This window comes from Gossypium arboreum, chromosome 13 (genome assembly GCF_025698485.1).
Source record: "Gossypium arboreum isolate Shixiya-1 chromosome 13, ASM2569848v2, whole genome shotgun sequence".
Classification (NCBI taxonomy): Eukaryota; Viridiplantae; Streptophyta; class Magnoliopsida; order Malvales; family Malvaceae; genus Gossypium; species Gossypium arboreum.
This window is the reverse complement of record NC_069082.1, coordinates 109,848,751-109,920,839: the sequence shown is the minus strand read 5'-3', so window position 1 is coordinate 109,920,839 and position 72,089 is coordinate 109,848,751. Positions and strand designations below refer to the sequence as shown.

The 72,089-nt window shown below is 36.3% G+C and overlaps 1 protein-coding gene and 1 non-coding gene across 2 annotated transcripts; both read right to left on the bottom strand.

Annotated features, from left to right (window-relative positions):
• Nucleotides 1-33,474: 33,474 nt before the first annotated feature.
• Nucleotides 33,475-33,798, bottom strand: LOC108462101 (uncharacterized). The gene has a single exon (XM_017762097.1). It carries the CDS (start codon nt 33,796-33,798, stop codon nt 33,475-33,477), a length of 324 nt encoding a protein of 107 aa, XP_017617586.1.
• A 27,130-nt stretch (nt 33,799-60,928) lies between these two features.
• On the bottom strand, nt 60,929-61,035 carry LOC128287374 (small nucleolar RNA R71). Its single transcript, XR_008278074.1, has one exon. It is a non-coding gene; the product is annotated as a small nucleolar RNA R71 (small nucleolar RNA).
• Between the last annotated feature and the right edge of the window lie 11,054 nt (nt 61,036-72,089).

The window sequence follows — 72,089 nt, the reverse complement described above, 5'->3', positions numbered from 1 at the left end:
GGGAAGAAATGGTGAAAAGATAAATGATAATCTCTGAAGAGGGAAATAGAGGAATGAAGGACTACTGCGAGTTCTATGCAACAAAGGGACACGAGATCCAAGAATGTTACGAGTTTAAGGCCTTGATACAAAGCCTTATAGATAATAAGGAGCTGGAATTTTATGAAGGTGGCTCAGAGGAGGGTTATGTATGCGCATTGTAAGGGGAATCTAAGAATCGAAGAATCAACCGACCAAGGATTATTATTTCCCTACCAAGGAATAATGAAATTGAGACACAAACAGCGCCAAAAGTCATTATTCACAAACCCGTTTCCTTTCCTTATAAGGATAACAAAAGGGTACCCTAGAATTATGACTGCAATGTGACAATACCGGAGAGAGAAGATATAGCTAGTACTTTTAAGGAGGCTCAAGTTGAAGGATCCTACACACGTAGTTGGAAGCGTTATGATGCAAAAGGCATCAGAATTGAGCCTACGAAAGTGAAAGCCTTTGACGTTAAGAAGGAGAATAGGGCTGAGGTACTTATTAATGAGCCAGTGAAGGAAGAAGAAGCTAGAGAGTTTCTAAAATTCCTAAAACACAGTGAGTACAGCGTAGTTGAGTAATTGCGCAAACAACCAGCTCGTATATCAGTATTGGCTTTGCTTCTGAGTTCAGAGGTACATCGTGAGGCGTTAATGAAGGTGCTCAATGAGACTTATGTTACTGATGATATATCCGTTAACAAGTTGGATCGATTGTTTAGTAACATAGGTGCTGCCAATTTCATTTATTTCAATGATGATGAAATCCCACCTGGAGGCATGGGATCACTAAGGCTTTGCACATTACCACTCGCTGCAAAGGATATACATTGCCGAGTGTGTTTATTGATAATGGGTCAGCCTTAAATGTCATGCCATTATCCATATTGAACATATTACCCATTGACAGTTCTCACATGAAAATATGCCATAATGTAGTGAGAGCATTCGATGGCAGGAGAGAAAGGTCATGGGAAGAATTGATATTCCTTTGATGATTAGGCCAAACACGTATGAGGTGGACTTTTTAGTGATGGACATCAAGCCCTCTTACAATTGCCTTTTGGGAGGCCTTGGATACATTCGGCAGGAACGGTGCCCTCATCTTTGCACCAGAAATTGAAGTTAGTAGCGGACGGATGGCTGATCACAATAAATGTGGAAGAAGACATCATATAGCAGTTACCAGTGACGCACCCTATGTAGAGGCAAATGAGGAGGCCATTGAGTGCTCTTTTCGTTCCTTAGAATTCATTAATGCAATATTTATTTCAAAGGGGAATGGGGTGCCAGTGCCTAGGATATCCAGAACCACAAGAATGGGTTTGCAGCTAACAATGGGGAGAGGAGCCTTGCCAGGAAAAGGATTGGGAAGATATCTTCAAGGAGGGATTCAAATTCCAGAATTAAAGGAGAAGAGAGACCATTTTGGCTTGGGTATTAGGCCAGATCACAAGCAGAGGAGGAAGGAAATAGAAAAGCGTCAAGAAAGAAGAAGGGCACGTTTAAGTGGAAGAGAAGTGAATGGGAATTGACGACATTCCCTCATATATCCCAAACCTTTATATCAGGAGGGATAATTTACCCTGAGAGAGGGTTGCTTGAAAAAGGAAGTTATCACATCAATGCTATACATAATGAAGAGTCTGAACGAAGAAACCTTGAGGGCATTCGCCCTTACGAACTGGGAAGCTCTTTAAACAATTAGATTGCAGAAGAACTTCCTGTAGTTTTTAAAGACCTTTCAAAGTAATTTTCAGAACACTCTTGTTGCTCTAGAGCCTAGGAGTAATAAGGTTTCGTTTGTAAAATAGGCTCATGTTCAGATATTTGCATTTCAATAAAACATGACTTTTGTTATCAATCCAAGTGAGTATTATTTTATACCGATTAATATTCTTTTGATCTTTTTAAATTCTTTCAAATTTTTTCATTTTATACATAACACATAAATAAACATTCCTAAAATTCATTTATTCTTTGTACATTCTTTCGTACCCCGCAGGTCCCTAGATATCAATGACATGAGCATTGATACTACAAATCCTGAATTCTCTTTTGGGAAAGACATGTGTGTAGAAGAACCTCAGGATTTTGAAGATGACGGGAATTGTGATGTGTCTCCAGATTTGTTGAGAATGGTGAAACAAGAGAAGAAACAAATCCTACCCCGTGAGAAAGAGGCAATAGAGAATGTAGTCTTGGAGGAAGTAAAAAAGGTGAAAATAGGGGCACATATTGCAAAGGAAATGAGACAAGGTCTTATTGAGCTATTACGTAAATTCAAAGATATCTTTGCATGGTCATATGAGGATATGCCGGGTTTGAATACTGATATCATGGTACATCGTCTTCCCATAAGACAAGATTGCAGGCCAGTCCAACAAAAATTGCGAAGGATGAGGCCTGATATTGTGCTGAAAATAAAAGATGAAGTCAAGAAACAGTTAGATGCTGGATTCCTATAAGAGGTTAAGTATTCAGAATGGGTGGCTAACATTGTGCCTATCCCTAATAAGGATGGGAAGGTATGAATGTGTGTTGATTACAGAGATCTGAACAAAGCTAGCCTAAATGAAAACTTTCCTTTACCGCACATCGACACTTTGGTGGACAATACAGTGGGATATTCGTTGTTTTCTTTTATGGATGGCTTCTCAGGGTACAATCAGATAAAGATGCATCCTGAAGATATGGATAAAACTACCTTTATAACATTATGGGGCACCTTTTGTTACAAGGTAATGCCCTTCGGGCTAAAGAATGCAGGGGCAACATACAAGGTAATGCCCTTCGGGCTAAAAAATGCAGGGGCAACATACCAAAGTGCTATGGTGACCTTCTTTCACGATATGATGCATAAGGAGATTGAGGTGTATGTTGATGACATGATTGCTAAATCTCGAATAGAGACGGAGCATATTAAAGTCTTGAAGAAGTTGCTCCTGAGATTAAGGAAGTTTCAGTTGAAGCTTAATCCGGTAAAGTGCATCTTCGGAGCTAGGTCAGGGAAGTTATTGGGCTTTGTGGTCAATGAAAAGGGAGTAGAAGTTGACTTAGAAAAGGTTAGATCCATACGAGAATTGCCTCCACCACGTACTCAAAAGAAAGTTCTGGGTTTTCTTGGAAGATTGAATTATATCGCTCGGTTTATTTCACAATTAACCAAGAAATGTGATCCTATATTTCACCTCCTTAGAAAAAACAACCAAGGTACTTGGGATGAGGAATGTCAGAATGCTTTTGATAAGGTTAAGTAATACTTGTTAAATGCTCCAGTGTTATCTCCGCCTAGTCCAGATAGACCATTAATTCTGTACTTATCAGTGTTTAGTAATTCTATGGGATGTGTGCTTGTCCAACATGACGAGTCGGGAAGAAAAGAGAAGGCGATATATTACCTCAGCAAGAAATTTATAGAGTGTGAGATGAGATATTCGCCAATTGAGAAATTGTGTTGTGCTTTAATCTGGACGACTCGAAGGTTGAGGCAATATATGTTATATCATACAACTTGGCTAATTTCGAAACTTGATCCATTAAAGTACATGATGGAGTCAACAGCCCTAAATAGAAGAATGGCAAGGTGGCAAGTACTGCTTTCAGAGTTTGATATAGTCTATGTGAGTCAAAAGGCTATAAAAAGGAGCGCGATAGTAGAATTTATGGCTAGCAGAGCTCTAGAAGATTATGAGCCATTGAGCTTTGATTTCCCTAATGAGGATTTGATGTATGTGGCAACTATTGAAGAACATCCATGGAAGCTGAACTTTGACGGCGCATCCAACGCGGTAGGAAATAGAATTGGGGCAGTCTTAGTATTCCCAAATGGTGATCATTATCCATTTACATGTAAATTAGATTTTGACTGCACGAACAATATGGCCGAGCATGAAGCATGTATCATGGGGATTCGAGCGGCCAAAGAGCGGAAAGTTAGAACCCTGGAAGTATATGGAGACTCTGCTTGGTAATTTATCAGCTTAGGGGTGAATGAGAGACAAGAGACCCCAAATTGATGCATTATCGAAAGGTAGTTTTGGAGTTACTTGAGGAGTTTGATAATATCACCTTCAATTATCTCCCACGAGATGAAAATCAGATGGCAGATGCTTTAGCAACACTAGCTTCCATGATTAAAGCAAATAAACAAGAGGATGTTAGACCAATTCAGATGAGTATTTCTGAGGTTCTAGCTCATTGCTAAAACATCGAAGAAGAGGAAAAGGATGACTATCCTTAGTATCAAGATATATTATGATATGTGAGGAATCGTGAATATCCTGAACAGGAAATTGAGAATGATAAAAGAACTTTAAGAAGGTTAGCCTGCGAATATGTACTAGATGGGGATATCCTTTATAAAAGAAGGAAAAATCAAGTACTTTTGAGATGCGTCAATGCTGTGGAAGCTAGACAAATCTTGGAAGAAGTGCATGAAGGCGTTTGTGGGACACATGCTAATGGCTTTACAATGGCAAGGCAAATCATGAGGTTTGGATACTATTGGTCTACTATGGAAGGAAATTGTATCAGATATGCCAAGAAATGTCATAAATGCCAGATATATGAGGACAATATTCATGTACCACATTCACCTTTACATGTTATGACTTCTCCATGGCCCTTTTCCATGTGGGGCATGGATGTCATTGGGCCAATATCACCAAATGCTTCGAATGGGCATCGTTTCATTTTCGTGGTCATCGACTACTTCACGAAATGGGTAGAGGCAGCTTCATATACTAGTGTTACCAAGTCAGCAGTAAGTCGATTCTTGGAAAAGGAGATTATTTGTCGGTATGGAATGCCTGAGAGGATTATATTAGATAATGCATTGAACTTGAATAACAGTATGATTGCGGAAATTTACAGCCAATTCAAGATCAAACATCATAATTCATCTCCATATCGCCCAAAAATGAATGGGGCAGTGGAAGCTGCCAACAAAAACATCAAGAAGATAGTGGGGAAAATGACTGAGACCTATAGAGATTGGCATGAGAAATTACCATTTGCACTTTTGGCCTATCGAACGTCTGTCAGAACCTCTACTAGGGCAACTCCTTTCTCTTTGGTTTATGGGATGGAGGCACTGTTACCTATTGAAGTGAAAATACCTTCTCTTCGAATTTTATCAGAGATAAAGCTAGATGAAGCAAAATGGATTCAATCGCGGCATGATCAATTGCATTTGATTGAAGAAAAGAGGTTAAGGGCTATTCGTCATGGTCAGATGTATCAAAAGTAGATGATACGAGCTTATGACAAGAAAGTTCGTCCAAGAGAATTTCAAGAAGGGGACTTGTATTGAAGAAGATTCTTACCATACAGAAGGACTCTAGAGGAAAATGGGTGCCAAATTGGGAAGGGCCGTATGTTGTGAAGAAGGCTTTCTCTGGTGGTGCACTGATTTTGACAGAAATGGATGGGAAAAGTTTACCCAATCCAGTGAATTCAGACTCAGTCAAGAAGTACTTTGTCTAAAGAAAAGGGAAGTCAAGGTGAAAATACATAAAGGGTGCTTTGAGACTTCTAAAAACTTCTAAAAAAAAAGAAATGGAGAGGCCAAGGTGAAAACTCGTAAAGGGTGCCCTGAGACTAAAGAGGTTTTGAGTTGAAAACCCGAAAGGGCTGCTCAAATTTTGAAAAACATGCAGTGACCTGGCTATACCAGATTTGACAAGAAATGGAGTATGTTATATGCCGGGGCATCAACAAAATACTTTGGATCTTCTAAACACATGATAAACTCAAAACAATCTTCATAGAATTTGTATATAGAAGCCCAAGCCATGATATGTTGGACGTCTGATTTTTGTCCTGTTTACTATCTTTGGATTCTTTTTCTTCTCAAAGATATGTTTTCAGATTAATTTCCTATTGTATTCTGATGATTTATCTAACTATTCTCAAGATTAAATTATTTGTTTTCCATTATAAAGTGTGTTGCATTGAAATAATGATTGATGAACTAAATATTTTATACAAACAAAGTTTTGCATATTACTCTGGAAATCTCTAGAGAATACAAGAAACTAAAACAGAACAATTGTTTGAAGAATTCCCATGAGTAAGGGTCGGAGGTATTCAAGAAAATTTCTTTAGTTCAAAGGATAATTGAACAATTCAAATGATTCAATTGTAGGAGAGGATCGTCTCCAACAGGTCGTAACGTTCGGAGAATGGTACAATAGGACCAATCAGATTCAAAACACATGAGCGGAGTGTGATTGATACTTTGAGTAAAATAAAGGTGGAACTTTGATGGATGAACGAGTAAAGACGTCTGAAATAGGAATCATTTTCATAACATTTTGTATCATAATATGTCTAGGAGCATTTGACTCATTTGGATCATGTCACCTTAATCATCGGGCATGAGCACATATGCATTCTACAGGTTACGCCCTTTAAAGGACAATATAGATCACCAATAGCAGATTTGACGTCTCTGTATTGTCAGAGAACAGATCGAAAATAACAAATTTGGTGTCTCTGTATTGACAAAGAGCAGATCGAAAATAACAAATTTAGCGTCTTTGTATTGACAGAGAACAGATCGAAGTTAACAAATTTGGCATCTCTGTATTGACAGAGAGCAGATCGAAGATGACAGATTTGGCGTCTTTGTATTGATAGAGAGCAGATCGAAGATGACAGATTTGGTGTCTCTGTATTGACAGGGAGCAGATCGAAGATGAAAATTTAGCGTCTCTGTATTGTCAGAGAGTAGATCGAAGATAGCCGATTTGACATCTCTATATTGTCAGAGAACAGATTGAAGATAGCAGATTTGGCGTCTCTTATTGTCAGAGAGTAGATCAAAGATAGCATATTTGACATTTCTGTATTGGCAGAGAGCAGATCGAAGATAACAGATTTGGTGTTTCTGTATTGGCAGAGAGTAGATCGAAGATAGCAGATTTGACATTTCTGTATTGATAGAGAGCAGATCAAAGATAGCAGATTTGGCGTCTCTGTATTGGCAGAGAGCAGATCGGAGATAACAGATTTTGGCATCTCTGTATTGACAGAGAGCAGATCGAAGATAGCAGATTTGGCGTCTCTGTATTGACAGAGAGCAGATCGAAGATGACAGATTTGGCGTCTCTATATTGACAGAGAGCAAATCGAATATGGTAGATTTGGCATTTCTGTATTGACAGAGAGCGGATCGAAGATGATAGATTTAGTGTCTCTGTATTGTCAGAGAGCAGATCAAAGATAGCCAATTTGACATCTCTGTATTTTCAGAGAGCAGATCGAAGATAGCAGATTTGGCGTCTCTGTATTGTCAGAGAGCAGATCGAAGATAGTAGATTTGGCATTTCTGTATTGGCAGAGAGCAGATCGAAGATAGCAGATTTGGCGTCTTTGTATTGTCAGAGAGCAGATGGAAGATAGTAGATTTGGCATTTCTGTATTGACAGAGAGCAGATCAAAGATAGCAGATTTGGCGTCTCTGTATTGGCAGAGAGCAGATTGGAGATAGCAGATTTGGTGTCTCTATATTGACAGAAAGCAGATCGAAGATAACAGATTTGTCATCTCTGTATTGACAAAGAGCAGATCGAAGATAACAGATTTGTCGTCTCGTTATTGACAAAGAGCAGATCAAAGATAATAGATTTGGCGTCTCTGTATTAATAGAGGGCAGATTGAAGATGACAGATTTGGTGTCTCTGTATTGACAGAGAGAAGATCGAAGATAACAGATTTGGTGTCTCTGTATTGACAGAGGACAGATCGAAGATGACAGATTCGGCTTCTCCGTATTAGGCAAGGAATAGATCAAAGATTTCAGCTTGGTGTTCCTGAGTTTGCAGGGAGCAGGTTGAAGATAGCAGATTTGACATTCCTGAGTTACGATGAAGCAAGTTTGAAGCTATCAAAATAGCTCTGAAGAAGATAAGGATCAAGATTTCGAGACTAGGCCAGGCCGGACAAATTTGGTCCTTTTATAATCTTTGCTCTATTCCTGTTACACATTAATGAGAAAAGAGGGGCAGCTGTAATAGCCCAAATTTGCCCGGGCCCATAAAATAAATAAATAAAAGAAAAAACAAAAATTAAATAAATTAATAAAAGTTTTGCAGTCCATTTACAAAACCCAAAATTGTTAGCCCATTTACATAGCCCAAAGGACCCATTAACCTTATACCCGGTTACACTTAAAACCCAACAGCCCAAATACCCAAACCAGAATCTGGAAACCCTAGGGTTTTCAGAAACTTCACGCCGCAAGTACCCCAAGCGTCACGCCCTTTCGTCTCGCGCCGTTCCAGTGGGCTTCATCTGCGCCGTGTCTCTGGCTCTATATCACGCCGTAATCGGTGAACGAATTGACTCCAGCGCATTCACCGTCAGATTTCTCGCTGTTACCTGCAAAAAGGGAAAGAAACAGTAGAGACGAAACAAATATAGCAAGAAATAAAATCAAGATTGTAAATATATTTTTTCAGTGGCTATAAAAGCCCGAATCAAGAACGATGTAAGACTACGTTTTTTTTTATATACACATATATACAATAAAAGATCAGCAGTGGATTAAAGAAACAGAGGTGATTATTTCATTTTTTTTCTCTTTATAAATACATACAAATACCGTAAAATAAAACGAAAAAGACTTACCGTTGGATTCGTGTCAAAAAATGAAGCTTTCCAACTTCCGGTTGTTGTATGTGGTAGAGTTGACGGCGGCGCGTAGGTGCGTGGAAGCCCAGGGACGGAGGCTTGACAGAGCTCCGAGAGGGTTGGCCCTTAATCCTCTTTCAGAGGTTTTTTTGTTTTTTTTTAAAAGACGAGTTTAAAATGATTTTTAGGCTGAAAGTTGGCTTTTATAGCCTCATAGAAACGACGTCGTTTTGCTTAAAATGATAAGCTTCAAAACGGCGTCGTTTCAAAGCTAGGATCCGCGCGTTGACCCGTAACCCAGATAGGATCCGCGCATTTTTGTTTAAATGGCAAATTGCCCAATTAATCCTTCCGCATTTTTAATTTCATTTTATTTTATATTAATTTGGCCCTGACCTTTTATTTTTGTTGCAATTTGGTCCTAGCTGCAATTATAAAACTTATTTTGGGAAACGACACCTTTTTGGGATTAGGGTAAAATTACCCAGTGAGTCCCTCAAGCTTTATAACGTGTTTCAATTAGGATTTTTTTTTAATTTTACCCTAAAGCTTTGTTTTCATTTAATTTTTTGTCCTTTCTATTTTTTTCATATATAATTTATTTTTACTATAAATATTATGTATATATATAAATGATTTATTATATATATATTATTTTTACTTATGCAATCGCTTTATTATTATTATTTATCTATGTTTTATTTATATATTTTATAATATATTATATCATTTTACTATATATATTATTCATTATATTATTTTATTATATTTTATATTACTTCAATATTTATTATTATGTATAATTTTAAAATTTGCATACTATTATTAAATAATATATATATCATTGTTAATTATTTAGCATATTATGAAAAATTCTAAAATTTATTATAAAGTTTTGCACATATTTAATATAGTATTATTTATATAAATATATATTAAGCTATTACATCATATAATATATTTGTATTTTTTAAAATTACTCTTTTATTAATTATATATTGCTTTAAATTTTTTCCCTCATTTATTTTTCAATTTGTTTTTTTAATTTGTTTGTTTCTATCCTTTTGTATTTATTTGGTATTGTTTTAATATGTTAATTTTATCTCATGGGATATTTGTTATTTTTATGTTATTTTGTTATTGTTATATATTCGTATGAAAATTGATTATTTATGTCGTTATTTTAAGATTATATTCGCATGAAATACTATTATATATGTGTAATTTGTATTGTTATATTCATTATTTTGCTATTTTGTATTTTGCATGAAATAATAATGTGTGTATATTTATGTTATTATATATGCATGATATGTTAATGTATATTGTGTAATTTATGTCGTATTTATCATTTTCTATATTATATTTGCATGAAATGTTAAAGAATGTAGTTTAATTAGTTTAATATTGATCTTTTTAATAGGTTAAACGCATCATCTCTTTTAAAGTTTTATATTTCATTTAATCCAAAGGAATTTTAAAAAACGAGGCAATATCTTTTGTATTTAGGAATTCGGGAAGTAGTGCCTTAACATGCTGGGTTGCGATTTCCCGTTTGTCTAAATGTCTAAAGTATCCTTTTAAATAGATTTTGTAAATCACGAGATGATTTTAGTTACTAAAGTTTAAGAATATCGTGTCCAATCATGCTGGATGTGATGTTGCACTATTTTGAAACGAAAGAATCTCAATTTTCAGCTCAAATTATTCCTTTTTTTAAAAAAAAATGATCCTTTTGTTAAAATCTTTCAAACTTTTGACATTAAGACAGAAAACTATTCAATTTGGTACCAATATTGGGCGTTGCGAGGGTGTTAATCCTTCTTCATGCGTAACCGACTCCCGAACCTATTTTCTCGCATTTTTCATAGGCCAAAATGTTTTATAAAGGTGATCCAACCACACCTAAAAAGGTTGGTGGCGACTCCCATTTTTAAAGAAAACCTCCATTTTAAAAAAAGAGGTTTCGACAACCAGAACGTATTGACAGGCGTAGGTGCTCTTTTCTGTGGAAATCTCTCTCTAAAATATGGATGTTATTTTATGAGAAACTATTTGGTCTATTGGAGATGGTCACAAAATCCGTTGCTGGATGGATATTTAGATTCTTGAAATTGGTCCTTCTGTCATTACATTTTCCCTAACATTAATATGGATCCTAATTGTCTTCTACATGAAATGATCTCTAAGGATGACTCGTGGAACCTTGATCTTTTTCGGGTTTGGGTATCGAAAAATGTGATTCAAGCTATTAAAGGCATCCCTCCTCCTCACGTTTTTGAAGGCCCTGATAGAATCGCGTGGAGTCATACTTCATCTGGTGATTTTACGGTTAAATCTATGTATAAAGCCCTTAAAGAAGGAGACTGGAATTCGAGAGATGAGAAATGAAAGATTGTTTGGAAGTATCCTGGTCCTCAATGAGTTCGTATTTTTCTTTGGACGGCAGTGCAAGGAAGACTTCTTAGTAATGTTGAAAGATCTAGGAGAGGTCTTTCGGATGATCCATCTTGTCATATCTGCTGGCATGATTCGGAGGATGTTTTACATATTCTTCATAACTGCCCTGCTACTGAGGATGTTTGGTCTCCTTAATCCAGGTAAGTTTTTCCCTAATTTTTTCTCCACACTTTTTCAAGATTGGCAGGTTAATGGCTTGATTCATGAATGGGGAGCTAATTGGGCCTATCTTTTTGGTCTTCTGAGTTGGCGTATTTGGAAAAATTGAAACTTATACATTTTCAATGCCAAACCTTGGAGCTCAAAGGAAATGGTCCAAGGATCATATAGCTGGGCTTTGCAGTTTTTCTCCACATCTCAAGTTGATTCATCTTTTGGTACCGAGATTACCTCTGAAGCACATCTCTCTGAGGAACGAGTGTATCTTAACACTGATAGAGCAATTCACCTGGATTCTGGCTTTGCTGCAGCTGGGGGCATCGTGTGTGACAAATTAGGAAACTGGATTACTGGTTTCCATAGATTTCTTGGCAAATGCTCAGTTTTTGACGCGAAACTTTGGGGCATTCTGGATGGCCTCAAACTTGTCCAACGAAGAGGTTATGATCAAGTTCTTATCTATTCGGATTGCTTGGAAGTGGTCAAAGGCATTAATAGATGCTCCACTACAAACTCAAATTCTGCTCTTGTTCGTCGCATCCATAATATTTTATCTCATGAAAGCCAGTGGTCTCTACATTATATTCCAAAAGAACATAATCATGTTACGGATTGTTCAGCCAAACAAACCCTAATAGGTAAAAATAATTTGCAAGTTTTTGATGTTCCTCTTGAAGGAATTTGTAGCCTTCTTGATAGGGATAGGACTATGAGTGTTACACTTACACATTAGTTGGTTTTTTTGATTTTCTTGTATTACCAAAAAAAAAAAAAACTAATATCTATAATTATAAATAACATTCAACATTTAATCATTTTCAAACAATAACATCTAAACATATTTGCATTATTCATGCAACACCAAAATTATAAAACAAAGTTATAAGGTTGAAGATGGAACATTTCAGAGACAAGATTAAATCATTTTTAGGATGGATGATAGATTTTGTTTTCTCTACCTTGTTTTTATATCTATATAAATGTAAAATCATAATGATAGTATTTGTTTGTAATTTTGATTCTATACTTTGTACTATAAACTTGACGTGCATTGTGATTGAATCAAATCCAATTATTATTAACTATTTCCATAACAGCCTCCCTCCCCAAAAATAAAATTTTAACATTGATAAGTTGAAGGTATCTTAAAAATAATGATTAAAAAGTAGGGATTTAAATTTATTTAAATAAACTTTATTTTGAAGATTAATGTTTAGTTAATTCTGATTAAGTTAATTAATTAAGCTTACTATTCAAGATATATAAGCCAAGTTAAGTGGAATAAGAGATGAATATTCATCTTCTCCAACCGTCCGTGTCACATCTCGAAAATTGGGTTAGTAGAATTGGACATTAGATTATAAGTTTGAGAGAAAAATTAAATTTGTGTCATACGAATTAAAATAGGATAAAATAAATAATTAGTTAATAAAAGTAAAAATAAAAATTAAATTAAATAATTATGGTATTAAGAATCGGGGAATTAGTAAAGATTAATAGAGACTAATTTGGAATAGTGGTTAAAGTAGAAGTTAAATGTGTAAATTAAGATTAATTGTTAACAAAGGAGTTATTAGAACAAGAAAGTAATAAGAGAGGACTTAAAGATCCATGGTTTTAAAGCTATCTATTGCATAAACAATGGAGACTCTCATAATAAAGAGGTAAGAGATATTTTTAAAATGATTTGTAGTATATTTTGATGAGATTAAATGGTTTAAAAATTCAATTTGTAGTATATTTGTCGAATAAGTATGTGTGAGTGGAGAGCTATTGTATGAACACAAAGAGATAAGTTAGATTGTTTTTGAATGCTTAGTAATATATATATTTTTGTGCAAAGCTGAAAATGTTGGTGGAGCCTCAACAAAACAAGACAAAGCCAAGCAAAAAGTTGTTTAGTTTGATGAGCCATGGTGAGCTACAAGTAAATGCATTTGTATGCTGTGTTTTACCATGAATTGCAAAATCTAGATAGTCGAAGTGTGGCTTTCAAACTCTCACTTATGGCATGCGATCCTTGACTTCCTCCTTATGCAAATTCTTGAAATTTTAGTTGAATTGTTGAGTATATGCACTATGCAAATTTAATAGTGCAAAATGCATAAACTTATAATCTATATACATGAGCTGTATACCATATATATATTAGTGGTGTTATATATAATATATAAATAAGGGAGTTGGTAATATACATATATATATTATATATATAACATATATGTACGTGGGTGATTATTCATATATTATATATATGCATGGCTTTGTTTTATATAATATATATCAATGGATTTTGATTTTATATATATATAATACAATATATATATATATATATATATATATATATATGCATGGTTCTATTGTATACAATATATAATTATGGATATGGTTTTATATAATATATAAGTTTATGAGACTATTAATGTATGTTTAAAATTTGAAATGACCAAGGTCACTAAATAAATATGTATATATAATATATATTCGTATATAATTTTTTAATATTTACAAATAGGTATAAGAATAAATAATAAAATGTGGACTCTTATAACATGTAAATTTTATCGATAATGCATATATGTGCATGCACGAACCGGTAATTGAATTATGAGTTTTATGATATTGCGAGTTTTGATTGATGTAAAATTATATCATCGTGAAATGCTAAGTGCAAGCTCAACTATAGTGTGAGCCAATTATATTTGTGTATTGTGTTATATTGTGACCTATGTTAATTGGTGAATTATGTTATTATGGTGAACTGTATTAATTTTCCAAATTGTGTATTGTGAGATTTTGAGTTGCATTGTATGTAAACCAACGATTGCATGCTCTATGCTAAAAAAATTATGCGAACAATGATTTATGTGAGCTATGTCATGAATGATATGTGAACTGTGATTATGAGTGCAATTTGTGTTGCATGTGTGACAGCCCTAATTTGACCCTAGTTGGAAAGTGGTTGCGGGACCACAAAACCAAGTCACAAAATTATTTAAATGTTCTTTTCTCTGTTTATTAAATGAAAAGTATATGTGAAGATGTTATATATATCTGAAATAGAATTTATGGTGACCTTGTAATCATAGGTCCATGCTTGTGATGAATAAAAATGTGATGAAATTGAATGGTGATATACATGTTTAAATAATATGAAATGCAAAGAATGTGTGAAAGAGTAAATTTGTAATAAATCTGCTTGGGACAACAGCAATAACATGAATTTTTAAAAAATCACCATAAATTTTGGGGGTGGAGTTATAGGATGAATAAATTATGTAATTAAAGGTTAATGAGTCTAGTTTCTTATAAAAGAAACTGTGTAAGAAAAAGAATTGCCGATAATGAGATATTTGAAGTGATGTAGGACAGAGTCAAAATGACTTCTAGATCCCCTATTCTGTTTTTATAAAATCATTATAAATTGTACAGCAATGTTCATAAGATAGAATTTATATGCTTAGAATCCTTAATGAGTCTAGGTTCAAATGAAATAAATGAAAACATATTTTGAACCCTGTACAATGAGAAATTTGATTCATAGTTAATAGTGGTCAGAATAGTTAAATAGTGAAATAGGGGAAACTTTAAGAAAATATGGTATTGAATGGCCAAACCAAAAATTATGAAAATTTTACGGATAGAAGATATATGAATCTATTTTTATGAAAATTAACGGTTCTCGATTTGGAGTTTCGTAGCTCCAGTTATAAATAATTTAGTGACTGTTGCTCAGGAAGACAGATTGTAGTGAATTTGTGATTATGTTGCAAACATTGATAAAACTTGTTAATGAGTTGCTAATTGTTTTCTTATGAACTTACTAAGCTTTGAAGCTTACTCCCCATCCTCCTTCCCCATTTCTTATAGGTCTGTACAATAGCTCGAGTTGGAAGGCCGGGAGATAACACCACATTATCGAGTTATCATGTGAGGTGAGAATGATCGTAAATTATTAAGGTTTAAGGCATGTAGGGGACTCCATTTTTTTTTTCTGAGTGTGAGTTATGTATAATGATAATGTGTAATCATATGATATAATTTCATTGTTTATGAAGTTTTGAATGTATGAATAATTGTATGAGTGTTTAGGATTGTTCAGGGTGGCAAATGGCTTGTCATATAGCTTAGAAGTGTCCACATGGATAGACACACGGGCGTGTATCTAGGCCGTGTGTGACACACTGTCACATCATACGGGTGTGTTCTCAGGACATGTGTCCCCTGCAACTTAAACCCCTATTCTGTTTTAGTAACACGGCCGTGTCTAATGTCTTGCGGGCGTGTGACGTAGTTAAATGCTAAATTTCTTAAGTGATTGAAGGGTCTCGGTTTCTCTCTGAACCCACTTATATGTGCGATATGGGCCCGATACGTAAATAAATAAGAAAATTAAAATTAGAAGTATTCCGTGAAGGTAATTTTTGAATGCTACAGCCTGAAATAGTGTAAAAGTGTTCGGTAGCATCTTGAACCCTGTTCTGGTGTCGGGGCCGGGTGAGGGGTGTTACAATTTTAGTGGTATCAGAGCTATAGTTTAGTTGGTTCTCAGACTAACATAGCAAGTATAAGAGTCTAGCTATACATGCCGTAAGTAAAGTGTGATAGTGTGATATCTCCCGGCTCTTATAAATTGTTTTGCTCAGGCAATGATGTGTTCCAACCGAGCTATTATTAATTGATCTGAAAATGCTATTGAACTGATTATAATATATTTATGATATGAAGGAATTGGAAAGGTATGAAAAGAAGTTTATGATATGTGTGCATCAGTGTAAAGATATGTATGAGATTGTATAGAGTAAATGGTAATGAAAGATCAAATTGGGTGGAACGCAGGGAATGAGTATGATCGTTCACTAATGAATTGACAGAAAAGACCATGGTTGGACCATGGCAATACATGAGATAGATGAGCTAGTGTAAGACCCGTCTGGGACGTGGCATCGGCTCGACTTATGCTAAGCGTAAGACCTATCTAGGATAGGCATCGGCACAACCCAGTGAGTGCTAGTGTAAGACCTATCGAGAATAGGCATCAGCACGGGTAGAGCAGAGCTAGTATCAGACCATAGTTGGACTATGGCATCAAGTAAGCGATGTACTCAAAACCGTAAAACGTTTTCCAATCTGATAAATATTGACAAGTGATCAAGACTAAATGTGAAAACTTGATAAGACATTATTGGTAATTTGAGTAAGAGAAATGAAAGTTTGAATCGTGATAAATTCACTTATGTTTACTAATATTCACATGAAATAAAGTTGCATGTATTAATGAGATATGTGAAAATGTGTTTGTAACAAGTTGGAAATTTGAAATGTTTGAATCAATGTGCATAATACTATGATGATGAATGATAAAGTTATCTATGTATACAAATATGAAAGTTCCCTTCGAGGCTTAACGACCTCACTTAACGACCTCACCCCCTTATCAGTGTTATTATTATAAGGTTTCAATGGAATGAAATACAATAAGTTTGCAAAGAATAGTTAAAGAGTTAAATAATGAGATAATGATAATATAAACAAAGTTCAGAATAGGTTGGCAATGAATTAAGGCTGGAAGGAATAGTATAATGTTCCGAAGGTTCTTCAGATTGAATATTGTCATTAGTAATGAAAAGTTGGTTCGGTAAATTAATTCAATCAGATATGATGTCTAAGTATGTATCTACTGGGAATTCTTCCTGAGTGGTTTTTATTAGCGAATGAAATAGAATGGAATTCGTAATGAGAAATGAATAGTAAGGGTGTCTGAATTGGATAATTATAGTCAAGTGAATTCTGATGATTTCTTCTGAATATTCAGTATATTTCTTATTCTCAGAGACACATGTGTGATTGTTCCTTTTTCCTGATGAAAATGCTATAAAGTGAGAATATTATCTGACTTTGATGTTTAATAAAAGTATTGTTATTCTGATTGGTTTATAACCGGTATCATTGTATTTCTCTATTGGAGATTTCATTGTAGTATGATCGGAATGAATTCGAGGATAAATTCATACGATGTTATTCTTCTGTTTCTATTGAATGGTATTCCATCTTATAAAAGTATATGAGATGTGATAGTTCAAAATGAGTTCAGAGTAACAGTTATTCGATTATGGATGTCTGGACATATAAGATTTCTGTTAATGTTATTATTGTTCTGATATGGAATAAGTATATAGATGGGTTAAAGGTTAAGTAAAGGATTTTTATATGAACTCCAATTGTGAAATGTTTGTTTATCTGAGTTGTAATACATTATGCAGGTATATGGATCAGGTGTATAAATGATTGTGTATGGTAGCGTATTTCGGATCTATATTCAGATGACAAGTTCCTATCTGACAAAGTTAAAAAAAATTAATTAAGTGTATATGGAATAAAAGAAATCAGTGGTATTATAGAAGTGGTTGTGAGATAGAATTTCTATCCAAATTGAATCTAAATTTTTATTATCTTCTGAAAGAGAAATATTATTGGATTATGATTTATCTTCTCACAAGAAAAGATCGGTATGATGGGTTTTGCATGTACAAGGTTTTATTTGATGACGTGACTGAAGTATCTATAATGTGATCTGTTGGTGTAGACCAAAGTTCCGGATTGTTGGTAAAAAGAGATACATGTGAAGAATGAAAATTTGTGATTCCGAGAATTTTGTGAAAATGTTTTCAAAGTGGAAACTATTTTTTCTGGTAAGATTTTCGGGGACGAAAATTCCTAAAGGGGGAGAGTTGTGACAGCCCTAATTTGACCCTAGTCAGAAAGTGGTTGCGGGACCACAAAACCGAGTCACAAAATTATTTAAATGCTCTTTTCTATGTTTATTATATGTGAAGTATCATGTGTGAAAGTATCATGTCTTAATTTTGTCATTTGGATGTGAAATTATTAAAAAGGACTTATGTGTAAAACTTTGTAAATGTGATAGGTTAAATTGTAGTGGTCAAATAATGCATGGTTTAAAAAAATGTGGACTTGCATGTCAAATTCCCCACTTTTGAGATAGTGGTCGGCCATGATGATATTTGATACAAAATAGATGTATTTTATATTGGCATTATAATAACTAAATGGTTTTATAATATAAAATAAAGATAAGTAAAATAGCTAAAGGGTGAAGAAAACAAAGTGCTCATCTTTGTTTCTTCTTAGCCAAATTTAAAGAAAGAAAAGGGAACTAAGCCATTCGGTCACCTTTAAGCTTGAATTAAGGTAAGTAATTCATGTTAGTTCTTGAAATTTTAGCATATTTTAAGCTAGTTATTAAGTCCCTTACTTAGCCCATGTCAAAATTTTAAATTTTGTGGTGATATGAGCAATAGGCCATGGAAGAATTTGAAAGGAATGGTTGTTGTCTTTATGTTTTAGTGAGTAATTGTAGATGGGTGAAGTTTGAGCTAGTTAAATGTTCATATAGGTGGATTAGATGATAAAGGGAAATCGGCTTGTGTGTATGTGTAGTTACCGAATGTGAATTTAGATAACATTTGAGTAATGTTTGCATTTTAAAATGATGGAATGGAGATTTAAGCTTGATAAAATTTTGTTAAGAATGAATGAAAGAAATATGTGTATTCGGCTATGGATGATTGGACAATAAATTGGTGTTGATGCTTTGAATGAGATATACACAATTATAAGTTGAATTTAAGGTTTGTTAAATTTGTCCTTATCATTGCCGAATGAGTTTAATGGTTAAAGAAAATTGTTAAGTGCTTAGTTAATGTGCATTCGGTCATTTAGGATGAGTATACATTTGATAATGTTTTGATGCTTTGAAATGGAATTTAATTATTAAATGAGCTCTAAGCTTGTTGAATTTTGAGATGTGATTGGGAGCAAATTTGACATGAGCATATTTTGCTAATGACATGTTGATAAATGTTGAGTTATGGTACCATGATATTAACTTAGTTATCAAGTTGCCGAATGTGCTTATAAGTAAGTGAAGTTATGTTATAATTGAACTAAGTGTGGCTAGTAAATCCTATTTAGTTTTCTTGCTATATTTGACCATAAATATGTTTGAGTGATTTCGATTATAGCTTAACGTTTAGTTAAGCATGATTGATGCTTTTAATTATATAGTTGTATAACTAAATTTGTTTTGGTTGAGTGTTATTTTGTTAAAGGATTGCTATTATTCAGCTTAAAGGCATTCAGTCATGAGATGGATTAAGGTGAATAAATGTTTATTTGTTTGCTTGAATTAAGCTCAAGAAAAAAGGGAGCCAAATTCGGATAGGGGGAAAGCAAAAGTAGTTGATTAATCAACCCGTAATTGTTCAATGACATTCAAGGTAAGTTCTTAAGTGTTTAAGCTTGATTCTTTTTATATGCCTAAGAGTTAAATTAATATGGCAAAGAGAATGTTAATTTTATTTAGTTAATGTGCCGCTATAAGCTGATTATGGCTATTATGCTTAAGTTGAATTAGATTTGGAAATTTGATGCACTAAATGAGTGTTACAGCATGGAAGTTAAATTATTTGTGAACTGTGCTACATTGTGCAAACTCATCTTAATTGCGAGTCCTATTATATTGAATATTGTGAATGTGTTACAAGAGATATGATAAGTGATAAAAGTAACATGTTTTAATCCCATTCTTAATGTATTTTTGGATGATTATTCTATGTAAAATGGTGAATTTTATGCTCCTAATCCTTTAAATTCATGTTTCTATACTTAAAAGAGCAATCGGAAGAAATAGAGCAAAAATCGTAAAATCGGAGCAAGTTTTAAGAGCCACAGGGGCTGGGCACAGGGCCGTGTGAGCCACACGAGCTGCAACATAGCCATGTGCCACACCGTATGGATTTCATGAATCACACTCCAAACATGTAGAAAGACACAATTTTTAGGTTTTCGAGCATTCTAATACCTATATATACCAAGTATAAGAAGAGGGAAGCAAGCCATCAGAGAATATTGAAGAAAACAACTCAGAAAACACCATTGAAGCCGACTCTGAAGTAAATTTCCGTCAAAATTGAAGATCTCCTTTTGATTTGTTTGAAGTTTATTATGAGTTTATTTATTTTTTGTGGTTATACTGTCTTTGAGATGTTTTTATTTCCTAGGGAGATGAACCCTAGGATGGATTCTGTCTTTTGATTTCTATTTTATGCAATAAATATTTGGATCTTGTTTTCAATTTTTTATGCTTAATTCTTGGTTTAATATTTCCAAACTATTAATCCATTTTTGATGTGCTTGAATAGAGAAGGAAAGTCCCTGTCTAAGAGTAGATCTAGCATAATTGAGCGAAGTTGCATGCAATCCTAGAAATATGACGACATAAATCTACCAGATTAGAGTCAAATCTAATAAGGGATCCATAAATCAAGTTAATGCGATAATAGGGGTTTAAATTAGAAAGAAATTTCAATTAATCAACCCAGAGTCAGTTGCTCTTAGTCTTGAAAGAGTTATTATAGCATAATTTAGGGATTTCTACGGATCAACACACTAAGTGAAAAATTTTTTTAATTCGGATTGATAAAGACAGATGAAATCTAGGTAGATTCTTTCCTAGGTATTATTTCACTTTTTGGTTGTTAATCGCTTGTTTTCCTGCTTTATTCTTTGTCGTGTTGTTTAGTGAGCTAATTTAGTTACTTTTAGTTTTAATCAATCACTCCAGTTTGTCGGTTAAATAATAGAAAGACGGTAATTACTAGTACATTTAGTCTTCGTGGGAATGATATCTGTGCTCACCATAACTATCTTATTAATTGATAGGTGCACTTGCCTTTGTCAAATTTTTAGTTGGTTTCGTGGACATCACGATATGTTGGCATTGTGAGTACCCACACCTTTTTTATCATGTGTTGGGCATTGTGGCCTGGAGATAGTGTTGGAGAGATAAGGGAATGTTAAGCATAGCTCCTTTCACGATAGATAGCATGGTGTGTTTCGAGAATGTGATCATACGTCTTACACTTACATGGAGATAGAGTACAATTTTATGAGTCATGTGGTGTGTTTTGGAGATCTGTTTATCCAATTAGTATATAATTTAACTATGTTTCATATTCACTAATTACCAATATATCACTATGTTGAGTATGAAAATTATGTTATGTGTTTAAATCCTAACATGTCTGGTGTGTATATATTTGTGTTGTATGTATGTGTACTCACTGAGCTTTCCCAAGCTCACCCCCTTACTTTACCTTGCAAATAAATAGTTCCCGGGTTAGCGAGGAGGGTGGCAAATCGGTGATCCATTACAAGGCATTTTCTTTGAGTATGTGTGTTGAGCTTTTAAGCTCCTATGTGAAGGCAATGTGGGTTGTTCCAAGGGTTTAGTACTAAAATTAGACTTAAAATTTTTAAATAAAATTTTCAACGAGTTGTAAACAAACATTATGGACTGTTGTTTCCTTTTGGGAATTTTTTAACGTTATAATTGCTTGCTTGATTGCTGGTTCAAATGGTTTTAATTACTTGCTTAATGTGATGATAATTAAATGAATTAACAAATTTTTGCAACTAAAGGAGACTGTTGAGTATTAAGGTACGCCTTATACCTTTTGTTTGTGTGAATGAAATAATTAACTTAGAAAAGCATGCACTTAGGTCTAATTTCCTATATGAAATAGTTTGCAATTGTGTGGTGTGTATTGTTGGTTGGTAGTGTTAGTAAATTTTTAAATGGAAAGTCACCTCGAAGGCTAATGTGATGTTACGAATTTGGGTCAGACCATTCCGGTAGGGTTTGGGGTGTCACATTTAGTGGCATTAGAGGCAGGTTTACAAAAACCTGGGCAAAGCCAGAGTTTTCAACAAATTAGCTTTTTTGAAAATATAAATACATTAATTTTAAAAATATAAATAAAAGTGGAAATATTTAAACATTTTTTACGAAAATAACCTTGAATGAAAATTAGTTGTAAATGGGATAGGAATGAGAACACATTGCCTTCTTTGAAAATGTTTTCTTGAAATAAAAAATTTGCCTTGGATCACTTTTCACTTTTCACTTTCCCATTTTATTTAATTTTATGCAAATATATACAGAGATTCCTCCTAGACGCAGGTGTCTGGCTACTAATGCACTAGTGGAACCACTTTAGGGGCAAGCTGCACCTGGAACTGGTTTTGAGCCCTTGTTTCAAGTGTTGATTAGGTCATTTTAGAGTATAGTTGGTGGGAACCTTGACTCAACTACAAGAGGGTTGTCACCCGAACAACTCTGAGCTTTGGGTGGTAAATAATTCTAGGGAGCTAAAGGAGCTGATCCAACCATTGTTGAATACTGGTTGGAAAGAGTTGACAGAATCCTTGAGTAAATGGGATGTTCAGATGATAAGAGGTTGGGTTGCACCATATCCTTACTAAACAGTGAAGCTCATCTCTGGTGGAATACAACAAAGGGAGGGACCGCTGCTGATCACCTGACTTACGAGTTATTTTTGGAGTCCTTCCGAAAGAAGTACTTGAGAGAGCAATACTTGGGTGCAAGGAAAAGGGAGTTTCTGGATTTGGTCCAGGGTAGTATGTCTGTGGCTGAGTATAAGTTTGTGCGGCTCAGCCAGTATGCTCCAGAGATGTGTTCTTTGATAAAGATAGTGTAAGAGGTTATGCTTTGGGTTAAATTGGGACATTCGGGTATATCTTATAGCACAAAGCACTCAGGCCTTTGATGATTTGGTAGAGAAGGTTAAGGAGGTAGAAGAGACACTGGTCGAGCCACCGAGACTAGTTGTATCTAAGTCCGGGAAGAGGGGTTCCAATTAGTTAGGATTGTTGGAAAGGCCAAGCAATAGAGGCCGTGATTTTTGGATGTCTGATAGGGGTGCTTGACAGGACTCTCAACCAAGCTAAACTAGATCGTAGAGCACCGCAATAGTTCCTACAAGTTGATAGATTGAGGTAATGACTTGTGAACATTGTGGGCGTAGGCACCCGGGAGTGTGTTAAAGAGTGTCAGGGGCGTGCCAGCGTTGTGGGTTACTGGAGCTTCGAGTATAGGACTGCCCAAAAAGAGTTGAGCTGGCTTAGGGTACTGCACCTGCTAGAGGCCAAGGCCGAGGTCATGGTGGTAATAACAGACTGATGGGTCGATGACAGTTGCCCTCACAATACCTGCATCGACTGAGTTTGGTGGACCTGCTCGTGTTTATGCTATGAGGGAGCCATAGGACCGTGAGACAACCGATGTGATTGTAGCTACATTCATATTGCGACCTTTTTCTTTATTTTCATTAGTATATTCGGGTTCCATCCACTCGTATATTGAGAGTGATTTGGCTAGTGAGTTGGGGATTCGATTTGGGTGATTGTTGATTGGTTCTCAAAGAGTATGTATTTTCTAGCAATGCGTACTAATTACTTGATGGAGAGATTAGCTAAGTTGCACATGGTGGAGATAGTTCAACTTCATGGTGTACCAGTTTTGATCATTTTTAACAGAGATCCACATTTTACCTCAAGATTTTGGAAGAGTCTTTAAAAAGCATTGGGTTCGAAGTTTAACTTTAGAATGGCTTATCATCCCAGACAAATGTTTAGTTGGAATGAGTAATTCAGATGTTCAAGGAAATATAGCGGAACTACCGATCTAACCTATCGCATACTATTTTGATAGAGGAGATGGAGTTTTGACCTGGTCTTATCTATGAGGAGGAACCAATCGATATCCTATCTCATGAGGTTAGGGTGTTGTGTAACAAGAGAATACCTTTAGTAAAGGTTTTTTGGTGTAACTACAAAATCGAGTTGGCTACTTAGGAAATTGAGGATACGATGAGACGTCAGTCTCCTTATCTATTCAGTTCAAGTAATTTCGAGGACGAAATTATTTTTAGAGGGGAAGAGTTGTCACATTCCGAAAACCGGGTTAGTAGAATTGGACATTAGATTATGAGTATGAGAGAAAAATCAGATTTTGTGTCATAGGAGTTAAAATAGGATAAAATAAATAATTAGTTAATAATAATAAAAATAAAAATTAAATCAAATAATTATGGTATTAAGAATCAGAGAATTAGTAAAGATTAATAAAGATTAATTTGGAATAGTGGCTAAAGTAGAGGTTAAATGTATAAATTAAGACTAATTGTTAACAAGGGAGTTATTAGAATAAGAGAGAAATAAGAGAGGACTTAAAGGGCAAATAGCCTAATTTTTTTTTGTTTTTAAAATGTTAGTTGGCTATAAAAAGCCACACCCGTCTTTTTATTTTTATTTTGTTTCCTCCATCCTTTTCAATTTTAAAACTTGTTAGATCTCAATTAGAAAATTTTCTCTAAAATTTTTTTGCATCTCTTATATTTTCTTAACTTCTAAACACTCTTAATTCCTTCAATTTTGTAAGAAAAACACTCTTTCTTCTCCAATTTCTCACCTAAATTTAGCTTATTTTTGCTCAATTGGTACAAAATCGTGGAGGTTTTCGAGTTAAAGGTGAATCTATTATTTTCTTATGTATTAAAGTTTTATTAGGTGTTTTTAATTTGAATTTTCTTAGGTCTAAGTAAGAAAATTAACGATCCATGCTTTTAAAGCTATCTTTTGCATAAAAAATGGTGAATCTCATAATAAAGAGCTAAGAGATGTTTTTAAAATGATTTGTAGTATATTTTGATGAAATTAAGTGGTTTATAAATCCAATTTATCAAAATCTTTAAGTAATTGCAGGAATTAAATGGTTTTCTTTTGAGAATGAGGATGAATAATGTTGTTTCGGAAAAAGAAAATATTAATTAAAGAAATTGAGCAAAGTTAGAGATCTAGATCTATAACTAGGCACAAGTTAGGGGGTTTGAAAGCAGAAATTAAGGATTTAATTAAGTTAAAAAGAATAAATTAAGCGAAATAGGTTGTACGAAATAAGTTAAATAAGTATGTGTGAGTGGAGAGTCATTGTATGAACACAAAGAGATAAGCTAGATTATTTTGGAATGCTTAGTAATATGCATATTTTTTTTTCTGAAGCTAAAAATGTTGGCGGAACCTCAACAAACTGGGACAAAGGCAAGTGAAAAGTTCTCTAGTTCGATGAGTCGTGGTGAGCTACAAGTGAGTACATTTATATGTCGTGTTTTAGCATGAATTACGAAATCTAGAGAGTCGAAATGTGGCATGCAAACCCTCCCTTATGGTATGGAAACCTTGACTTCTTCCTTGTGCAAATCCCTGCAATTTTGGTTGAATCGTTGGGTATATACACTGTGAAAATTTATTAGTGAAAATGCATGAACTTATAATATATATGGGCTTTATTTTGTATACTGTGTATATATATATATATATATATGGTTGTTATATATTATATATAGATGGGGAGTTGGTAATATATATGCGTGTTATATATATATATATGAGTGGGTTGTATAAATATACATATATGTACGTGGGTGATTATATATATATTATATATGCATGGCTTTATTTTATATAATATATATTAATGGATTTTGATTATATATATAATATAATGTATATATGCATGGTTCTATTGTATACAATATATATAATTATGGGTATAGTTTGATATAATATATAAATCTATGGGACTTTTAATGTATACTTAAATTTTGAAATGACAAAGGTCACTAAATAAATATGTATATATAATATATATTTGTATATGATCTTGTAATATTTACTAACGGATATAAGAATAAATAATATAATGTGGCCTTATATAGCATGTAAAATTTATCAATAATGCATATATTTGCATGCATGAACCCTTAAGTGAATTATGAGATTTATTATATTGTGAGTTTTGATTAGTACAAAATTATATTATCGTGAAATGCTAAGTGCAAGCTCAACTGTAGTGCGAGCCAATTATATTTGTGTATTGTGTTATATTGTGAACTATGTTAATTGGTGAATTATATTATTATGGGAAACTGTATTAATTTTCTAAATCATTTATTGTGAGATTTTTAGTTGTATTGTATATAAACTAAGCTATTGCGTGCCTTATGCTAAATAAAATATGCGTGTAACATCCCGAATTAGGGTTTAGTCGGAACAGTAGTTTTGAGACCACAAATTTGAAATAAAAATAATTATTTTATGATTATTTGATGGTCCATGACATGATTGCATGTTTGTGTGAAATTTTCATGAAGAAATTCTATGCCTAAGATGCCCAATTTGACTTTAGGAACCAAATTGAATAAGTTGTAAAACTTGTGTTCTAGAAGCTTTAAGTATGAAATTGCAATGGATTATTAATTAGAGGTCGTTAAATGACAATTTTACCAAGTTCTAAAATTTTGGACAAAAATGGGCATGAATAGGAAAAATTTGAAAGAAAGGTCTTAAGGGCATTTTTATCTTTTGTTAAATAAAAGAATAGAAAGGGAAAAAGAAAGCAAAAATGATGTCCATCTTGTCTAAGGGTGCCAAAATTTTTAAGGGACTCCATAGTTAGGGTTTTCAACATTTCAAGCTTGATTGTAAGTGCTCCCAAGCCCCGTTTTTAATGTTCTTTGCATTTTTTAAGTTGTCACCCACCGATCTAGCTATTTCTACCATTATTTTGAGCTAGGGTTCATGTATGAAATTTGACCCATCTGTGACATGGTTGTATTTTGATGTTTAATGGAGGAATATGAATGTTTGATGTGTGATAAACATCTTTTACTAAGTGATTTTTAGTTAAAACACTTAAAAAGGGCTTGTTTGTAAAATGTGTGAAAATGAGTAGTAGAAATGTGAAATAAAGGAAAATATGGGCTGATATGAGATAAAATATGATTCTGCTAGGCTTGGGTAACCAAGAAATTACATGCATTTCATTTTACGAGCCTAGGGACTAAAGTGTAAATAAGTGAAAAGTTAGGGGTAAAAAAGGTAATTTTATCAAAGTATGTGTTATGGGTCGATATGAGCAATGTATGTATTGAACAAGTCGAATTTAGTATTATAGATCAAGAAAAATGTGATTTGTGTCTTGATCAGGGGAAAAATAAGGTTTACGAGGATTAGGCTCGTTTTTATCATTTTTGTACCGAGGTAAGTTCGTTTGCAAATAATGCAACATGTACCATACTTTAAATGCTTTAATATTACATGTATGGCAGGTTCATATAAAATGTTATGTCATATTTCCATTGCTTGATATCAAGTGAATGTTAATGCTTTATAATTATTATGAGTATGCTTGACTATTCCATGAGTATGTGATTGGTGCTATGAGTATTGAAATCGACATTACGAGAAAGCTCAACGGAATTGTGGTATCAAAGAATCCCGTTTGAACCTTAGGAATAGTTAGGATACAAGTAACATGTCACTAGGAATTATGTAATCTGAACTCATTGAGTTGTGATCTGAGTTCATGATATATGTGACATCCGAACTCATTGAGTTGTGGTCTGAGTTCGTGATATATGTGACAAATGTTTTGGTGTCTAGGTACTGGTTTCGAATATTTTATTGATGGCAAGGTAGTTCGGCATGTGTTGTGGATACCTGACAGATTGCATGAGCAGACCCTTGAGTAGCTCGTAAACGAGCAACATGTGATTTGAGATATGAAGTAGCATTGGCTACATATAAGGCACTTAGGTGCAAACTTTCGATGTATCTGATAGTATTCCGAGTGTTTAACGGGTAGTTTAAAAAAAGTTCTATGAGTAATCGTAATGATTGCATCAAGGCACAAAAGTAAGTTATAATGTGCAAGTGGGCACAGGTATGTACATCGAACTCATGTGAATGACATGAAATATGATGAGCTCGTGGTAAGAACATGTATTTATATATATGAGGAATAAGTTTATGAGAATTGATAAAATGTAAGATTATGTTCGTTACGTTAAATGTGTAATTTAAGGTTGTTTAAGTTGCCTTTTATTTGCTTGTGAACTTACTAAGCTTTATGCTTACCCCCCTTTCTTTTCCATCTCTTATAGTTTCGCCAAGCTAGCTTGGGAATCGGAGAACGTCGGAGATTCGATCACACTATCAATTGAACCTTGGGTATAGTTAGCTTTATCATTTTGGATATGGCATGTATAGGGACTTGGCCTTTTTGTTATGTGTCATATTGATTAGCCAATGTGTTGGCTCATGATGTTATTATGACTATTTTGTATATGGCCATGAGAGGTGGCTCATATTCATTATTTTGGGTTGTAACCCTAGTTATTGATGCATGAATACAAATGTGCTTATGCTTTAATGTGGTTATGGTTGCTTATGGTTAATGAGTGTAATGGATGGCATGTATGTTTGGTGTATGAAATATGATTAATGTGTATGACAATAAAGGTAATGCAAATGTGTAACTTGAAAGTAGGTTAGTGAAGATGATAGACAAATATGAAATTGGTGTGGAATGCCATATGAAAGCATGATAGTTTGAATAGGTGATATGTTAACATTACCAAGTCAAAATTTAACCATGAATGTGAATGCTTTAGTAGTCAAATGTACCATGTTGCATAGCATGAAGCGAGTGTAAGTATGTGAGTGTTTAAGGATGGCAAATGGCTTGGAAAATAGACTAGGAATTGTCCACATGGTTAGACACATGGGCATGTGTCTAAGCCGTGTGACACACGGTCTGCCCCATGGGCGTGTGATCCGGCCGTGTGTCCCCTGCACCCTAATTATGCAAAACAAAATTGCTCAGTAGTAAACGCATGGGCAGAGACACAGCTGTGTGTCTCAATCGTGTGAAAGACACGGCCATAGGACATGGGCGTGTGCCCAGGCCATGTGAAGTTTGCACTTAATTTTTGGAATTTAATTCGCCACACGGCCTAAGCATACGGGCGTGTAACTTGGCTGTGTGACTTTATTTGGTTGATGACGTCATAAACAGAGAGTTACACTGGCTGAGGACACCGGTGTGTCTCAAGCCACACGGGCGTGTGTAACCACACGACCTACCCACACGGGCATGTGACTCTCCAAAACAAGAAAATTTTCTAAGTGTTAAAAAGGTTCTGAATGTTCTTGGTTTTAGACCCAAACCACTTTCGATATATGTTTCGGGTCTTGTAGACCTACATAAAGGACAATTTGCATGTGATTGAAAAGTTTTAATTGTGTTTACATTTAAGTCCGGTAATGCCTTGAACCCTGTCCTTGCTTTGGATACGGGGAAGGGGTGTTACAATGTGAAAACTAATTTATATAGCTATGTCATGAATGAAATGCGAACTATGATTATGACTACAATATATGTTGCATGGAAGTTAAATTATTTGCGAACCATGCTTTATTGCGAATTGTGAATTGCAAATTGTGATATATTGTTCGAGCTCTGCTTAATTGCGAGCCCTATTATACTGAATATTGTAAATGTGTTAAAAGATATATGTTGACATTTTGACTTTATGGAACCATTGGGTATAGCTGGCATGCCATAAGATTTGGAGTACTCACCCCTTTTTATTATGTGTTGGGCATTATGGCCCGAAGATAGTCAGCATGGCTCCATACATTGTATATTGCATGGTGTGTTTAGAGAGTGTGAGCATACGTGCTACACTTTCATGAAGATAGCATACGAATTTATAAGTCATGTAGTGTGTTTTGGAGATCCATTTATCCAATGAGGATATAATTTTTCTAATTTTCATATTCACGAATTGCCAATGTATCACTATGTTAAGTGTAAATTATGTTATGTGTTTAAATCCTAACATGTTTGGTGTGTATATATTTGTGTTGTATACATGTGTACTCACTGAGCTTTCCCAAGCTCACCACCTTACTTTACCTTGTAGATATATAGTTCTCAGGTTAGCGAGGAGGGTGGCAAATCAATGATCCATTGCAAGGCATTTTTTGTATTCAACCGGATTCTAGAGGTCACATTGGCTACCAAAAGTGGTGGAAACAAAAACTTTGATTTAAACCAAAAAATTCTTTGTTAACCTGTTTTGCTTCTTAATTTAGGAAATATGATAAATACTTATTTATATGCTGAAACAATATTCAATTGACGTTAAAAACAATTAGAAATGAATCAAATTAATGTTTCTTGCCCAGTTTCAAAATACACCAAATGTTGCCAACTATAACTCAAAATTCCAAATTACACATTGTACGGAAAATATCTGACTTTCTTCACTATGTAAAAACTTTAAATAATAGCAGAAACCTAACTAAAAACCGTGTGTGAAAATTTCAAAATGATGTTCAGAACCGAAATCACGTAGTGTAACGAAAGAAACCAAACATAAACCCATACCACAGTTTGTATAATCGTCTTACAAATAACCTTAAAACCAACCATATTAACTTATGAAAAATTTTAATCAAACTGAACCAAACCAAAGCTTTCTAAGACCTCCCATGCACCGAATCCAGAGCTTAACAATGCGAGTTACCTAAAAGGAATGAAACTAAGAGGGGGTGAGCTATGCGAACTCATCGTGAGTCCAAAATAAAAAACAATAAACAAAAACAGAGTAACACATCGAATATTTTACATGAGTATATGCACACAAATCACATGCAAAAGAAACTCAAACCTGTAATCCAGTATACAAGATGTATTCAAAGCATACCAAAACATATATTAATTAAACACACTTATTATATTAATCAAATTTCCAACACACCAACTCCCACATAATCAAACATAATGTAATAGCCCAAACCTGGCCTGGATGTTATGGTTGATTATGGCGATGTCACATTGAAGTATTTTTTGCAAAGTATAATCTCGTTGAAAAACCCGTTCTTTATTTAACCTCTTTATGTAATCTTAAGATACGTATACTCATTTCCAAAATCTAAGTCATTTGTCAAAAGTTAATCACATTAAATTTTTATTAATTTTAAAAATATTATTTCTTGCAGAAGCTTTTAAAACATGTTGCGTGAACGTGGTGTTTCAAAAAATATTTGTCTTTTTGAAAACCTGCGTCCTACTACTAGCACAAATAAATCAAAATAAATAAAACCCCGAAAATTAAAGGTTAAAAATTAAAGAGGCCTTATTACAAAAACAAATTACCCAAAATAAAACTATTATAATTTAAACCCAATAAGAAAGTTCGTGTAGTTGTGTGGCCACCTTTGAATCCCTCATAGTATCGACCCGCCTAAGCCTGGGGATTACCTGTACAGATAAACAGATGGGTGAGTTATGGAAACTCAGTGTGTAATCCCATATCAAAACCAAATAGTGAGCATAAACAGTCTGGGCCTAAGCCCAATTCAGTCACGGTTCAATTTCAGTCAGGGCCTTAGCCCTTTACAGTATCAGTATCAGTGTCGGCCTGAGCCCATCTCAGTAACAGGACAGTATAGATATGCAATCAATAAATCCTACCCAACCAGCCTCTACACTCTATCTCCGTCCAACCCTATACTCCATGTAGGGATAAAATCAACCCACCCATCCCTACACTCCAAGTAGTTTCGATTGCGGCACTAAACAGTATTTGCAGCAGAGCTACCAGTACAGTACACTTCCTCCAATCATAATAAATCCCATCCCCATGCAACATAACATGCATCATGTCATAGTATCATACGTTTGATTAATATATATAATGGCATGCTTAACCATAATCATACATCTCATAGAGGCATATCAGTCATTTTACTATGTAGGGGCATTTCAGTCATTTTATCAATTAGGGGGTCTAGGTACACTTACCGACCCAACAGTAGGTCTACAGTCCTCTCGAGTGACCCGCCCAACCTTAACAGTCAAACAGTGAAAATGGGCCCACGACTCATTTTGTGGCCCACAAAGCCCATAAATATCCTTTGGCCGTGTGGATACTCAACCTAAAATTCTCCACATGTCCATGTGGTTTACTCGTGTGGGACCCATATGCCCGTGGGGCCCACATAGCTCATTTTGGCTGAAAATGGCCCAAAACGGCCTCGGCCCATGAAATCGCTCATGGCCAACCTCAATGATTGTAAGCCCATGTTTAGGCATACAGACTACCTCACGAACAAGAACACACCTATACAGCGTCAACATCCACTTATTTCGACTTTTATCGATTTCTATAGTCATAGATGCGTTTGTACACACCTGATAGGATTCTTGGTACGAACATTCCTGGAATAATTCACACCTAAAACATAAGACAAGGTCATGACCAATGTTAGTCATGCTTAATACAAAAACAGTTCCCAAACGAGCTCGTTACTGTCACTTACTTCCACTGCTTCAAACGATATAGCCTTACAAATCTGTAGGTAAACTGAGTTCAACACGATTAGATACTTCCAAAACAATACGACATGACCACATGTTAGGAACCTAATAGATTAATAAAAAACAACACTACTTACAATGTTTGAGACATAACTTCTGTCCTTACCGAAATACTTATCAACCAAAAGCAACTCACGTTGGATAGAACCAGCTGCTAGGAGAAGAAAAGTCGACAAAAGAGGGAGGATGGAAAGACCAAATATTAAGCCAAGGAACAAAGAAACACCAAAGCAAATCCCCCCTTTTGGAGAGAAACTGAAAGTAGGAGAGAGAAAAAGAAGAAGGTATTAGGTTTAACAATGCAAGAAGAGACACTCGATAAAAGCCGAAGGAATAGAGGGAGAAGAGAAAGGGGTATTCGGCTACAACAAACTAAAATGAAGAGAGGCAAGGGAACAAGAAGCAATCGGTCAATCAGAAGGTGAATAAAAAGGGAAGAATTGAAAGGGAATGGAATAGGGAGTAATCGGCCAAAGTTTGAGAGAAGGAGAGACAGAGAATATTTAGACAATGAACAACATGGGAGAATAAGGTTGCAAAAATAGAAAAGGAGATACCCAAATGGTCTTTTGCTATGTTCGGCCCCAAGAAGAGAGGGAATAATCACTCAAACTGAAAATGCAGAGAAAAATGCTAACCCAAAACTCCCTAGCACTAATCGGTTTCTAGAGAACAAAAGAACAAGAACCAAAATGTTCACAAAACCCGAAATAGAGTACTCAAACTTACCAAAGCCGAAAGTCTAGAGTGCAACAGTTCAAATTCGGTACACTACTCCTTCTCCCCTCACTTCCCATAATTTTCTCCACAATATTCTCCTAGAATTCGGCTGTACAATCCCCCACACCCATCAAACACTTAACCACAGTAGATACACACTTGTGTCACAACCATACAGAAATAATCACTTAGGATTTGAGGCGTTACAACTCTACCCCCTAAATGAAAATTTCAGCCTCAAAATTTACCTGATCAAAACAAATGAGGGTATTGTTGTCGCATCGCCTCCTCAGGTTCCTACGTGGCCTCCTCAGAACTGTGATTATGCCAAAGTAGCTTAACCAGTGGAATAGACTTCCTCCTCAAAACCTTTACATCACGCTCTAATATTTGAACTGGTTCTTCTTCAAAAGTCAGGTCTAGCCTAACCTCAATTTCCTCAATCAAGATTACATGCACAGGATCAGAGCGGTAGCACCTCAACATAGAGACATGGAAGACATCATGAATCTGGTCCAACTCTGGCGATAACTCTAACTGATATGCAGCCAGCCCCACATGTTTCAGTATGCGGTAAGGCCTAATAAACCTAGGGCTCAACTTGTCCTTCCGACCAAACATCAGTACCTTTTTCCATGGTGAGACCTTGAGAAAAACGAAGTCCCCCACAAAATACTCAATCTCCTTATGCTTCAAATCCGCATAGGACTTCTATCTGTCTGATGCTGCCTTCAATCGATCCTGTATTAGTCTAACTTTATCCTCGATATCAGAAACTAACTCAGGGCCTAGAACAAGCCACTCGCCCAACTCAGTCCAACACGAAGGAGTACGACACCTACGACCATATAATGCTTCGTAAGGTGCCATCTGTATGCTAGATTGATAGCTATTGTTATAGGAAAACTCTGCTAACGACAAATAGCCTCCTAACTGCCTCAAAAATCTATCATACAACTCCTCAACACGTCCTCTAGTATCTAAATCACCCTCTCTGACTGACCATCTGTCTGAGGATGGAACGCAGTACTAAAGTCCAACCTTGTACCCAAAGCCTCATGTAACTTCTTCCAGAAGCAAGACATAAAGCGAGGATCTCTATTAGATGTTATGGAAACCAGTACCCATACAGTCTCACTATCTTAGACACATATAGTTTAGCCAACTTCTACAAAGAGTAATCGGTACGAACTGGTATGAAATGGGCAGACTTGGTCAATCGATCCATGATGACCCATACCAAATCCTTCTTAGTAGGCATTAGGGACAGCCTACTAATGAAGTCTATAGTCACTCTCTCCTACTTCCAAAGTGGAATTTTGACTGGCTGAAGCAACCCTGTCGGTAATTGATGTTCAGCCTTAACCTGTTGGCAAGTCAGACATTTGCTCACAAAGTCAGTAACTTCACGCTTAAGACCTGGCCACCAATATAACTCATGAAGGTCTCAGTACTTCTTGTTTCCACCAGGGTGCATAGCATAAGGACTACTATTCGCCTCTCATAGTATAGACTGCCTCAAATCAGTATCTTTCGATACACAGACTCTCCCACGGAATAAAAGCACCCCTTCACTATTCAATCCAAAATCTGATGTGTTACCACGCTCAATCTGTCGAAATTGAGGACCCAGTGACTCATCCTCCAAATGCTTACCCTTAATCTGCTCAATCCACGTCGGTTTAACTTGGAGCTCAGCCAACAAGCTACCATCATCAAATAAACTGAGGCGAGCAAACATCGCCCTTAGATCAGTCATAGCCTTATGGTACAGTGCGTCGGCCACCACATTGGCCTTCTTAGGATGGTATTCGATCGTACAGTCATAGTCTTTATGAAGCTCAATCCATCTACGCTACCTAAGATTTAACTCCTTCTAAGTGAGGAGATACTTGAAGCTCTTGTGATCCGTATAAATGATATACTTCTCACTGTACAAATAATGCCTCCAAATTTTAGAGTGAATACCACTGTGGCCAACTCCAAGTCATGCGTCGGATAATTCACCTCATGAGTCTTAAGCTGATGGGATGCATATGCAACCACCTTACCGTCTTGCATCAACAGACACCCTAAACCAACATGTGACACATTGCTGTAAACAGTGAACTTTTTCCTAGACTCTAGCTGTATCAAGACAGGGGCCTCAGTCAGAACTTTCTTGAGCTTTTCAAAGCTCTCTTGCTACACATCAACCTAGTTAAATGGAACACCCTTACGCAACAACTTAGTTAGAGGTGCAACAATTAATGAAAACCCCTCAACAAATCGTCTATAATACCTGCCAGTCCTAGAAAACTATGAATATCAGATATCATCTTAGGCGACTTCTAGTCTAGAACAAATTTAAATTTCTGAGGATCAACCCTAATACCTTCGGTAGATACCACATGACCCAGAAATGTTACCTCTCGCAACCATAATTCACACTTATTGAACTTGGCGGACAGTTACTTCTCCCTCAGAATCTATAGCACCACTCGGAGATGTACATCATGTTCATCTTCAGTTCTCTAATACACTAGAATGTCATCAATAAAAACCACTACGAACTGGTCCGGATAGGGTTGGAACACTCGGTTTATCAGATCCATAAATGTCGCTAGTGCATTCATCAATCCAAATGGCATCACTAGGAACTCGTAATGACCATAACAAGTCTTAAACGCTGTCTTATATACATCAGTCTCTTTAACCCTCAATTGATGGTACTCCGATCAGAGATCAATCTTAGAGAAAACTGAAACTCCACGAAATTGATCGAATAAATCATCAATCCTCTGTAAGGGGTACTTATTCTTAATGGTCAATTTATTCAATTGTCAGTAATCAATACGCGTGAGCATGGATCCATCTTTTTTACAAACAAAACCGGTGCTCCCCATGGAATAATTCACACTGTCTGATAGGATTCTTGGTACGAACGTTCTTGGAATAATTCACACTTCCATTGCTTCAAACGATGTAGCCTTACAAATTTGTAGGTAACACGAGTTTAACAAGGTTGGACGTGAAATACTTATCAACCAAAAGCAACTCATGTTGGACAGAACCAACTACTAGCAGAAGAAAACTCGACAGAAGAGGGAGGATAGAAAGACCAAAACTTCAGCCAAGGAACAAAGAAATACCAAAGCAAATCCCCCATTTTTAGAGAGAAATTGAAAGCCGGAGAAGGAAAGAGAAGAAGGTATTCGATTTAACAATACAAGAAGGGACACTCGATAAAAGCTGAAGGAATAGAGGGAGAAGAGAAAGGGGTACTCAACTACAACAAATAAGATAAAGAGAGGGAAAGGGAATAAGAAGCAATCAGTCAAACAGCAAGGTGAATAAAAAAGGAAGAATTGAGAGGGAATGGAATAGGGAGTAGTCGACCAAAGTTTGAGAGAGGGAGAGACAGAGAGCATTCGTCCAATGAACAAAAAGGGAGAATAAGGTTGCAAAAATAGAAAAGGAGATACCCGAATGGTCTTTTGCTATGTTCGGCCCCAAGAAGAGAGGGAATAATCACTCAAACTGAAAATGTAGAGAAGAATGCTAACCCAAAACTCCCTAGCACTAATCGGTTTCCAGAGAACAAAAGAAAAAGAACCAAAATGTTCCCAAAACTCGAAATAGAGTACTCAAACTTACCAAAGTTGAAAGTTTAGAGTACCACAGTTCAAATTCGGAACACTACTCCCTCTCCCCTCATTTCCCATAATTTTCTCCACAACATCCGCCTAGAATTCGGCTACACAATCCCTCACACCCCTCAAACACTCCAATCGCCCACTAGCATAGAGTTCCACTGACATTCAACCACTTACATGGCACAGCAGCAAAATAAAACACTCCACTGCTCTTACCAAGATTCGAACCTCAGACCTCAAGTAACCACCACACACCACTTATCCCCTAGACCGGCAGGCACATTCTGTCATGTTATAAACACATTTATTTAAAAGCCTACTGACTAAAGACAATGTTTCTTTCTACAAAAACAAAATTTTTGCACAAGCCAATGCTTGAACCTAAGACTTCACAAACACTCCCAGAACACATAACCACTAAAATAGATACACAATTTTGTCACAACCATATAAAAATAATTACTTAGGATTTGGGGCATTACAGGCTGCTTTAAGTTGTTTACTGTAGAAGTGGGATCCTTCATCGCTTACGAACGCACAGGATGTTCTAGATCTAGCAAAGATGTTTCTTCTCAAGAATCTAACTACCTCTTTTGTGTCATTCGTAGGTAAGGCTATAGCTTCAACCTATTTAGAGACATAATCAAAAACGGGCAAGATGTACTAATTTCCAAAAGAACTTGGAAAAGGTCCCATAAAATTAATTCCCCAAACATTAAATACCTCAACTTCAAGTATCTTTGTTTGTGGCATTTCATCTTTTTTTATATACTTCCAGTCCTTTGGCATCTATCACTCCTTGTACGAATTCGTAAGTATTTCTGTTCATAGTTGGCTAGTAAAATCTCGATTGTTATATTTTTTGGGCTATTCTTTTTCCTCCAAAATGTCCCCTACATGGTGATGTATGGCACATTTGCAAAACTACTTTTATTTCTTCTTCCACGACACATCTTCGAACTAATTAGTCTACACATTGTCGAAATACATACGGGCCTTCTCGAATATAATTTTTTGCTTTTTGAATAATTCTCTTTTTTTTGCTACCATGAAGCTTTTGTTGGGAAAACTCCCTTAATAATTTAATTTACATAGTCTGCATACCATAGTGTTTTATTATTCCTATACCTAGTTTGATGTATATTTACCCTAAATAGTTGTTTATTAGTAAAAGTGTCTTTGATATCTTAAAAAAATTCTCCTCACTTCATTTTCTATTATGGATAAGTAATCTGCAATTTGATTGTTTGTGTCTTTTCTATCCAGTATCCACAAATCAAATTCTTGAAGCAACAATACCCACCTCATTAGCCTAGCTTTTTGTTTCTTTCTTTTTGATAACATATTTCAATGCAGAGTGGTCAGTGTAAACAAAAACTCTATTTGCCATTAAGGCTGAAATTTTTCACAAGAGAAAACAGTAGCAACAATTTCTTTTTCAGTAGTAGTATAATTACACTGCGCTGAATTTAGTGTCTTACTTACATAATGAATAACGCAGAAAATGTTGTTTCTCTTTTGTCCTAGCACTACTCCTACAACATAATCACTAGCATCTCACATTATAATAAAAGGTTTTGACCAATTAGGAGTAATGATTATAGGTGTGAAAATAAGTTTTTCTTTTATTACCTCGAAAGCTTTAATGCAATCCTGATTGAATATAAAAGGTGTCTCCTTTTGAAGAAGTTGATTCAATGGTTTAGAGATATGAGCAAAGTCTTTTATAAATTACCTATAAAACTCAGCATGTCCTAAGAAATTTCTTACTCTTCGAACTTTTGTAGGGTTAGGGAGATTTTTGATGACTTCGATCTTTTCTTTATCCATTTCCATAGTTTTTCTTGGTATTTGATGTCCTAAAACCCATCTTTCTTTGACCATAACATGACATTTTTCCTAGTTAAGTACCAGATTCCTTTTTTTCACGTCTTTGTAGGACTATCTCAAGGTTATCTAAACATCCCCGAAAATAATCTCCATATATTAAGAACTCATCCATAAATACATCCATGCCATCTTCCAACATATCAGCAAAAATGGTAGTCATAAATCTTGTAAATGTTGCGAGAGCATTGCCAAATGGCATTCATTTAAAAACATATGTGCCAAAAAGACATGTAAATGTATTTTTTTCTTGATCATTTAAATGTATTAGGATTTGGTAATATCCAAAATATTCGTCAAGAAAACAATAGTGCTCTTTTCCAACTAATCAATCTAACATTTAATAAATAAAAGAAAAAAGAAAATGATCCTTTTTTGTTGTATCATTCAATTTTCTATAGTCAATGCATACCCTCCAACCAGTGACTGTCCTAGTTGGAATTAACTCGTTCTTAGCATTCTCAACCACTGTTAACCTTCCTTTCTTCGAAACACAATGTGTAGGGCTAACTCATTCACTGTCAAAAATTGCATAAATAGTACTTGTGTCTAGCCATTTGAGTAATTCTTATTTCATCACTTCTTTCATAGATGAATTGAACTGATGCTGGGCATCTACAATTAGATTTTTCCCTTCTTTTAGTTTGATCTTGTACTGGCATAATGTCGAATTAATTCCCTTAATGTCGGTGATAGTCCATCCAATGGCTTTGTGTTTTTAAAATACTCAATAATGCTTCTTCTTGCTTAGAATCTAATCCTGTAGCTATTATTACAGTTAATGTATTGTGCTCTCCTAAATACCCATACTTCAAATTTCTAGTAACGATTTTAATTATAGTTCAGAAGGCTTATCAATGGAAGGAACCATTTTTTTCGTATTGGAAATTATTTGTTCTTGTTGCTCTCTAATTTTATGCCACCAATCAAGTTGTAAGGCTATCTCATTATTTTCTCGTTCAACATCATCTAATGTTTCCTCATCTGATTCATATTCATCCTGTCTAGCAAAATCTGCAATAGTTAACTTCAGGGTATTGTAGGCTTGTTGTTTTGGCTTAGATTCTACCAATTATTGCAGCTTTTAATTCCCGATGTATAACCTGAGTGACTTCATTTTCACTAAACTTTTCTAATATTTCTATGACTTCTATTCTTATCTTCTTCCAAACACTTTCTCTAGTTATAATGTCAAATTGTCGCTTGTTCTGGCTATCCAATCCATTATAAAAATGTTGAATTTGAATTGCAACATGTATACCTCCTCCCAATATTGACCTAAGGGTTGGTTTAAATCTTTCTCAGGCTTGCACTAACATTTCAATAACCTTTTGTTTATATTTGAATAATTTTTCGTGAGTACTAATTACCTAAGTCATTGGCAAGACTTGACGATGAAATAACTGCACAAAGTCAGTCTATGTAGTAACCGTATCTGGTGGGAGTGCATCTAACTAGGCTTTTACTTTTTCACCTAATGCAAATGGGATTAGTAATAATTTAACAACTTCTGTCGAGACACTAACATATGTGAAAGCACTGCATATATGTTTGAAATGTCGAAGGAAAGCTACAGGATCCTCTTTTGTATAATCATTAAGCCTGATATTAGAAGAAATCCATGTTAATAATGAGGGATTGACTTCAAAATAAGGACTATGGATCATGGGACAGGTGATACTAGGTCACAACCAAGTCAGTTAAAAAATAAGTGCTCCTAACACCTGCATCATATTGTTAGAGGTCATTTATCAGATAAAATCCTCAGGGTTTTCAACGGCCACCTTATCAACAAGAGAAGAAACCGAACCTTGAGGAGATGCTCTCAAAATTCATATCAATGTCAGAAACCCGTTTCTAAAATACCGAGACAACACTTAAAAATCAATAAGCATTGATCCAAGGACTCGAAACTCAAATAGGCTAGCTATCCAAACTAATCTTCGAACGACCACAAGGTAGCTTGCCATGTAACACTGAACCCAACCCAAGGGAATAGCTCAACGCAATTAATATCCAGAATGATGAAGGAGTTGTTGAGCCTGAAACAAAACCAAGGCAAGAAACAGTGGTAAGCAAAGGGAGAGATGAGGTAGATCAAAATACAAACAAACCAGTGACTGTTGAATATAAACCTCATGTGCCATACCCTAAAGCGACAAAGAAATACCGCTCAGACGAACAATTCGGTAAATTCCTTAAACTTTTGAAAAAATTACATATTAACTTACCGTTTATTGAAGCTTTGTCGCAGATGCCAAATGCAATGAAATTTTTAAAAGAGCTTGTAGTAAATAAGCGGAAGTTGGATGAAGCATTGCATATGGAGCTAAATGCAGTCTGCTTAGCTATTCTACAGAATAAGCTACCCCACAAATTGAAAGATACAGGGAGTTTTACAATTCCTTGCATAATTGGTAGTTTAGATATAAGTATTGCATTAACTGATTTAGGGGCTAGTATTAACTTAATGCCTTGCAAAATGTTTAAGCAACTAGGTCTTGGGAAACCTAAACAAACTAGGATGAGCATTTAATTGGCAGAAAAAACTATAAGATTTCCTAAGGGTATTATTGAAGATGTACTCGTGAAAGTAGATAAGTTCATATTCCCCGTTGATTTCGCTGTTCTAGACATATAGGAGGATAATAACACCCCTTTGATTTTAGGGAGGCCCTTTTTAGCAACTGCTAAAACGATTATTGATGTTGGCACAGGTGAGCTTACACTTCTTGTGGGAGACGAAACGATCACCCTTCAAGCTTGTAATTCTGGTACCACATTGAACATTAAAGGTAATAGTCCACACCAATCTACTAAAACTGACAATATGACTTTGCAGAAATTAAGCTTTAAAGAAGTTCACGAGCCATGTTCCAGAAATGATAATGGACCCATTCATGAAGAACGAAGGCTACGGATAGAGGAGCTAGACGAATGGCGAGCACACAAACTGAGAACACATGATAAGCCCAAACTACACCAAAACAAGCTCGATACCTCTCCTACTCAACTTAAGATTGGTGATAAAGTCTTACTAGATGCTGCAGATCCCCACATTGTCACTACCATACCGAATGAGGAAATCCCTCTTCCGGTACTCAGTATTTTTCCATTCGGTACAGTGGAGGTGAGTCACCCAAAGTTTGACACTTTTAAGGTAAACAACACTCGATTAAAACCCTATTTTGATGAGATTGATAGCAGGAATGAGGAGTATAAACTCCTCGAACCACCCTGACCAGTCACTAGAGAGGTAAGTCGAGCTTAGACTATAAATAAGCGCTTCTCGGGAGGTAACCTGAGCATTAACATATTTTGATTTCTTTATTTTTAATTTCTAACACTTTGAATTATTAACTTTATCTTTGAATTGCAAAGTTTTTCAGCATACACGGCCAGGCACACGGGCGTGCCTAAAGCCGTGGCCAAATAGGGGAAGAAATACGGCCGTACGATACGGCTGTGTGGAAGCAGGACATGATTTCCCCAAAATATGGGATGCGATAAATCCCCATGGCTGTGTGACATGGCCATGGGTGAACTTGATAGGTGAACACGGGTGTGGGAATGGAAAAACACGAGCATGCTAGGGGCAAGGCTCGATTCTATTTCTTCGACATGGGCGTGCGACATGCCCGTGCCATGAAGCCGTGGACAACAATACACGGGCGTGGTACCCTAACCCACGGGCATGGGAGAAGCGAACAAAGCTAGGTACGAACGTGCGACATGGCCGTGTACCACACACGCCCCAGACACACGGGCATGGGATAGTAGCCGAGCACGACCTAAATTGTAAAATTTGAAAAACATGGGCTCACCTTCATAGTACAAGAGCGTGGCCCTAGGCCGTGTGCACCTCTCTATATAAGCAAATCACTGTTCATTTTCCTCTTCCTTTCAAAAACCTAGCTGAAATCTCCCTTTCTCCACTCCCTAATCCCTATTCCGGCCACCATTCCCTAGATTCTCACTTCCTCAACCCCCAAACCACCCTAAAATCCACTCCCCCTGCATCAATCCTCTCTTTCCCCTCTCTTTTCCCTCCATTTTTCCTCCACATGACTGAACACTCACGCCCCACGCCCGTGCTCGCTACCAACACGCCCATGTGCCACCCTACAGCAGCTTTTGGTTCACTTTCCCAACCTTGTTTTTCCAATTTGCATTACTACATTGGTATTTTATATGCCTTATAAAGATATTGTTACTATTACCAATCTATTTTAAATAAGTTAGGAATTTACTTTAGTATTTTCTATATTTGCATTGTTTAAGCTACTAAATAACATATACTAGTTTTAGGATTTTTGCCTAACTGATGATGCATCTTTGATTCCAGTAAATGTTTCTGAATAATCGTATAAATTCTTCACCTCTCGCTTGATATCATTAAATGTTAACAATTCTTGGAACTACTATATCAATGCTCCTACATTTTCAAGTACCTTATGTTATCATCGAGAGGCAAGAAGGCTGCGGTCCTATCCTCAAAGAGACGTAGGGGACCGGGTTCTTCCTCAGTACGTACTACAGCCGAGGTTTGGCACCCATTCTTTGAGTTCCCGCAAGCTTCGCAGGAGGAGCTATTTCAAATACTACACGCGCGACCCCTCACTATAGGTCGCTGCATCGATTGGGCTACCGTAGAGCAAGTCTAGCTAGCTGATGCCATCCGCGCCCTCCTGACCACAGACCCATGGGAACGGTTCTTCGCTATTACCGAACCTACTTATTTATAGCTAACTTTAGAATTATGCTCTACTTTTCATTTACAAGTGGTGATGACGAACAATGACGACCCCAGCACCATTCACTTCTGATTAGGCAATCTAGTTCGTGCGATGAGTGTCCTAGAGTTTGGAGTCGCTCTGGGACTTTACACTAATGACTTTATGGAAGAGGAGGACATGAATGCACTACCACGCAATATCCACATTTCTCCCTCCTTGTGCTAGAAGGCTTTGTCACCACTCTCTTCCACCTACGACCCTAGCCGCTCGAAGGCCTCAGCTCTCACCCTTTCCCTATGATATCTCCATGCCATATTAGCACACACCTTGACCAGAAGGAGAGAGAGCACCGGTGTCGTCAACACCTACGACGCCTACTATTTATGGTGCATGGCGAATGCACACGTGACTGACTTGGCATATTTCATCGCTTTCGCCATTCGCCATCAGATCGAGCGGCATCGAAAGGGAGTAATCTCTATCGGCCCCTACGTGACGTGCCTTACCAGACACTTTGGCCTCCTCAACACCGTGGCCCAGTCATCAGTGCTTACACTGATAGGTCAGATGTCCCCACAGGGCATCACGACTATGTTACACATGAGGATGATCGAGCGCCGACGTGGGACCGATCCTCCTCAGTACTGTCTCACTCATGCCATTGACGAGGAGGATCTTGAGGACATTCCTGATTATGTCCCCCCACAACATAAGAAGCCTTCTACCACGCCACCTAAGGAGCGACCAGTTCATGCGGCTGCTTCATTGGCACACCTTTCCGACCAACTCGCTCACTTCGAGTAGTATTGCACTACACAGTTCGAGATGATTCGCGAGTGAAATCGGCGATGTGACAGACAGATGGATGACATGTAGGCCATGATGTAGCAGCTGTGCCAGCACTTTCACATCGCCACTCCAGCACCACTGTAACACCCCGAATTTGGGCCTAGAAGTATTGGGCCTTGAGTGCGGGTCCGTAAGGAGGTTGTATATAGGTATTTAATTGTGCAATGAAATAACACAATTAAATGTCCGCTTTGGTGGTTAATGGCCCTGAGAAGTGTTAGAGAAATCTTGGGTTCAAACTTGGGCTTTAGCAAAAATTTTGATATTAAGAGGAAAAAAAAAACCTGGATGCTTGGATGAGGGCTTTTAAATTATTGTGTTAAACAAATGACACAAGCAAGCTTGTAGTCTAGTGGTTGTGGCGTCATTAAGGTTGTATAGGAGCCTGGGTTCAAGCCTTGGCTCTTGCAATTTATTTTGGTTTTTTTTAAGGGAACCTGGACTTTGGCCTTTAGACCTTATAATTAATTGAGGATAAAATATGACACAAAAAGCCTTGTGGCTTAGTGGTAAGTAGCGTGTGGAGCATCTGAGGGGAGGCATGGGTTCGAATCCCATGGCAAGCAAGAAGCATTTATTTTGCTAACAGGGGGCAGCAAGAGTTGGTGTTGAATTTAAACTCTGATGTTGGAAGGATCCCACATCGGGAAGCTAACATAAGAGGGGATGCGAACCTGGCTTTAAATAGAGAGACCCATGAGAAGAGTAGAGGTACCTTTCTTGGCTGATCCCTTTCGCTGTATGGCGTGTTCGTTTGGGTTGGGCGACGGCTAAGAGTGCTTGGAGCGTGGATTAACTCCATGAGGTGTGTATTTCTTACTACTCTAGCTGTAGGATGGCTACTTCGGGCCGCGATGGGCCGAAAAGGGTCATGTGAAATTACCGAAATACCCTCAATTTGTAAAATTACCAAAATACCCCTGATTTACAAAATTATAAAAATACCCTTGACTTTCTAAAAATTATAAAAATACCATTGGTTTACAAAATTACTAAAATACCCTTGGTTTGTAGATTTACCAAAACACCATTGTAGGGTGAAATGACTAAAATACCCCTATTAGGTAAAAAGACCGTAAAGCCCCTGTAGGGTAAAGTGACTGTAATACCCCTGTATGGTAAAATGACGAATACGCCCTTATGTTCCGTATGACTGATGTGCTTAGGATTTACATATATTGATATTGGATTAGTTAAGTTTGAGTGACAGGTGGTGGTTATCGTAGGCGATTGATTTTGGAAACGTTTCAACTTCAACCCGTAACAGGTGTGTACTAACCCTCGTAATAGCTTAGATTAATATTTGCTGAGAAGCCGAAATGCTAAAATACCGGTATTTCGGGAACTTGTAATGTTGCATTTGGGTATAGATGCGATAAATACGATAAGATCAGTGTTTGGATCGATGGAACATGTAAGAACTCAATTTTGTGCACGATGGTAAGTTAGGCCTCAATGGGCTGGAATCGGGCCCAATGGGCTTCGGGCCCATTTGGGTAAAACTGATAGAAAATGGAATCTAGAAAAGTTGCATGTTAACACAGTTAGTACTATTGTAAAATTTGGATTATGTGGGCTTAATGGGCTAAATCGGCATTCGTAGGGCCTATTGGAGGTTTTGGGCCCAAAAGCCCGAGTTTGATAAAGTGGGTTAAAGATCATTGTTTAAACACTTGAAAATATTGATAATTGTTAATGAACATGGAAAACCTTGATATTTGGTCAAATTACGAAATTACCCTTATAATGTGAAAAATGACTGTTTTGCCCATGTGGGCAAGTGACTGACTTGGACTGTGTGGTTGACGGATTTGATTGTGAATATATGTTGGTGATATGAATGACTTGACTGTGATTGTTTGATTCAAATATGGGCATGACATTTTGCATACATGACATGTTGCATGGGTTGGGTTTTATAAATGGAGGAAGTGCTAAAAGGGCTATGCCCCAGTTTATCGAAAAGGGCTTTGCCCCAGTTTACCAAAAAGGGCTTTGCCCCAATTTATCAATAGGGCTTTGCCCCAGTTATTAAAAGAGGCTAGGCCTCCAGATATATGATAAAGCAGCTATGCTGCCAGTGGTGTGTTGGTTGGGTGGGTTGAATCATTCCCCACATGGTGTGTTGGTTGGTACGGGTGGAGAGTAGCGGATGGTGGGTCGAGTAGTCTCCCCAAATGGGCTTGCATACATCCATTGACATTACATGTGATATTGAAATGGGCCTAAGGGCCATAACGTTTACAGTAAAGGCTTCGGCCCAATGATATGATTTATGAAAAGGCTTCGGCCCAGTGATATGATTTATGAAAAGGCTTCGGCCCAGAGATATGATTTATGATAAGGCTTCGGCCCAGTGATATGTTTTGTGATAAGGCTTCGGCCCAGTGATATGATTTATAAAAAGGCTTTGGCCCAATAATCGTTAAACAAAAGGCTTCGGCCTAGTATATGCCAAGACTAAATAGGGCTTTGGCCCAGATTGTACTGACACTGTGTTTTCACTATTTGTTTGTTATTGGGATTACACACTGAGTTTTCGTAAACTCACCCCGTTTCTAACTGTGCAGGTAATCCTTAAGCTTAGATGGTTTGAAGTGCGAGGACTCAAGATGGCCACGCCATCGCTTTCGGTTCTTTAAATTGCAATAAGTAGCCGATTTATTTCTTTATAAGTTTTATCTTATTAATATTATTATTTGGTTTTGGGTTGTAATAAGGCCATTTTAATTATTTTTCGGGATTATTTTATTTTATACCCTATATTTTTCTCGATAACAATATGAGTTAGACCTAGGCGATTTCCAAAATGATAATTGTTTTCAAAATAAACGCAACGAGACAATTAATCGGTTTATCAAAAATATCGACTTAAATGAATTGCAACTCGTTTTTTTCAAAACTAACCTAGCACCAAAGTGTGGCAATGGTTGTGGGCATGTCTAGGATTGGATCCAATCAAGAGCATTGGTACTTAAGCAGCCTTCATGGCTCACCTCTTCTGTTTCGGATACCTACCTGGTGCACAACTTCCATTCACTTTATTAACTTAGCAAAGACTATCTTTTAAAACACTAAGAAGGATGTTGAAAGAAGCATTGGTTTTCTTAAAAACTTCAATGTGACACGTCGGATCCGGCCATAATGTCTGGGCCGGGTTTGGGGTGTTACAGCCACCACCTGAAGGCCCCACTGACGAGGATCATTGAATCCTCCTATCTTTTTATTTTTATTTTTATTTTCATTTCAATTTTATTATTTTCTTTTGAAAATCATATCTATATTAGTAAATTTTACTGTCTTCATTTTTTTCTGGTATTTCTAACAAGTAATCCCACTACGCTCTCTTTCACACCAACTCTTAATAAGCTCTTCATGATTCTACAAACTTCCAAGCAAAGCTGCTAGGAATATTTTACGGAATGAGGAAACAAATAGGGAACAATACCCAACAAGTGCCATGTTCAACGACCCAATTTCTTCATCTAGCCAAGAACAATGGCAGCTACCACTTTCCCCAAACACTCTAGCCTCAGAATCAAGCTCCGCATCCATATAACAGGGAGTCTCACCTCCTTCCCTCTTATGAATTTCTTTATTTTGAATAATCTATCTTTGTACATTGAGGGTAATGTACATCTTAAGTGTGAGGGGGTGAACATGAACATGAAACCTAACTTTTTACATGATTCTCAAATCCCTGAATTTGGTCTTATGCTTAAATGATTTTCTCATAATCTTGATCGAATGAATTCTGATGGATCTATAATTATTGTTAATATGTCATGAATTAGACCATGGGAATTATACATGATTATTTGATTATAGGACATTAGAGAATCGAGCATGATAAGTTATTATTTTGAGAACTAAAATTTTTAAATTATCTTCCTAAATTGAGGTATTATCTTGAAATCTTAAGTATACAGGAATGACATCAAAGCTCAAATTTTTGGTGAGATTTTTGAGCCTTTTGAGCATATAACTTTCTTTCTTGCTCACTTCTTTTGTGGTTTGAGTGTGTCAACACTGAACTGTTATTCTAGAACTTGCTTTGATTATACATGTCGAGATCACACGTATGATTTAATATACTGAAATGATAAAGGCACTTAGGATTTAACCCACTTAATCCATAAAAAGCCTTCCCACATAATTAAACCCTTAGTGAACCCCCTTTGAGCCTACTAACCTTTTTTTATTGATTAACCTTCATCAGTAATCCATTAACCCATTATTGTTGAAATCCTCTTACTTAATTTACCCTTTTTTTTATCGAGATTAAATTTAATATTATTACCTCACTATGTTTACCATTTTTTGTTACTGAACCATGAAGAATGATTTTTATATTGTATTAACTTGATTTGTACTTAAAAAAAAAAACTCAGTATTATTATTGTAATCCTCAGTAAGCTAAAGTTGTCATGAGCTCATGTAATATAGTTCTAGATATTTGTTTGTGATTCAGTAATTAAGTTTTTGATAGTGGGGTAATATATTGAAATTATCTCGATTCTAACCTTTGTCTCTTCAGCTTGTATCCATACCCGTAACCTAAACCCTATTACAACCATGCAAAGACCTTTTGATTTGTGTATCATATCATTTACAAGTGGTGGAGATTTGATTTTCATGCAAGCCTATAATAATAACTTCTCATGTTAGACAATCAAGTGCTTAATCTTGAACCTTAAACACTTTGAGTGATTTGAGTGAATCTTTAGTGAGGATGTCTTCCCTTGTATATTTAGGACTAAAGTTAATTACTTAGAGGAAGGAGATTACCTATAACTTTATTATCAAAATATTCGATTTAGATTGTTTGAGGCTTTTAATGCCCCTATAGTTGAATTCTCACTGTATGATTTTCCGTGGAATAGTTTGTAACATTATCAGTAATGATTATGTGATTGAAAAGAATGAATTCTAGCAGTAAATGAGAGTTTTGCTTGAGTACAAGCAAATGCTTAAGTGTGGGGGTATTTCATAAACACCAAATTATACATGTTTTTACCCTAAATACTTAGCATATTTATGGCTGTTTATTACAAGATTTGTGGATTTTGGTGCTCTTAATTCGGTTATTTAATGTTTTGTACTCAGGAGAGCACCAAGAGTCAAAAGGAGCAAAAAACGAGCCAAAAAGGGACAAAATGAACCAAATCGAGAAGATGACACGTCCTAAGCCTTGCCACACGGGCTATTCACACACCCGTGTCTTTCGAGGGTGTCGGCCAAGGTTTTCACGATTCACACGGCCTGGCCATTGACCCACACGACTGTGTGCAATTTAACGGGTCGAACACGGCCTGACAAACACGTCACACGGTCGTGGCACACGGGCGTGTCCCTTTTTCAATGACTTGTATTTTACACGGAAAAAGATACTTAGGGAGGAAGAAAGCCAATCCAAAACCTATATAAACACCCTAAGTATGACTTAGAGGTGGCCCCTCTCCTCTAGAACTTTTCTGGAGGTGGCCCCTCTCCTCTAGAACTTTTCTGAAGTACAAAACCACACGCCGGGAATTACTTGAAGAAAGCCAGACGATCCATCCCAAAAACTAGAGCTACTCTAAGATTGAAGATCTCAGAATTCCATCAGGGGTTTTAGAGTTTTCTTTATGTTTTTTTATTTTCATACTTTTGAGATGTACTCTTATTTTATTATGAACTAAACCCCTTAGATACCTAAAGGGGTTGAAACCTATGATGGATCTTATTATTATTATCTGAACTGTATGATAAATACTTGATTTGTTCTTAATTATATGTCTTAATGCTTGAGTTAATATTCCGGGTATTAATTCATGATTTGATGTGCTTATGTAGAGGAGCAAAAGTCCTTGCCTAAGAGTAGATTTGGCATAATTAAGCGGAGTTGATCGAACGCCTAGAAATAGGGTTACGAGATTTTGCCAGATTAAGGTGAAACCTAATATGGGAGTCTATAGATCGATTTACTGCTTCCTTAGGGGTTTTAATTAAGAAAGACATTTCGATTAATTCAACTGAGGGTTAGACATTATTAGTCTCAAAAGAGATAATAATATAGGTTAGGGAGTCTCATGAATCAAGTCAAGTGAATAAATAGTCTGGTTTAGAGTCAGATAACAAGTGAAATCTAGGTGGATTCCTCTTTGGGTGTGGTCTTTATCAATTACTTTTCTTCAAGTCTTTTTCCAAATTTTCTCTTTGATCTAGTTTAATTAGTTAATTAGTTTAGTTAATTAGTTTAATAAACAACCCCTCTTTATTTCTAGGCTAAATAATAAAAAGATAGTTATTACTAGTACTTTTGGTTCCCTTGGGTACGATATCCCGGTCTTGCCATTACTATACTATTTTTCGATAGGTGCGCTTGCCTTTTCGTCATGATAATAGTTAGTCTAGGTTTGATCTTCATAAATATTTATTACTTGTTACGAATCACGCGATCAGAATTAAAAGTACTAGTAATGACTGTCTTTTTATTATCTAGCCTAAAAATAAAGAGGTTTTGTTTTAATTAACTAATTATATAAACTAAGAACGCACAGAGAAAAGAATTGGGGAATTTCTTTTGGGAAAAATCGATTGACTTAAGAAAATACCTAAGGAAAAATCCACCTAGAATTTACTTGTTATTTTGGCTCCGAATCGGACGATTTATTCATTCAACTTGTTCCGTAGAGATCCCTAAGTTATGTTATTATCCCTATTCAAGACTAATAACGTCTAATCCCTAGATTGAATAATCAAGACTTTTCTCTAATTAACACTCTAGGGTTGCATTAACTCGACTATAGATCCCCTTATTAGGTTTCACCCTAATCCGGCAAAATCTTGTCACTATATTTCTAGGCGCGCAATCAACTCCGCTTAATTATGACAACTGTACTCTTAGATAGGGTCTATTCCTCCTCTGAATAAGAGCTTGTCTTGAATCAGTATCCTGGGATATTAAAACAAGAATTAAGAACACATAATTAAGAACAAGTTAAATATTTATCATACGATTCAGAAAATAAGAACAAGATTCGTCTTAGGTTTCATTCCCCTTAGGTATTTAAGGGTTTTAGTTCGTAACTAAATAAGAAAACATCTCAGAAGAATAAAGAATACAAAACATAAAGAAAACCTAAAATTGCTGAAGGAAAATTGAGGAGAGATCTTCAGTCTTGATGATGAATCCGGCTTCTGAGATGGATCAATCGGCTTCCTTGGAGTAATTCTTTATCCCTATTCTCCGTCTCCCTTTTCTTCCTCCTCTCGGGTGTATTTATAGGCTTTGGAATGCCTATGAGCCCTCAAAAGTGGCCTTTTTCGAATTGGACTTAACTTGGGCTCGGCAGGGAAACGCCCGTGTGACACGCCCATGTGCGATTACTTTAGACCATGTTTGAGCTTGCCAAATTGACACGACCATGTGGTCTACCAGTGTGAATCGTGCTTTGATTTTTCCAAATCGACACGACCGTGTGGGCTACCCGTGTGAGGGAGTCGAGGCCGTGTTGAGTTCGTATTTTGGCCCATTTTCTTTGTTTTTGGCCCGTTTCTCGTTCCTTTCGCTCTCCTATGCTCTCCTAAGTATAAAACATGAAATTAAAGCATTAGGAGCATCGAATTCACCAATTCTTATGGAAAATCATCCATAAAATGCGTTACACATGAGGTAAAAATATGTATAAATTACGGTTTATCACCAACTATCCAAACTAATCTTCAAACGACCACAAGGTAGCTTGCCAAGTAATATTGAACCCAACCCAAGGGAACAGCTCAACGTAATTATTGTTCAAGATGAAGAAGGATTCGTTGAGCCTGACCAGAACCGAGGCAAGAAACTGTGGTGAGGAGATGTCAAGGTGAGGTAGGTCATAATAAAAACAAATCAGTGAATGTTGACTATAAACCTCATGTGCCATACCCCAACGCGACAAGGAAAGACCGTTCAGATGAACAATTTGGTAAATTCCTTAAACTCTTAAAAAAATTACACATTAACTTACCGTTTATTGAAGCTCTATCATAGATGCCAAACGCAATGAAATTTTTAATAGAGCTTTTAGCAAATAAGTAGAAGTTAGACGAGGTATCACATGTGGAGCTAAACGTAGTTTGCTCAGCTATTCTGCAGAATAAGCTACCCAACAAATTAAAAGATCCTAGGAGTTTTACAATTCCTTGCTTAATTGGTAGTTTAGATGTTAATAATGCATTAGCTGATTTAGAGGCTAGTATCAACGTCATGCCCTACAAAATGTTCAAACAATTAGGTCTTGGGAAACCCAAATAGACTAGGATGAGCATTCAATTAACAAATAAAATGATTATTGATGTTGGCACAGGTGAGCTCACACTTCGTGTGGGAGACGAAACAATCACCCTTCAAGCTCGCAACTCTGGAAACACATCGGAAATTGAAGGTTATCGTTTAAACCATTCTACTAAAACTAACAATATGGTGCAACTTACTTTGCAGGAAATGAGTCTGAAGGAAGTACATGAGCCATTCTCAAGTAATAGTAGAGGACCTAGTCATAAAGAACGAAGGCTACAAATCGAGAAGCTAGATGAATGGCGAACGCATAAACCGAGAACCCGCGACAAACCAAAACTACGCCAGAACGAGCTCAATACCTTCCCAAATCAACTTAAGGTTGGAGATAAAGTTTTATTAGATGCCACAGATCCTCACATTGTCGCTACCAAACCGAATGAAGAAGTCCCTCTTACGATAATTAGCATTTTCCATTCGGTACAATCGAGGTAAGTCATCCAAAGTTTGACACTTTTAAGGTAAACAACACCCGTCTAAAACCTTATTTTGATGAGAATGATAGTAGGAATGAGGAGTATAAACTCCTCGAACCACCATGACCATTCAATGGAGAGGTAAGTCGAGCTTGGACTATAAATAAGCGCTTCTCAGGAGGCAACCTGAGCACTAACAGTATTAACTTCTTTAAATTTTAGTGTTTAACACCTAACTTACTAACAAAGCTTTTGAATACAGGTTTCCCACACAAACATGGCCTAGCACACGGGCGTGCCTTAGGCTGTGTGGAAACAAGGAAAAGATTTTCCCCAACGCGGGATATGATAAATAGCCACGGCCGTACGACATGGCCGTCGGTGAACCTACCAAAACAACACGGGCGTGCGACACACCTGTGCCTTAAAACCGTGGCCAAACCTGTCAAATTAACACGGGCGTGTAACACGCCCATGCCAAGCAACCGTGGTCGAACCTGTTAGATTAACACGGGCATGGGACTACATACACGGGCATGGGAGAAGCGAATGAAGACAGACACGGCCATGTGCACCCACAAGCCCAAGTAACATGGGCGTGGGCCAATTTTCAGACGGGCCCAAATTTAAAATTCGCGAATCACACAGGCAAAATTTGGGGTACACGGGCGTGTTCTCTGGCCGTGTGTCCCAAAGTCTATAAATACCCTGCACTATTCATTATCTTCTTCACTCAAAATCCTTAACCCTAGCCGCTGCAAGTCCACACGGCCTCCCTGCCACGCCCGTGCTCTGCCTCCAACTTCATTTTTTACGCCCAATCTCTTTCCCTTAGCATTTTTTTACTCTTTTCACTTCTATTTTACTTATTTCTAATGCTTATTATCAAAATAATCTTCATTTTCCTCATACTATTTTCATTTTTCTCATTATTCTATCATTTAATTTGCATTCTTCGGTTATTTATCCTACATTTCATGTTAAATTGAGTTGTTAGGAAAGTCTCATTCTATTGTCATACCCATGCCATTACTATGCTCATTCTCATGCTATTACCATGCTAATGTCACGAAATTATGCTATCAAATTGATTATTTTGGTTGAGTTTGGTTAGTATTAGTAGTTTTGGCTGAAATTGTTAGTTCAAATTCATATCTTTGTCCTTTCAAATCCGTTTACCTACTATTATTCTTTTTTATATTGCAGGTATACAATGTCGTCTTCATGTGGTAAAAAGGCCGCCGTCCCTGCTTCAAATAAAAGGAAGGGAGCGTCATCTTCCTCGAGTCCTACTGTAGAAATTTGTCACCCTTTCCTACAGTTCCCCATTGGGCCCCAAGAAGAAATTTTCCAAATACTCTGGGCCCTACCTTTAATTGCGGGCCGCTGCATTGATTGGGCTGCAGTAGAACAAGTTCAGTTGGCTGATGCGATTCGGGCCCTCCTAACCACCCACCATTCGGAGCTTTTCTTTGGGATCATCGAGCTGACATATCTTGAGCTCATGATGGAATTATGCTCAACGTTTCATCTTCAGACCGTAATGACAAACTACGATGATCCCGGAACGGTCCAATTTCGCCTAGATGGATTAGTCTGCTAGCTAAGCATCCTAGAATTTGGCACTGCACTGGGTTAGTATACGGAGGACTTCAAGGAGGAGAATGACTTACATGCTCTCAACCGCCACATCCATCATTCTCCTTCACGATGCTGGGACGCACTAGTACCAGGTTCGGCCACCTACAACCCTAGCCGCTCTAAGGCATCGGCTCTCCCTCCATCTCTGAGGTACCTACACGCTATTTTGGCTCACATGTTAACGGGGATGTAACACCCCTTACCCGTGTTTGACGCCGGAACAGGGTACGAGGCATTACCGGACTTAATCACTAATCATCGTATAAAAACCGATTCATAATTTCACTCTAATTTAAAACTTTTTCAAACACATTCAAGCTGTCCCTTAAAAAGAGCTTACAAGCCCATATCATGCTTTAATTCAACCACACACATAGGCAAGCATGCACATTCATAAATTGCATCATTTAATTAATAACATAATCAAAACAATCTACATTAAATGACTTTATACAATAGAGACCTTCAAATAACATAGGTCAGTATTTTAAGCTAATTCCTAGCAACTTAATAACAATTAAACGAGTCTCTATACATGCCAAAGACTTAAAATACTTTAAAACCTTTATATATCGATCAATAGTTTGATAGTGTGATTTAACCTCCCATGACCTCCAACTCGAGCTAACATCTCATACACTATAGGAAAAAGGAAAGGAAGCGAGTAAGTATTATAGCTTAGTAAGTAAGTATGTAAATATTAATAAACAATACATTATCATACTTTAAACAAAGTCACAATATGTTCCTGGAATATTACCATCACAAACACACATACTTTCACTATTACAATCATCAACAGGTTCAAAATAAGTTGTCTAATAGAGTACCAGCAACTAAATTATTTATTTCTGGAGCTACAGAACTCCAAATTACAAACCGTTAATTCTCCTTGAAACTAGATTCACATATATTCTTACCATAAAATTTTCAGAATTTTTGGTCTAGCCAATTGGTACAGTTTATTCATTGAAGTTACCCCTATTTCACTACTCAACTGTTCTAACCACTCTTCACTACGAATCAATTTTCTACTCGTACAGAATTCAAAAGATGTTCTCGTTTATTTCATTTGAATAAAGCATATAAATTATATCCCCTAATTATTTTTGTACAATTTTTAATGATTTTTCCAAGTCAGAACAGGGGATCACGTAGTCATTCTGAACCAGTCTCTCAAAAACTTTAATATCTCGTAATATAGAATTCGTTTTCTTTCTCTGTTTCTGTTATATGAAAATAGACTCATTAAGCTCTAATTTGATATCTCATTCAGTCTCTGATTCAATTGCTAATATTTTTGGTAAATTTTTAGATTCACGTCACTGCAACTATCTAGAACAGTTTTATTGTCAATTTTGATCTTTCACACTTCAATTGTATTCATCACTTTCCCATAACAATCTTTCCAATTTCCAATCACATATCGAACATATTTTTCATAAGTTACACATGTATATACTTACACTTATCATCACAAAGTCATACACAATTTCATTTAATCAATTTCCCAGTTGAACGCTTCGGAATAATAACATATACGCGATGGTATCGTACACAGCCCACCTTTAAAATCGAAGCTTTCTTGTACATATAGTGGCCTTCACTTAGCACCACTCATGTGACCTAGCTCGATTGTATACATAATTTTGGCTCTCTTGTACACATGGTGAACACTTAGTACCACCCATGTGACCTAGCCAGTTTATCTCGTAGCTCTCTTGTCTACATAGTGTCCTTCACCTAGAACCACGCATGCGACCTAGCTACATATATCCCCTAGCTCTCTTGTCTACATGGTGTACACATAGTATCACCCATGCGACCTAGCTACATCATAATGTCTCGTAGCTCTCTTGTACACATGATGTGCACTCAGCACCATACATGTGACCTAGCTACATACCATCTGTATCATCCAATCTTTCCGAGGGTTCAATCGGGATTTCTCTCTCTTTCTAATACTTGATTTCATACTTCAATTAGTCAATTATGATTCAAAAATCAGCTACAATACATAAAATATGCTGAAATACAAAAACATAATAAAGATAATGTATTATTTACATACAAACTTACATACTTTTCCATGTCGAATTAATATTGAACATTTAAATCATCATAATTATACTTACTTTCAACACCTCAGCAATCATAGTAAATATATCAATTTTACATTGAAATATGCATAAATTAATGCTTATTATACATATGAACTTACCTCGATACTAAAACGGCCATTTTACCAACTTTCCCGATTTTTAATTTTTCTCCTATTCTATATTCAAATCTCGTTTTCCGGGATCTAAAACATCATATTTGACTTATTTAATTAATGTACTACTCAAAATAGTCCTTAACTCAAACTTTGGAAAAATTATAATTTTGCCCCTAAACTTTTACATATTACACTTTTGCCCCTAGGCTCGGGAATTAAACTTCATCCCTTATTCTTATGTTTTATGACATGATGATCATTTTCCCTTCTATGGCAACATCAAATTCTCACTCTAACACATAGTAATGAACAATAACAACTTTTACCGATTAAGCCGTTTTACTCATTTTTACTTAAAACCGCTTAGCAAAAGTTGTTTAACATAATTTCAGCCTTCATATTCTACAATAAAACATCAAAATAAACACATTTCACCTATGGGTATTTTTCCAAATATGAACCCTAGCTTAAATTATTGCTAGAATAAGCTTAATCAAGTTACCGGGATTCCAAAATCATAAAGAACTTGAAAAACGGGGCTAGAACGGACTTACTATTGAGCTTGGAAAGCTTGAAAACCCTAGCCATGGCTTCCCCCATGCTAAGTTTTGCCTCCATGAAAACGATGAGTCAATTTTGGCTTTATTTTCCCTTTTTATTTCTTTTAATTACCAAATGACTAAAATGCCCTTAAGGCCTTTCTTTAAAATTTTGTCCTATTCATGCCCATTTTTTCCAAACAAAATATAATGGTCTAATTACCATTTAAGGACCTCCTCTTTAAACCCCCATTTCAATCAAGTACTTATGAATTAGAACACATATTTTGCAACTTTTGCAATTTAGTCCCAAAAGTCCAATTAAGCACTTTATCAGTAAAATTACTTAACGATATTTTTACACAATATTTTAATCAATAAATAAACCTTAAAAATTAATCAGAATAGATTTTTTGACTTCAAATTCATGTTTCTAAAACCATCATTCCGTTTAGGCCCTAAATCAGGCTATTACAGCAACTTCTGCAAATAAGCCTTAATAGGCAAATTAAACATGCAATCTATAAAATTTCCTATCAATACTCTAACACATGCATCTAATCACTCATTAAATCATAAAAATTAACCAAAATTAACTTTTCTATCTCAGATTTGTGGTTTCGCAACCACTATTCCATTTAGGCCCTATTTTGAGATGTTACAGAAGAGGCGAGAGAGCACTGGCATCGTCAACACTCACGACGCCTACTGTCTAAGGTGTATGTCGTACGGGCACGTCATAGACCTTTCTTATTTCATTGCCCTCGCCATTCAGCACCAGACGAAGCGGCATAGGAAGGGGGTCGTCACCATTGGCCCCTATGTTACTCGGTTGGCTCGACACTTCGGGGTTCCTCAACACTGCGGCCCAAGAATCATCCTTGACCCTCACTGGCCAGATGTCTTTATAAGGCATCTCGAGCATGCTAAGCATGAGGATGATCGCAAAGCGCCGAAGAGCCTACCCTCCTCAATATCGTCTCGCCCAATCTACCGAGGAGGAGTCCCGTGAGGACATTACTGATGATGTCCCCTCACAGCACAAGGACTCACCATCTCAGCCATCACCACCCTCTCGTCCAGTTCATGTGGTGGCTTCATATGCTTAAATCTCTGAGTGCCTCACCTGATTCAAGCAGTAGTGTTTTCAACAATTTGATAACATTGATGCTACTCTACAGCAGACTTGTCAGCACTTCCACATCTTATTGCCACCACCACCTCGCGAACCATCCGACGATGATGATGTTTAATTTTATTTTATTTTTATTTTTATTTTTAATTTTATTTTCATTTTTATTTTTATTTTTATTTTTATTTTATGTTTTTATTAGTTTCACCTTTAACTTTTAAATGTTATGTCCTTTTTGTTACTATTTTAGGTTTTATAAACAAATCTCGGTTAATTCTTTATGAGTAATTATTCTTCCTAATATCCCCTAAAAAGTTCCTGATTTTATCACAGTTATAAAGAGCTGCAAAGCTCACCATTACTTAAGAACTTGAAACTCCACTGGGAAAGGTTCTTGATAAACCGTAAATTATACATATTTTTACCCCATGTTTAATGCATTTTATAGATGATTTCTCATTAGAATTGGTGAATTCGATGCTCCTAATGCTTTAATTTCATGTTTTGTACTCAGGAGAGCACCAAGAGTCAAAAGGAGCCAAAAAGGAGCCAAAAAGGGACAAAATGGACCAAATTGAGAAGATGGCATGGCCTAAGCCTTGCCACACGGGCAGCTCACACGCCCGTGTCTTTCGAGGTTGTTGACCAAGGCTTTCACAATTTACACGGCCTAGCCATTGACCCACACGGTCATGTGCAATTTAACGGATCAAACACGTCCTAGCAATCACGTCACACGGCCGTCACACAGGCGTGTCCCTGCTAAGCCCAAGTTAAGTCCAATTCAAAAAAGGCCACTTTGGAGGGTTTCTAGGCATTCCAAAGCCTATAAATACGCACTAAAGGAGGAGAAAAGGGGAGACAGAGAAGCGGGGTAAGGAATTACCCCAAGAAAGCCGATTGATCCATCTGAGAAGCTGGATTCATCATCAAGACTGAAGATCTCTCCTCAATTCCCCTTCATGAGTTTTGTGTTTTCTTTATGTTTTGTATTATTTATTCTTCTAAGATGTTTTCTTATTTAGTTATGAACTAAATCCCCTAAATACCTAAGGGGAATGAAACCTAAGACGAATCTTGTTATTATTTTCAGAATCGTATGATAAATATTTAACTTGTTCTTAATTATGTGTTCTTAATTCTTGCTTTGATATCCCAGGATACTGACTCAAGACAAGCTCTTATTCAGAGGAGGAATAGACCCTGTCTAAGAGTACATTTGCCATAATTAAGCGGAGTTGATTGTGCGTCTAGAAATATAGTGACAAGATTTTGCCGGATTAGGGTGAAACCTAATAAGAGGATTCATAGATCGAGTTAATGCAACCCTAGAGTGTTAATTAGAGAAAAGTCTCGGTTATTCAATCTAAGGATTAGACATTATTAGTCTTGAATAGGGATAATAACATAACTTAGGGATCTCTACAGAACAAGTTGAATGAATAAATCGTCCGATTCGGAGCCAGAATAACAAGTACAGTCTAGGTGGATTTTTCCTTAGGTATTGTCTCAAGTTAATCGATTTTCCCAAAATCAATTCCCTAATTCTTTTATTCTTAGGCTAGATAATAAAAATATAGTCATTACTAGTACTTTTATTTCCCTTAGGTACGATATCCCGGTCTTGCCATTACTATACTATTGTTCAATAGGTGCGCTTGCCTTTTCGTCGTGATAATAGTTAGTCTAGGTTTGATCTTCATTATAAATATTTATTACTTGTTACGAATCACGCGATCAAATTTTTGGCGCCGTTGCCGGGGAACTGAAATATTAGGAACACTAAATTTTTATTACTTTAGCCATTTATTTTTCTTGCAATTTTATTTTATTTTATTATTTATTAATTTACTTTTTTCTCTCTCTTGGCAGGTTTTTATAGTTTATGACTAGAAGAAACCTGTCAGGACCATTACTCTTTGACGAAGAAATCGTTCGTACAATTTGCAAAAATCAAAGAGACATAAGGCGTAGTTTACGTTACACGGAGAACGTGTGAGAAAATGATACTCAAACCCCAACCGAAGAGATGGCCGAAAATACAGGCGATCAGCTGCCTCTTGCAGTTGCAGCTAATCAAAATCCTGCTCCATGTACTAAAACCTAACACAATTACGATGATACAATAGTTTGTTCAGTTTGATGGTTTGCAGGATGAGGATCCCAACATGCACTTGGCGAATTTTCTTGAATTTTGCAATATATTCAAAATCAATGGCATTTCTGATGATGCCATTCGTCTTTGGTTATTTCCCCTTTCACTGAGAAACAAAGCTAAACAGTGGTTGAACTCGTTACCACGAGGGTTTATCACTACTTTGGAACAAATGACCAAGAAGTTTTTACTAAAATATTTTCCGCCGGCTAAAACGGCTAAATTGAGTAATGATATCTCTTCTTTTGTGCAGATGGATTTAGAAACACTTTACGATGTATGGGAGAGATACAAGGACTTACTGAGAAGGTGCCCTCACCATGGGTTACCGCTTTGGCTTCAAGTACAAACATTCCACAATGGTCTAAATCCTTCGACTCGGCAAATGGTTGACGCAGCTGCTGGCGGAACCATCAACAATAAAACACCGGAAGATGCATATGAATTTATAAAGGAGATGTCACTGAATAACTATCAGTGGCAAGTTATGAGGACAAAACCAACGAAAACAGTCGGCGTCTATAACATCGATTCAGTCACCATGCTCTCTAATCAGGTAGAACTTCTCAATAAAAAGATTGACGGTTTACTTGGTTCTACGCAGATAAATCTAGTAATGAGGTGTGACTCAAGCGGAGGAGGTGTGCATACATAATACCAATCCTTCAATCCTACAACTGAAGAAGAACAAGTCAACTATATGGGTAATAATAACTTTAGATCTCAAAATAACCCATACAGCAATACCTATAATGCAAGTTGGAAGAACCACCCAAATTTTTCCTGGGGAGGTCAAGGAAATCCAAAGCCACAAAATCTTCAAGGCTTTCAACAGCGACCTTATCAACAAAAGAAGAAGCCGAACCTTGAAGAGATGCTCTCAAAATTCATATCAGTATCCAAAACCCATTTCCAAAATACCGAGACAGCACTTAAGGATCAACAAGCATCAATCCAAGGACTCGAAACTCAGATAAGCCAGCTTTCCAAACTAATCTCAGAAAGACCACCAGGAAATTTAATTAGTAATACCAAATCAAGAGAGCATATCAAAGCAGTTACACTAAGGAGTGGGAAAGTGTTAGCGGAATCTGAAAAGAAGTTAGCACAAGAAGCCGTGGAAAGCGAAAGGATGGAAAAAAAACCCAAAAATAGTGACAAACCGAAGCCAGAGGAATATACACCACCGGTTGCATATCCAGCAAAATTAAAAAGAGATCGCATTGATGCACAATTCGGTAAGTTTCTTGAACTTTTTAAATAATTACATATCAACTTACCTTTTGTTGAAGCTATCTTGCAGATGCCTACATACGCAAAATTTTTTAAGGAGCTCCTGATAAATAAAAGGAAGTTTGAGGACTTATCTACAGTAGAACTCAATGAGGAATGCTCCGCCATACTCCAAAATAAGCTACCAACCAAACTAAAAGACCCAGGAAGTTTTACTATCCCTTGATTAATTGGTAATCTGATAAATAAAAGGAAGTTTTACTAGCTGATTTAGGCGCTAGTATTAATTTGATGCCATATAAAATGTTTAATCAGCTTGGTCTTGGGGAACCTAAACCCACTAGGATGAGTATTCAATTAGCCGATAGATCTGTTAAATATCCCAGGGGTATTATAGAAGACGTACTCGTAAAAATAGATAAATTTATATTCCCTGTTGATTTTTTTGTGCTTGACATGGATGAAGATGTGGAAGTACCCTTAATTTTAGGGCGCCCATTCCTAGCTACTACTAGAGCCGTGATTGACGTGGGTGACGGTAAAGTGGTCCTAAGAGTAGGTGACAAGGAAATGATCTTTAAAATTTATGATGCTATGAGATTTTCTAGGGAACAAGATGATTCATGTTATTTCATTGACACTATTGATCATATTACTCGAGACTCTTTTCAAGAAATTGTACAAGAGGAGACGACAGGACCGTTTCCAGCTCAAGACGAGGAGATAGGTGAGGAACCTAATAACCATCCATCAAAACAAGTAGAATACGAGGGTATTAAGATCAACGATGAACTTAAGAAAAAACCCTCGATTGAGGAGCCTCCCAAACTGGAATTTAAACAATTACCAAACCATTTAGAATATGCATTCCTTGGAAATAATTCTACATTACCAGTTATTATTACTTCTAATTAGCAACCCAATGAGAAAGAGGAATTAATCCAAGTATTAAAAAACATAAGAAGGCCATAGCATGGAAAATTTCAGACATTAAAGGAATCAGTCCTTCTTTTTGTACCCACAAAATTTTAATGGAAGATGAATACAAACCATGTGTGCAAGCTCAAAGACGTCTGAACCCCAACATGAAGGAAGTTGTAAAAGCTGAGGTAATTAAACTTCTAGATGCTGGAATTATTTATCCTATTTCTGACAGTTCTTGGGTAACTCCAGTGCAGGTTGTCCCCAATAAAGGAGGCATGACGGTTGTGACCAATGAGAAGAATGAGTAATCCCAACAAGAACGGTTACAGGATGGAGAGTTTGCATAGACTACAGGAAACTAAATGACGCCACAAGAAAAGATCACTTTCCTTTACCATTCATTGACCAAATGTTAGAAAGATTATCCGGACACATGTATTACTGCTTCTTAGACGGACTCTCTGGTTACTTCCAAATCCCAATGGCTCCTGAAGATCAAGAAAAGACGATATCCACATGCCCATATGGTACGTTCGCTTATCGTAGAATGCCTTTTGGATTATGTAATGCCCCTGCTACTTTTCAGCGTTGTATGATAGCTATATTCAACGAACTCGTGGAAGATATCATGGAAGTCTTCATGGATGATTTTTTGGTATTCGGTAACTCTTTCCATCGTTGCCTTAAAATTTTAAAACGAGTTTTAATAAGATGTGAAGAAACAAACCTTGTGCTTAATTAGGAGAAATGTCACTTCATGGTTCAAGAAGTTATTGTACTAGGGCATAAAATTTCTAGTAAAGAGATTGAGGTGGATAAATCTAAAGTAGAAACAATCGAGAAATTACCACCTCTTAGTTCAGTTAAGGCTATTAGAAGTTTTTGAAGACATGTTGGTTTTTATAGAAGATTCATTAAGGATTTTTCTAAAATAGCTAAGCCTTTAACTAAATTGCTAGAAAGAGATATACCTTTTAACTTCAATCAAGAATGTTTAGAAGCATTTAATACTTTAAAGGATAAATTAATTAATACTCCAATTATAATTGCAATTGATTGGAACTTGCCATTTGAACTAATGTGTGATGCGAGTGATTTTGCAGTAGGTGCAGTACTGGGACAGCGAAGAGATAAGCATTTTCAACCTATTTATTATGCCAGCAAAACTTTAACGGCCGCACAAGAAAACTATACTACTACGGAAAAAGAGTTGCTAGTTGTGGTTTTTGCATTTGATTAATTTTGATCATATCTCATATTGTCTAAAGTTGTTGTTTACATTGAACATTCCGCCCTTTGCTATCTTTTAACTAAAACCGATGCAAAACCTCGACTCATCCGATGGATTCTTCTTTTACAGGAATTTGACTTGGAAATTCAAGACAAGAAAAGAGCTGAAAATCTAGCGGCTGATCATCTGTCCAGGCTCGAGAAAACCAATACTAGAGAACTAGATGATGTGGAAATAAATGATTCGTTCCCTGAAGAACAATTTTTCGCTATATCTGACTCCGAGGTACCTTGGTTTGCAGACATCGCGAATTTTTTAGCTGCTAACATTATCCCAAAAGGGTTAACACACCAGCAAAAGAAGCGATCCTTTAATGATGTAAAAAACTACTTTTGGGACGATCCATTTCTGTTTCACAGATGTGCAGATCATGTCATTAGAAGATGCATTACAGGATCAAAAATATTAAAAATATTGGAACACTGCCACTCAGGGCCAACCGGAGGACACTATAGTGGAACAAAGACCGCACACAAAATACTTGCATCAGGTTTTTATTGGTCTTCGTTTATTCAAAGATGCTATCAGGTATGTTACTTTATGTGACAAATGCCAACGGACAGGTAACATATCTAAACGAGATGAAATGCCTCAAAACTATATGTTTTCTTGTGAAATATTTGACGTGTGGGGTATCAATTTCATGGGTCCATTCCCCAGTTCATTTGGACATAAATATATCTTAGTAGCAGTTGACTACATGTCCAAATGGGTAGAAGCTCAAGCTCTACCTACTAATAATGCTAGAGTGGTAGTAAGTTTCCTTAAAAAACTCTTTTCAAGATTCGAAACACCTAGAGCAATTATCAGCGACAGGGGCACTCATTTTTGTAGTACCCAATTTGAAAAAACCTTAAGAAATACGGAGTTCATCATAGAACGGCCACCTCATACCATCCTCAAACTAATGGACAAGCTGAAGTAGCAAACCGAGAACTCAAACGGATCCTTGAAAAAATGGTAGAATCAAACAGAAAAGACTCCGCAACAAAAATAGACAATGCCTTATGGGCTTACAGAACCGCTTTTAAAACTCCTATAGGGACATCACCTTACAGACTTGTTTATGGAAAAAGTTGTCATCTCCCATTCGAACTAGAGCATAAAGCTTTTTGGGCTATTAAATTTCTAAAACTTGATCCCGAATTTGCAGGAAAAAATAGGTTGATGCAACTGAACGAGCTAGATGAATGGCGAGCCAATGCATAAGAAAATTCACGCCTATGGTGCCATGACGTTCGTTTAAAACAACGGAAACAATTTGAAGTTGGGGATCTTATCTTACTATACAACTCAAAACTCAAATTGTTTCCTGGGAAACTAAAATCATGATGGTCAGGACCCTTCATAATTCAATCTGTTCATCCATATGGCACGATAGAGGTAAGTCACCCATCATATGGTACTTTCAAAGTAAACGGAAAACGTCTCAAACTTTATAATGGTGAGGATTTTAAAGTCGATGGAGAGGAGCTACGACTCCACAAATCGCCCTGAGTATACTAACAGGGTAACAGTCGAGCTTAGACTATAAACAAGCGCTTCTCGGGAGGCAACCCGAGTACTAACCATTTTAAATTATTTTAAATTCAAATTTTAAACATTTAGGTCACTAATAGAGTATTTGAAGCACAGGTTCCCAGCACCACATGGCCTGTAACACGACCGTGCTTAAGGCCGTATGTACCAACACGGAGGGAAACACGGCCATGCGATACGGCCTTGCGAAAACAGGGTAAATAATTTCTCCAAAACATGGAATGGGATAAATCCCCACGGCCATGCGACATGGCCGTGGGTGAATTTGATACACATACGGGCGTAGGAATAGAAACCTACGGGTGTGCTAGGGACAAGGCTCGATTTTGTTTCTTCGACATGATCGTGAGACACGCTCGTGCCGTTAAACCATGGACAACAATACACGGGCATGGTACCTTAACATGGGCAGGGGAGAAGTGAACACAGCTAGGCACGGCCGTGCTATATGGCCGTGTCCCACACACGCCCAAGAAACACAGGTGTGGGATAGTAGCCAAACACTACCTAAAATTGCAAAATTCGAAACACATGGGCTCAACCTCATAAGGACACGGGCGTGGCCCTAGGCCGTGTGGCCCTCCCCTATATAAGCAAGTCACTGTTCATTTTCCTCTTCCTTTTCAAAGCCCTAGCCGAAATCTCCCCTTCTCCACTCTCTGATCCCTATTCTCAGCCACCACCACCTTCTCGTCCAGTTCATGTGGCAGCTTCATATGCTAACATCTCTGAGCACCTCACCTGATTCGAGCTTCAGTGTGTTCAACAATTTGATAACATTGATGCTACTCTACAGCAGATTTGTCAGCACCTTCCCATCTCATCGCCAGTCCCACCTCGCGAACCATCCAGGGATGAAGATGTTTAGAAATATTTATTTATTATTTTCTGTTCTTACTTATTATTGAAACTATTTCTATTATTTTTATTAGATTTTAGAATTTTATTTTTTCTCTTTATTACGGCTATTTCTTTTCGAATCCTTATACTTCCTAATATCTCCTAAAAAGTTCCTGATTTTATCACAGTTATGTATAGCTCTTAAGCTCATCATCACAAAGGAACTAAAACTCCACCGGAAAATGGTTCTCTATGACTGCCACGTCCTGCTCGACCACGACCATAGTTACCACTAGATATAATATTCTTTTGATGTAGGACTTATGGCCTAATAAACCTCTACGACTGCCCGAGTATCTTCCCCCACTCTCAAACTGATCACTCTCCAAAACTCTAAGTTCGAGGAATTCATTATACAGGAAATTTCCCTTCTCTCCATATCTTATTTTTATTCTCTAACATCTATCTTTGTACATTAAGGGTAATGTACATCTTAAGTGTGGGGGGTATTCATTAATAATCACCTTGTTCTCATGAAAAACTCTCATATCATATTTAGAATAAATTTTAATTGATTTATGATTCCGATTGATATATCTTGAATTAACACATAGGGATTTATGCATTGGTTATTTAAATTTTAAGACATTACAGAATCAAGCATGATAAGTTGATTTTTAAGAAATTAAAATTATAGGCTGTTCCCCCAAGTCTAGGTATTACTTTGAATTAGAATTCATAAGTCTAAACATCAAAAAGCCATAATTTTTGTGAAATTTTTTAGCCTTTTGAGCATCTATTAATCCTTTCATGCTCACTTTTATTATTGCTTTGAATGCGTCAGTATTGAACTGTTATTCTAGAACTTGCTTGATTATGCATGTCGAGACCACACCATTTGATTTGATATATCAAAATGATTAAGGCACTTAGGATTAACCCATTCATGCCATGAAAAGCCTACCTCCACGATTAACCCCTAGTAAACCCCCTTGAGCGTAACAAGTCATTCCTTGTATTCTTATTTTTGTCGAGATCTGAGTTGGAAAAGTTGCTTAGTTGTACGCAAGTGAATGTTAACTCTTTTTCTAGTTAGGTAACTTTTCAATTTAATCTCGGTTCTAACCCTTTCTTTTATCTTGTGACCACACCCCCTAACCAAGCCTCATTACAACCCTCTAAAGACATTTTGATTAATGTATCATCTTAAAATTAAAGTGGTGAAGATTTGATTTTCATGCAAGCCTATGGTAATAACTTTCCATTATTAACTATTGAGTGCTTCCTTTATTGTCCCTAAAACACCTCGAGTGATTTGAGTGAATCTTTAGTGAGGATGTAAAACTCTGTGATATTCTGAATTAAAGGTAATTACTAAGATTAGGGAAGACACTTATATTTTCGGGATAAAATGCCCAACTTGGAATGATTGAAACTTTTATGTTCTTTTAGTTAAATTCTCAATGTATAATTACTTATGGATTAATTTAAGATATTATTGATAGAAATTATAAGTTGAGAAGGATTTATTCTGATTATGAGTTGAGAATTTTGCTTGAGGATAAGCAAATGCTTAAGTGTGGGGGTATTTGATAAACTGTAAATTATACATATTTTTACCCCATGTTTCATGCATTTTATAGATGATTTCTCATTAGAATTGGTGAATTCGATGCTCCTAATGCTTTAATTTCATGTTTTGTACTCAGGAGAGCACCAATAGTCAAAAGGAGCCAAAAACGAGCCAAAAAGGGACAAAATGGACCAAATCGAGAAGATGACACTGCCTAAGCCTTGCCACACGGGCAGCTCATACGCCAGTGTCTTTCGAGGGTGTCAACCAAGGTTTTCACGATTCACACAGCCTGGCCATTGACCCAAACAACTGTGTGCAATTTAACGGATCAAACACGGCCTGGCAATCACGTCACATGGCCATGTCACACGGGCGTGTCCCTGCTAAGCCCAAGTTAAGTCTAATTCAGAAAAGGCCACTTTGGAGGGTTTCTAGGCATTCCAAAGCCTATAAATACGCACTAGAGGAGGAGAAAAGGGGAGACAGAGAATAGGGGTAAGGAATTACCCTAAGAAAGCCGATTGATCCATCTAAGAAGCCGGATTCATCATCAAGACTGAAGATCTCTCCTCAATTCCCCTTCAGGAGTTTTGGGTTTTCTTTATGTTTTTATTCTTTATTCTTCTGAGATGTTTTCTTATTTAGTTATGAACTAAATCCTCCAAATACCTAAGGGGAATGAAACCTAAGACGAATCTTGTTATTATTTTCTAAATCGTATGATAAATATTTAACTTGTTCTTAATTCTTGCTTTGATATCCCAGGATACTGATTCAAGACATGCTCTTATTCAGAGGAGGAATAGACCCTGTCTAAGAGTACATTTGCCATAATTAAGCGGAGTTGATTGCGCGTCTAGAAATAGGGTGACAAGATTTTGCCGGATTAGGGTGAAACCTAATAAGGGGATCCATAGATAGAGTTAATGCAACCCTAGAGTGTTAATTAGAGAAAATTCTCGGTTATTCAATCTAGGGATTAGATGTTATTAGTCTTGAATAGGGATAATAACATAACTTAGGGATCTCTACAAAACAAGTTGAATGAATAAATCATCCGATTCGGAGCTAGAATAGCAAGTACAGTCTAGGTGGATTTTTCCTTAGGTATTGTCTCAAGTCAATCAATTTTCCCAAAAGCAATTCCCCAATCCTTTTCTCTGTGCGTTCTTAGTTTAAATAATTAGTTAATTAAAACAAACCCTTTTGTTCTTAGGCTAGATAATAAAAAGATAGTCATTACCAGTACTTTTGGTTCCCTTGGGTATGATATCCCGGTCTTGCCATTACTACACTATTGTTTGATAGGTGCGCTTGCCTTTTCGTCGTGATAATAGTTAGTCTAGGTTTGATCTTCATTATAAATATTTATTACTTGTTACGAATCACGCGATCAGTTCTCCACGACTGCCATGTCTTGCTCGACCACGACCATAGTTACCACCAGATATAATATTCTTTTGGCACAGGACTTATGGACTAATGAACCTCTACCACCGTCGGAGTATCCTCCTCCACCCTCACACTGATTATTCTCCAAAAACTCCAGTTCAAGGAAATTCATTCATCACTCAGGAAGTTTCACTTCTCTCCCTATCTTATTTTCTTTTCTATATATATATATATATATATATATATCTTTGTACATTGAGGGCAATGTACATCTTAAGTGTGGGGGGGATATTCATTTCACTATCAGAAAAAAAATCCCTGAATGATTGCCTTGTTCTCTTGAAGAGCTCTCATATCATGTTTAGGATAAATTTTGATTGATTTATGACTTTTATTGATATATATTGAATTAAAACATAGGCATTTATGCATTGAGGGTTTTAAACTTTAAGACATTAGGGAATCAAGCATGATAAGTTGATTTTTGAAGAATTAAAAACTTTTAGGTTGTTTCCCCAAGTTTAGGTATTATCTTGAGTTGGAATTCAAAAGTTTAAACATCAAAAAGCTATAATTTTTGTGAGATCTTGAGCCTTCAAGAGCATCTATTAATTCTTTCATGCTCACTTTCATTATGAGTACGTCAGTATTGAACTGTTATTCTAGAACTTGCTTGATTATGCATGTCAAGACCACACTATTTGATTTGATATGTCAAGATGATAAAGGCACTTAGGATTAACCCACTCATGCCATGAAAAGCCTACCTCCACGATTAACCCTTAGTAAACCCCGTTGAGCTAACAAGTCATTTCTTGTATTACTCTTAACATTAATCCTTATCCCATTATTGTTGAAATCCCCTCAATTAAATTGACCCCTACTTTTGTCAAAATTTGATTTGAATAAATTGCTTAGCTATGTCCTGTTCTTAATAGTTAGTTATTTGACTTGTTCTTAAAAAAAAACATGTATACATATTAGTAGTAGTGATCTTTTGAGCTAAAGAAGTTAAATCTCATATTCTGAGAAGAAGCTCTGTTGTACGCAATTAATGACTAGACATTTTTCTAGTTAGGTAATTTTTCAATTCAATCTCATTTCTAACCTTCTCTTTCAACTTGTGACCACACCCCCTAACCAAAGCCACGTTACAACCCTTTAAAGACATTTTGATTGATGTTCATTTCAATATATAGTGGTGGAGATTTGATTTTCATGCAAGCCTATGGTAATGACTTTTCATTATTGACTATTGAGTGCTTCATTTATTTTCCTTAAACACCCTGAGTGATTTGAGTGAATCTTTAGTAAGGATGTGAAACTCTGTGACATTTTGAATCAAAGGTAATTACTTAGACAAGGGGAGACACATATGTTTTCATGATAAAATACTCAACTACGAATGTTTGAAACTTTGATGTTCTTTTAGTTGAATTTTCAATGTATGATTACCTATTGATTATTTTTGAGATATTATCGATAGAAATTATAAGTTGAAAAGAATTTATATTGATTATGAGTTGAGGATTTTGCTTGAGGACAAGCAAATGCTTAAGTGTGGGGGTATTTAATAAACCGTAATTTATACATATTTTTACCCTATGCTTAACACATTTTATGGATGATTTTTCCTTAGAATTGGTGAATTCGATACTCCTAATGCCTTAATTTCATGTTTTATACTTAGGTGAGCAAATGAGAGCGAAAGGAACGAGAAATGGGCCAAAAACTAAAAAAATGAGCCAACATACGAAATCAACACGGCCTTGACTTCCTCACACGGGTAGAACACATCTCGTACCATTCTAATAGGCTCTAGCATGGCCTGAAGTAATTGCACACGGGCATCTCCTTGCCGAGCCCAAGTTGAGTCAAATTTAGAAAAGGCTAATTTTGAGGGTTCTTAGGCATTCCAAAGCTTATAAATACGCCCTACAAGAGGAGAAAAGGGGAGGCATAGGGAAGAAGGAAGGAATTACTCGAAGAAAGCTGATTGATCCACCTCAGAAGCCAGATTCATCATCAAGATTAAAGATCTCCCCTCAATTTCCCTTCAGGAGTTTTGGGTTTTCTTTATGTTTTGTATTCATTATTCTTCTGAGATGTTTTCCTTTTTAGTTATGAACTAAATCCCCTATATACCTAAAGGGAATGAAACCTAAGACGAATCTTGTTATTATTTTCTGAATTGTATGATAAATATTTAAGTTATTCTTAATTATGTGTTCTTAATTCTTGTCTTGATATTCTAGGATATTGATTCAAGTTAAGCTCTTATTTAGAGGAGGAATAGACCCTATCTAAGAGTACATTTGTCATAATTAAGCGGAGTTGGTTGCATGCCTAGAGATAGGGTGACAAGATTTTGCCAGATTAGGGTGAAACCTAATAAGGGGATCCATAAATTGAGTTAATGCAACCCTAGGGAGTTAATTAGAAAGAGATTTCAATTATTTAACCTAGGGTTAGACGTTGTTAGTCTCGAGAGGGATAATAATATAACTTAGGGATTCCTACGGAACATGTCAAATGAATAAATCGTCCGATTCGGAGTCAGAATAACAAGTGAAGTCTAGGTGGATT

Excerpts from the sequence above, each read along its gene's own strand:
- LOC108462101 (XM_017762097.1), bottom strand. The coding sequence starts at position 33,798 with ATGTTTGGTCGGAAGGACAAGTTGAGCCCTAGGTTTATTAGGCCTTAC.